Genomic DNA, 72,089 nt, shown 5'->3' with positions numbered 1-72,089 from the left:
AATGGTTCTGTTGTGACCATGCCCTGAATTTGACAGCAATAGAAAGTCTTCAATCCTGCCCTCAGAAGCCTCAGCTGAGGCAAAAAACAACAGCTCCTTAGCTTCCTGACAGTAGGAGCAAAAAGGATTATACCATGGAAGGGTCTTGCTGTGGCATTGTACACTAAAAAAAGCGTTAAGTAAAACAAGGAAATATATACTACAAAACTAGGCAAAAATTGCCAGAGAGTTCCTTCACAAAGGGAAACTGGAGAGAGTCAGCTCTCCCACACAGAAAGCTTCCTTTCAAATTCAGACTCTAGCACACACACACACCACACACACCTTCAACAATCTTTAAAAGTCAAACCAAAAGTAAAAACTCTCCAACTGCCTTTTCATGACATCCATTCTCTGCTGGCATCATTTTCTCTGACATCCAACTATACCAAACATCCCTAGGCTTTAAGAACAGAAAACTAGATGTTCTGTAGTCTAAAGGCTTGAACCAAAGCAAATGTTTTAGCACAAGAGGAAGCGGTGTATTTCTTAATGAATTTCTCTTGCATAAAACACTATGCATCCTGGCAGTTTTTAATTCACTGCTGCTAGTGCAGTAAATGTGCTGTTATTTTTTTACAGAATTAAAGCAAAGGATTTCTTTCAGTTTCTGGCTGGCAAACTGTAGCTCAATATCTATTGGTGCATTTCCAATTGTATTTCCTTTGAGTGTGTCATCTTTTGCATAAATATATCCTGTTTTGTTGTTTGTTTAAATTTGTAAGCCCTTTCTAACCTGCTCTACAAACCCAGGCATTCTGATCCATAAACCACTGAAATCTTTCTATTGCCTTCAATGGTCTCTGGATTGGAGACCAAGTCCAAATATTATTTAAAGTCCAAATACACCAGGCCTCTTGGAGTTTGATTTTATTAACAAAGATAAAAATAGAATAAAAAAAGATTAGCTAAAAATCTTCTCCATGGGCTTGAGTATTCCTAAGCTTCCTCCTTCAAGACTGCTTAGTCCACACCCTAATGGTATGTCTACACTACGAAATTAGGTTGATTTTATAGAAGTAGATTTTTAGAAACCGATTTTATACAGTCGATAGTTTATGTCCACACTAAGTGCATTAAGTCAGCAGAGTGCGTCCTCACTACCGTGGCTAGCATTGACTTACAGAGCGGTGCACTGTGGGTAGCTATCCCATAGTTCCTGCAGTCTCCACTGCCCATTGGAATTTGGGTTAAGCTCCTAATGCCTGATGGGGCAAAAAGATTGTCGCGGGTGGTTTTGGGTAGATGTTGTCAGACCTCCCTCCCTCTGTGAAAGCAACAGCAGACAATCGTTTCATGCCTTTTTTCCTGGGTTACCTGTGCAGATGCCATACCACGGCAAGCATGGCCCCCATTCAGCTCACAGTCACTGTACGTCCCCTGGGTGCTGCTGGCAGATGCGGTACTGCATTGCTACACAGCAGCAGCTCCTTGCCTTCACGGTAGATGGTACAGTAGGACTGATAGCCGTCATACATCTCCCGGGTGCTTCTGGCAGACCTCAGTGAGATTGATCAGGTGTGCCTGGACAGACATGGCTATCCTCCTCTTAGAGCACTGAATGGGAGCCAGAGACTCCAAGTCATTCTTTTCTTTAAGTTTCATCTCATGGAGATTCAGTCCTGCCTGGAATATCATGCGAGCTGGAGGCTTCTGCCTCAGGCTGCTCTCCCAGCCGGCAGCACCGCGCGGTCGCACCTACTCCAGTCTACCCTTTGCTCCCATGGCTCCTGAAGCCTGGACAGTAGTAAGGAGCAGTTCAACTATAGGCTAAGCAAGTGCAGAATGGTGGTAGAATGTGCCTTTGGATGTTTAAAAGCTCGCTGGTGCTGTTTGCTGACTAGGTCAGACCTCAGCGCAACCAATATTCCAATTGTTATTACTGCTTGCTGTGTGCTCCATAATATCTGAGAGAGTAAGGGGGAGACATTTGTGGTGGGGTGGGAGATTGAGGCAAATCGCCTGGCATCCGATTTTGGGCAGCAAGACACAAGGGCGATGAGAAGAGCACAGCAAGGTGTGCTGCGCATCAGAGAGGCTTTGAAAACCAGTTTCATGACTGGCCAGGCTTCGGTGTGACAGTTGTGTGTGTTTCTCCTTGATGCAAACCCGCCCCCTTTGTTGATTTTAATTTCCTGTAAGCCAACCACCCTCCCCCCTTCAAAATAAAGTAAATATTGTTTTGAAACCATGCATTCTTTCTTTATTAATTTAAAAAGAGATAACGGACAAGGTAACCCAGGTGGGGTGGGGGAGGAGGGAAGGACAAGGCCACATTGCTTATTGTAGCCATACTAAAAATCAAACTGTTTGAATGACAGCCTTCTGTTGCTTGGGCCATCCTCTGGAGTGGAGTGGCTGGGTGCCCGGAGCCTTTCCCGCCACAGCGTTCTTGGGCATCTGGGTGAGGACGCTATGGAACATGGGGAGGAGGGTAGGCGGTTATACAGTAGATGCGGCAGGGGTCTGTGCTCTTGTTGGCTTTCCTGCTGCTCCAACAGATGCTTCATCATGTCCATTTGCTCCCACATTAGCCTCAGCATCGCGTCCTGCCTCCGCTCTTCGTGCTCACTTAATTCTTTCCTGGCCTCTGCCACTGAATGCCTACATGCATTAAGCTGTGCCCTATCAGTGCGGGAGGACTGCATGAGCTCGGAAAACATGTCATCGCGAGTGCGTTTTTTTCCGCCTTCTAATCTGTCATAACCTCAGGGACGGAGACGATCGGGGGAGTGTAGAAACATTTTACACTCTATGATTCTGGGGGGACTGCATGGTCACCTGTGCTGCTGAGTTCGCCACACTGACCAAACAGGAAATGAAATTCAAAAGTTCCCGGGGCTTTTCCTGTGTATCTGGCTAGTGCATCGAGTTCAAAGCGCTGTCCAGAGCAGTCACAATGGAGCACTCTGGGATAGCTCCTGGAGGCCAATACCATCAATTTGTGTCCGCACTACCCCAAATTCGACCCAGCAAGGTCGATTTTAGCACTACTCCCCTCACTAGGGAGGAGTACAGAAGTCAATTTTAAGAGTCCTTTAAGTCAATGGAATGCGTTTGGTTGTGTGGATGCATTCATTTTAAAATTGACCTAATGTGGCTAAATTCAATCTAACTCCATAATGTAGACCAGGGCTAAATAGCCTGTGTCCAAAAGAACCACTCCCATTGTCCTTATATCCAGGTGAGGTGACAAATGACCTGCTTCAGGGAGTTAGCAGAGCCCATTTAATCATTAACCAGTAGGATTACCACCTACTAACACAGTAGGGTGTTTAAAGCTATCAGCTTGTTACAATCTAATTTTAATAGATATTAAAATTGTGAAGCTTTACAGCTTCATAATCAGTTGTTTACTTCATACTGTAAACATCTTTCATACTGTAAACAACTAATTGGATCATTTAGATACCAGTGTGATAGGTACCAAACCTAAGATAGATTTAGGGATATAGCTATTAAGAACCAGATCAAAGGCACGTGGACAGTACTCCTGTATCCTGACTCCAGCATTAGACAACAAATACTGCAAAGGAAGATGTACAACCCACATTATAATGCACCTAGAAAACTATGCAATTATTAGGAGTTGGGTGGGAACTGGATTTGGGTGGTAAATTCAATTATTAGAGTTGGATGGGAAATATCAAGATTCTGAATGTTTTCCCTATATCAAAATAGAGGGGGGAAAAACCCCAAAATAATTTGAAACTTCCCAGGAAACAAAATTAAAATAAAAAAAAAATCCTTGTGGGTTGATCAAAAGGTGTGGTTTCATTAAAATTTCAATATTTCATAATTTTTACAAATTAAAAACACATATATTTAACACCATATAAATGCTGGAGGCAAAGCAGGGCCTGGGGTGGAGGCTGACAGCACCCCATTTAATAACCTCACAACCCCCTGTAGGGTCCCAATCCCCAGTTTGAGATCACCTGATCTAGTCTGACTTCCTGCATAACGTAGGCCATTGCTGATATTTTAAAATGACCATAAACGATGTTGTACAGTGCCACAAAGCTAAGTAAGAAACCATCCATTTATACAGGAATAACTACGCATTTAAAATATTGGAATATTTACAAGTTTCTGCTTGAGTAGTACAACAGTATGTCCCCTCCAGCTGCTACTGATCAACAAGATTTCAAGATAGCAGTTAAACCCATTTCAATCTTATATTTGCGTGATCCTATAACCCTTAGCAATAAAAATCATTTGTGATGAATCTGAACAAAAATATGAGATCTGAATATCTCAAGGGTTGGGGAGGTTCTGGTCTGTATCTCAACCTTGGAGTTCTAACCCATTTCAATAGAGTCATTCCTTCTGTCGTTATAACAGGCCTTCATTAAAGGATGGAGGTAGAAATCATTGGTAAACAGCTTTTCCTGTTAAATGAGTCCAAGTGATAATATGCACACAAAATAAAGTTTTTGTTTGTTTGTTTAAGTCTGAGTATTTCCAATGACAGGAAGACGTAGGCAACTTAGTTTTGAAATGTAGATTAGATAAATATAGTTTTCTAGGACTAGGGAGCAAACAGATGATGTAGGAATAAAATCTGGAATTATACATTTTTCATGACTAAAATGTAGACAAAGTACGTCCTATACATATCAGATGGTGTGTCTGGAAGGATGCCAAGATAAACAGCCCTGGAGTACGGAGGGTTAAACCAGCATATACTATCCCTCTGAACAAAATGTTGATTCATATGATTTTTTTCCCTTCCTTGAAGCAATTGAGAAAAAAGAAACATAAGTGAAAGGTAGTAAAGCTGTTGTGAACAAGCCCATCACTGTTCTCTGGAAAGCAAGAATGTAAGGATTCATTTCTAAAGGAATTCTGAAGCAGCAGGGTAAACAAATCTAGGACCAAGCTGCACTCCTTTGCACACCCTGGCAACCCCCTCAATGAAGCCAATGGGTAAAGTCAGTAGGATTGAGGTGTAACTGAGGGCACGCTTTGCCCCACAACATATGGGGCTCTACACGTGTTTTCCATCCCAGAACCATATGTTTAAAAGTAACTTTGCTGTTGTGCCTTGAAAAATTAGCTCACTTCACTACTCTGAAAAAAAAGATCCCCAGTTGCAAACTTACAGTGTTAGCTTGTTAAAAAGATAGTTCAGAAATCATTCCACTGGAATTCAAAAAAGTCAAACCTTGTTAGAAAGGATTTTAAATGTTTTTTTTTTTTTTAATATAGCTAAATGTGGAATAAATGGAGCATAAGGAGAGCCGACTGATGGTAATCAAATTAATTCAATATATTAAGCACATTCCTCTATAACTCAGATTTTTCTTTATGTATGACAAAATATATTCTACCGCAGTTAGTCACGCTGATGAAGAACTAACCGAAATAGTCAGTCATGTTAATATGGAGCTAAGCAACATTATAAGCTCTGGCACGATGGGATGAAAAACATTTACCCGCTCCTACAATCCCTATGCAGCTAAAAAACTACCACTGACTTCAATGGGAGATTTTGCCTATACTGGAGGCCTGATTCATCATTGCCCTATATCTCAGGTAGTTATTTATACCAGTGTATAGTAGTTGTACCATTCTGATAAAAATAGCACCTTGGGACCCCAACCAAGATCAAGTCGCCCATTGTAAGTGAGAGACTGTCTCTGCCCCGAAGATCTGACCATCTAAATATGAATCACCGCCTAAATTGACAGATATTAATGCCATTGGTGCGTCTGACTGTTTCCAATGTGCCACATTTTACTGGGCCAGATTGTGCATTCTTTACGCTGTCTTTACACTTGAGTTTTGTATGAGCACGAACTTGGGCCTAAGTGCTTCCTTCGGTAACATAAATGAAACACAGGACCAAAGGAGCACATTGGGGGTAAGGTGAGCAGGAGTACATAAATGGTGGCGCATTTGCCCCATGTCATTATCCACCCTTCCCTGCCTGCCAATGCTGCAGAAGTTCTGCCCTGGCTCCACAGACCTTCAAGGGCATCTGATGGAGTAAGAGGGGGGAGGGAGAATGCCAGAGCAGCAGCAGAATTCCACAGCAGGCTTCCCTTTGAGCCTGGCAGATAATCAAGCCCCAGGCAGGACTAATTCCCATCTGCACCCACATAAGAGAGTGGACTTATGTGCAAGCGGAGAGGAACTAACAGGAGCCATGTTGAGAAGTTGGATAGCTGTCAATGAAGAGTCTCTGACTTTCCACAGTGCGGCAGCCTCCTTTCCCTGTGGACTCATGGAATTCACAGGCAATGAAGGATGACCCCACTGCCTCCTTCATAGCCCAACAAACATTTCATCCCAATTGGAGCATTCACAGAAAACATCAGGATGTGAATTTAATGGAGTTTTCTGACCTCTCTGCCCTGTTTCTGTGGGTTTTTATTGGGGGGGGGGGGGGGAAGCGGGAAAGGGGGGGAAATTTGCTCCAGCACTAAGTAAGGGCTATAGGATTTGACCCAGTGCAGTCACAGTGATTCCTATGGTTCAAATTCAGTTACTGCTAGGGATACTCATTCTCACTTATAGCTGTAATAGGCCACCATTCTGCCTGCAACTTACAAATAAAAAAAGTATCTTAAGAAAATAATTGATAATATGTTTTTATGGTTTATATCAATGCTTTCAAAATTTACCACAGCAAACTGGTTTGTTGTTTTTGGCATCATGCTTTGACCATTAAGAAAGTGGTTATTACTGTAATTTTTGGCAATGATCTATTGAGGGGTGGTTACTTCAAAAATTTTACTTTAAGTGGTTAAAGCGGCAAGGCAAGCACAGAAATGTGTTTCTCTCAACTGCAGGAATGTCATAGGACTAGAGAGCATTGGGTATAACTGTTACAGCAATTGTTAGCGCATAGAGGTTTGCTTTCAGCGCCTGTGATTTCTGGCAACTGTCCAGGAATATGCTTCTAAATGGAGGATGAAGAACAATGATCACAAATTTTAAATAAGCCAGGGTCACTAAAAATACTTTAGGTCTGATGTCTATGGAAAACTTTATATATAATGATGGATTATTATTATTATATGTATTGCAGAAGCATCCGAAGACTCTAGATAGGATACGGGTCTCATTGGGTTATACAGGTGTAATACAAACACATAGGAAGAGAATGAAATCTTCAAAAGCACCGAAGTGACTTAGGAACCTAAGCCCCGTTTTTAAACATGATTTATGCAGCCCAAATCCCATTGACTTTCAATGTGAATTACACTGTTCAAAACAGGCTTTAAGCACTTATGAAAATTTTACCCACAGTATATCTCCATGGACAAGCTTATAATCTGATCGAGACATATTTCATCTTGGCATCTGTTGAACTGCAAAATAAAGAAAAAAATTCATCTCTGGAAGGTCTTAAAATACATATAACTGGATATGGAATCAGGATTAAAAATATAAAATACAAAACTAAGAAAAAGACATAAAAAGCAAATGTGTGCATATACCCTTTTTGCATGTACATAGCATCTATAGCCACAGATCTCAACTCACTTTAAATCAATCTCAAAAAATCACCATGACATAGGCTGGCTGTATCATATATGTACACATTCCTGTGTATATTTTGCTGCTTTTAACCCTCCCTAAAGAAATTATGGCCCCAAATGACCAGCAATTAACAGGTTAAAAAATGAAAAAGCGCACAATGGGAGTTTCCAACTACTGCTGTGTTGATTACTAGCTGAAAGTGGATCCGTATTTTGCTCATTTGGAGAGTCCACACAATGGAGCTTCCAACCCGGCCCCCTGAGTAAGTACGAGGCTCTAACCTAATTTACTCTTTATATTTTTGTCAAAATACCTTAAATCCAAATGTCCACTTCTGACAACACACTGATACCATAAATCATTGTCTGTAGCTAAGCTTGGTGGGCAAGACATCCACAGAGAGGCAGAGGCCTTTTGCTTATCAGCCATTTAAGCAGCACAGCAAAGAGGGGAGGCAGGAGGTGGGAATGTTAAGCATAAAAAGAGCAACTTGCTCACTCACTGATTAGCTGGGAATCCACATGTGAGAGTGTTCAACTAGCACTCAACTTTCACCATAACATAAATTACATCCGAAAAACTACATTAAAGGAACATTATGAAGGTTGGAAAGTCAAGCATTCAAAGGTTAGGAAATGCCAAAATGAACATGGACCAGACAGCCTTAATTCAGCCCCACCTCCGGGTGAATATTAATTGTGATAAAATTTATAATTACACAATCACTTTCCCCCCCCCCCCCATTGCCTTGGGTTTATATATATTTTGGGCTCTATACTTTTTCAATGGGTTTTACTGGGGGAGAGATTTGGCCCAATGTAATCAGTGTGTGTACACACTAATAAAGTCAACTTTTATCAGTAGTTACTCACTTCTAATATTTGATGCACAGGAATTACATAGGGAAATACTACATTCTCTGCAGTTCCAGCGTTATACATTAATGTTGGTAAATGTTGTATTTGTGCATATAAGTCTGTACATACATGCAAGTATTACAGTGGTTGCACTTAAAAGTTTCTATCCATTTGAAAGTTTTTAGTGGTTCTACCAGTATTGAACAGGGAGCCATCTAAAGAGGAAGTAAATCCAGGAAGCAGAAGAAGATCTTGATATCAACACGGACACCCCAACTAAGGAAGAGATCATTCAAGCTATCAAATCCTTAAAAAAAATGGGAAAGCTCCTGGCAAGGGTAACTTGAATGCAGAATTGTTCAAGATAAATTCTAAATTAGCAGCATCTATCCTGGCCCCTCTATTTACATAAGTCTGGGAAAGGGAAAAACTGCCAGATGAGTGGACCAGTGGGGTTATAGTGAAGATACCAAAGAAAGGAACTCTCAGTGATTGTAATAACTGGCATGGTATCACACTTTTATCTGTGCCAGCAAAGTATTGTGTAAGATCATAGTCCAGCGTATATCAGAGGCAGTTGATAGCATTCTCAGAAAAGAGCAAGCTAGTTTTCAGAAAGGGTGTGGATGCACAGACCAGATCTTTACTCTACGAAACATAACAGAACAGTGCTTAGACTTTGAGAAGGCTTTTGATAGCATTCACAGGATCAGCCTACGGTACATTCTGCGGGCATATGGAATTCCTTTCCATATAATCAACGTCATCAAAAGCTTCTACACCTCTACCCCAATATAACACAAATTCAGATATAACCCGGTAAAGGAGTGCTCGGGGGGGAGGGGAGGGGGGAGCGGCGCACTCCGACAGATCAAAGCAAGTTCGATATAACGTGGTTTCATCTATAACGCTGTAAGATGTTTTTGGCTTCCGAGGACAGCGTTATATCTGGGTAGAGGTGTATTTCAACTTTACATGCAGGGTTGATCACTGAGCTGTTTTGAAGTCAAAACAGGAGTGTGTGTCATATCTGCAATCCTCTTCAGCACTGCCATTAACTGGGTAATGCGGCATACAACAGAAGACATGCCAAGAGGCATTAAATGGACACTCTTCTCATCCCTTGAAGACCTGGACTTTGCATATGATGTCGCTCTCCTATCACATGCCCAACACCATATACAAGAAAAAACAACTCAACTCAAGGCATTCAGCCAGCAAATTCGACTGAAAAATCAACCACAATAAGACAGATATCATGACCTTTAATATTGCCTCACCATCACCAGTACGGATAGAGGATTATGTTCTCACCAATGTAGAAACATTCACATACTTGGGCAGCACCATCAGTCAGGATGGTGGAACAAGCCAAGACATCCGGAACAAAATCAATAAAGCCAGGAACACCTACAGGAGCTTAAATACAGTCTGGAAATCATCAAAAACACAACACCAAAACCAAACAAGATTTATCAGAGCTGTGTACTTTCAACTCTACTTTATAATGCAGAATGCCGACAAATGAGCAAGTATGGCATGTCCAAACTGTCTTCATTCCATACAACCTGCTTCAGAATTTGGCCCAGAACAATCTCAAACTAAGATCTATTGACACAGTGCAGCCAAGAGGATCTGAGGCCCATCATTGCCAGGAGGTGTTGGAGACGGATCAGTCACGTGCTTTGGATGGAAACCGATTCCATCACCAGAGTAGCAATAAGATGGACACATGAAGGCAAGTGAAAACTAGGCCACCTGAAAACCAACATGGCGAAGAGCTGTGGAAGCCGTCCTGAAAAACCTGGGGCACAGCTGGAGAACTATTGAAAGACTTGCCGCAAACAGAAAGGCGTGGAGGAGCTTTGTCACTGCCCCAAACGCCAGAGGTGTAATAGGAACATGATGATGATGATCAGTACTCCATATTATGCAAATAGAAAGTTTATCTCAAACCAGTAAAAACTTTTAAAATAGTAGAAACATTTCTGTTGTGACCACTATAAGGCTGTGTATAGTACTGTCTGACAGGTTTCAGAGTGGTAGCTGTGTTAGTCTGTATCAGCAAAAAGAACGAGGAGTACTTGTATTTGTTAGAGACTAACAAATTTATTTGGGCATAAAACCCACTTCATCAGATGCATGCAGTGGAAAATACAGTAGGAAGATATACACACACACACACACACACACACACACACACACAGCGAAAACATGAAAAAATGGGCATTGCCATACCAACGCTAACAAGACTAATCAATTAAGGTGGGCTATTATCAGCAGGAGAAATAAAAACTTTTGTAGTGATAATCAGGATAGTCCATTTCAAACAGTTGACAAGAAAGTGTGAGTAACAGTAGGGGAAAAATTAGCATGGGGAAATAGTTTTTACTTTGTGTAATGACCCATCCACTCCCAGTCTTTATTCAAGCCTAATTGAATGGTGTCCAATTTGCAAATTAATTCCAGCTTATCTCCATAAGCCCCTCTCCAATATGATTTATTTATTTATATTGGCCAAGAACAAGAAAATGTTAAAGAACCACTGTTGGAAGATGCCCATTTGTAATTAAATAAGAGACCCTTCTTTTTTTTTTAAATATTGGTGAAGGATCTTTCATGCCAAAAATCTTGTTGCATTCAAGGCACAAATTTCAGTTGATTTGTAACAGCTGTGCTAACTGATTTATGTTTAGATCTTTTGATTTAAATATGTCTCTCCTTTCCCCATGGTACAGCTGCCCACAGTGAGTTTAGTACTGATTTTACATGTAATATTCTGTTTCATAGGCAACACTTGGAAAACAACTCAGAGGTCAAGAAAATTGCAACAATGTTGTGTTTGAAAAACAAAATAATGAAAATGTAGATATTGTTGCACAGAAATCCATATTAATTACATTATATTTTAGAAACCTAACGTTAGTCTTTTAGCTAAGCAGTGTTACACTGCTGTGGACACAGGTTTATGGTCTGATTTCCACAGAGCTTTTTTAAAGTTGAAGATAAAAGTGACCTGAGTGACCCCCATGTCAGAAATCAACTTATTTCATCTGACAAACTGATTTTGTCTGGCTCTGAATGTTCATCTGTTGGAGTTATCTTAATCCCCACATTTTAGCAACATGATAGTCCTCTCCCATAACCATGGTGTCTCAATCCATGAAGACCTGATTGTTGTGAATCCTCCTTAGTCTTTGCACTTGTGATAACGACTGTATAAAACCAAACAGCAAAATCTGGAATGTTACTGTTCATGTAGTTAGGCCTCCTCATGGACATCTGTATTGTTTTAGAGGGGCTAAAGCAGCTAACTTAGGATCAGGATCTCAACTTCCTCAGAGTTCATTGATGCTTCTATCTAGGGTTTTGGTTCAAGCCCAGCCCTAATTCTGTCTGGGCCTGTGTTTGGTCACAGCCTCACCTTGATCCCAATGCTTTCCTATTCAGCCTCTGATTCTCTTTTTCTATGCTTACTACCAGTGATGCTCAGCACCTGTCCAGGTAAACATGAAGCTTCTTAATGGTTTCTTCAAGCTGTGTGGCAGCCTCTGCAACCCACTCACTGTTAGCTGGAGGATGGGTGGCAAGCAGGCTCTCTTTCTTTTACTTGTACATGGAGAATTCCTATATTGACATCCCCTGACTATCATCCCAAAGATGTCCAAAAAGACCCATTTGGTGCTTCAATGGGGACAGACCAACTCTTTTTGGATAGCCTGGCCTGCTCCTAGCATTGAAGTCAATGGGAACGGAGTATACTCAGCACCAAGAAGTCACAAAATCTAGCCCTCCATCCTTTCCCCAGTTTTAATAATCTTCATAACTGTTGACATATTTTTTCTTTAAAATCATAAAAAATGTGATCCTCAACCACAGACAGTGAACAACAAAGGGAGCACAAAGGGGTGAACTGAGACATACAGAAGCAACTTTTACTGCTGAGTATAAAACAACATGGAACCCCAAGCTGCCTCTCGTTAGGTTGAAAGACTGAGCTGATCAGTGTTCGTCCTGTTTTACCGTTCATTAATGCAGTTTGAAATCCTGAGATTAGAAAGTCAAGGTACAGTATTATGATAGCACTACTACATGCTTACATAGCAACTCAATTCAGAGGAGCTCAAAGCATGTAAACTGAGTCAGTATTGTCCTTATTTAACATGCTTGAAAAACTGAGATGTAGCAAGGTTAAGTGACTGGCACAATTACACAGCAAGTTTAGAGAGGGATGTAATGGGACTAAAATCTACTGATTCGTGTCTCCTGCTCCAATGCTGGAAAGATATGGGGCTAGATTGTGCTCTCGTTTACAAGAGTGTAACTTCATAAGTGGCTGGATAGAAACCAAGTAAGTACTAACAAACACCTGGGAAATAAAGACCAAGATTTGTGTGGCATAACTCCATAATTCACCCTATTTTTAGGTAACCCACTGGCTAGTGTGTGTTACATATTCTCATTTATGCCTGATCCACAGAGGATATATGTTTGCTGCAGCCTTCAGCTGCATAGCTTGACTCTTTCATTCAAACTGTAGCAACTCATGCTGCATCTTGATCTGGATGTCCCCAATTCAAATCCTGGCCTCTGCACCTAGATGGCAGTCATCACACTTACAATGGTGCATCTGAGAGTAGAATCTGGACTTCTGTGGTCCTAATCTAACCCTGTGGGACCTAATTCAAGCCAGTGGGACAGGATAGGCATCAGAGTTGTTAAGGCTACAATCAATAATGAGATTTTGAAAATTTTGGATTAATTAAGAAAGGAGAAGCATGACATCATTTCAAGGGCTGTACAGCAAAATTTTCAAAAGCACCTAAGTCACATTTGAACATGGGATTCAGGCACTTCTGAAAATGTTACCTATAGTGGTTTAATTAAAACCATGCCAGTGCCATACTTAAATATTCAGAATATTCAGAGCTTACATGACTGGTATTGGAAGTTCTGAGCATCCTGCATTGATGTTGAACTCAATGAACCTAGTTCTCTCTCTCTCTCTCTCTCATATATCGTAAGGTCATTGGCATTCCTCCTGATTCACACCAGTGTAGGTAAGAGGAGAATCAGGCTCAGTAGGAATGGAGGGCAGTCAGCACCTTCCTGTAATGTGCTGGTATCTTCTGGATCAGGGCTCAATTGAAGAATCTTTTTTTTCCCTCATTTGACTTTTTAAAGACACTGACAGCAGTATCGTAGAAACACAAATTAACCAGTTCTGTCTCCCGGATTCCAGAAGAAGAGAGGAACCATGCAAATTTTAACTTCCCAGTGCTTTATGTAAGAACATTCTAGGTTTCAATCCAGTTGGATTCAACATTAATTTTCACCCAGAAGTTAAGGTTAATTTTTTTTAATACCCACAATATCTCAAAGCAAAATACATTTTAATCTGCACAGTTTCATCTTGATTTATGTGGCTACCAAGAATATTGCATGATTTTGATTAAAAACTATGTAGCAGTGTCACGGGATGGTCCTCTGCAAGATTTTTCTCCCCTAAAGTACAAATCACATTCCCTCCAGACCATCTTCACCACCCTGTGCTTTATTATACTGTTCCAGCAGGCTATTGCCTGTCATGCTATTTATATAATTGTAAGTCCCAGCCAGGTCCCCATCTTACTTCTGGGGGGGACAGGGAGCAGTACTAGCAGCAGCGGTGGCCAGGTCTGCCTTCATTGAGATGTTCCACCCCCACCAAGGCTTCCTTTCTCTCCATTTATCTGCTCCCAGCTGCTGCAGTTGCTTTCCTAATTAGCCCTTCAGCTGTGGCTCCACTTGTTAATTGAACCTCTATTTAGGTCCCAATTAACCTATATTGGTAGGGATCAGCTCCTGACTCAGAACCCCTGTCACAAGCAGCCTGTGCTTGCTCAAAACATATTTTCTTGTCATATTCTGAGATGACACAATACGTTTCTAATACTGATATACACTGTCTGGGTGGGAAATCTAAAACACAGATATTTATGGGAGGCAGATGCCTGGGAAAGAGGACAGCCAAAAGAGACGAGAGTGATATTGGACAGTAAATTAGAAATGAACATACAGTGCAATCATGTCAAATTAAAAAGCAATAGCTTTGTTTGGACTTCATGCTCAGAAGCATCATGTTACAAACTTCGGAGGTGATGGTCCCTTTTTCTATGGCAGTAGTGAGAATGTTTTAGGCTAAACTTAAAGGAAAACATCTTAATACTATGGAAGAGTTTGCTGAGAGGAAGTAGCGGAAACCCCAATACACAAGGCCAAGATTTTCAAAAAGGGGACCCTTAAGTTAGGCTCCACGTTTAGGAGCTTGAATAAGTCACCGGATTTTCAGAAGTGCTGAATGTCACAATCTGGCCCACTGCTACTCTCTGGACAGATGCCAGTCTGGTGTGAGTGGACCTAACTGGTAGATCCACATATTTCTAATCTAAACCTATTGGCGCTATATGACTGGTCACTTTCCCTAGCTCTAGGTCTCTCAGGCATACGCCCAGGTGCAGAACCCATGTTTGACACCCTTCTTGGATGTGGGATCTTTAGAACATAGGACCAGAGACACAGCTCTCCTGAGCACCTTCCCCCCAGAGTCTACCTGGCTGTGGGATCTCTGGTTTCCAGATAAACCCTTCAGGGATAATATGACAAATACGCAAGGAACTTCTCAACCACAAACACTTTACTTTTGAAAGCACTACAGCATTATAGTGTGAAGAACTACAAAATCCTGAACACAAGCCCCTAAAGCTGATCTCACCCTTCCAGTGAAACCTGCATTTGGTCAGCACCTTAAACCAGGCACCCCTTCTTGCCTCCTTAGCCTGGTCTCCTTTTGCAGTGGTCTGGTTTCTTGCTAAGAGAAGCATCCCTCTTGTAAAACAACCCCTGACCCCCTTTTGCCCACATTCTTCAGCTGGGAGAGTTCTGAGCTCCAGCACCTCTCCTGCCCCCTGTTGGCTTTTGTCATTCAAAGTCAATGGCTCTACCAGTACAAAAAACATTGTTCAGGTAGAGGAGATGGCTCTTGATTGCTCTTCCTTAGCCTCTCAGATGGCACCTAGTGGAAAACCTAAGACCCTGCTAGAAAATGGATGCTCTAATCCACAAAGAGGGCTGCAATATTACATGAGGGTCATGTATGGGGTAGAGCCCCTGAATCAAAATGGGGTTCACCAGACAACATGATGTTCCCAATTTGTCACAGACATTTCCCCAATCGGTCACACTGAGCACCTCCCGCTGCCATCACATTAGCCTACTGAGAGTTGTAAGGTGTTCAGAACTTTTTAAAATTGGCCATTTTATTTAGGTGCCTAAACACAAATATTTGAAGCTAATTTGAGACTCTCCGTTTTAAAACTCTTGACTTGTGACATTAGAAATTAGACTGTTGAGAAGAATCCTGCACTGGCCTTCATGAACAGACTAGACATGACGTAAAAAGGTCTTTTCCTTCTCTAATTTCAATGATTCTGTTAAACACTGGGGAGGCAGGAAGTTGAATTAGCCTCAGCACCACATTTTCACAGTTGGAAGATAGGATAAAGCAATACGGTAGCATTATCAGTAGACTAGTGCATGCCAGCCAAACTTTGTTCATGCAGGCAAGCGGAGGATGTGAGGAGCAAACTGTTCTTTGGGCAAGATACTGAAATGAATTACTTTTTCTGGTTTTAACTTAAAAAAAAAAAGTCAACAAGACAGAGAACAAGCTTTTAAAAAGGTGGTGAGTAGTGCCAGGGAAAGATAAGGAGATGTTTAGATTTTAGAATTTTTAGATTTTTCCCCCCTGTAAATATTACAGTTTTTAGTGGGACTGGTTTATCTCCATTATATTTTGCAAGATTTCTTTCTAGCATCTAGCAATAATTACTGGAACTTATCACATAATAAACCTCCCATATTGTAAGAGTTGATGCCAGAACACCAAACAAACAATCGTCATATGTTGGAAACACTACTGCACACATGCTACTAACTTTTCCTCAGACCCAGTCATGGATCCAGGTCAGAGCATTAGACTGGGGGCTGATCATTGCTGTTGAAGGCATCAAGTTCCTGGAGAGTGCACTCCTCCACTGTCTGTGAGACTAAGCCCTTTCCTACTTCCTTCAACAGCCAGAACAGCTATGCATTTGGGTAGCTATTTTTAAGTGTCCATGTAAGAGATGGAGCAGCATCTATCAAGTACAAATTTCCCTGTGCTCAGGAAGTAAACCACCAACATTAATTCATAAGACGAGATCAATCACTTTATCAGTAAATAAACTTCAGTTCCCTTCCTTTTTTAATGTATTTATTTATTTTAAGGAAGCAGTGATTGCGAGTTCAGATGATGGCTGCCCAAGTGATAATGTGTGGGTCTGTGGTTTGGGAATAGATCAGCAATCCTCATAATGAATCTTAATGGGTTGCTGAACCTGCAAGAATGGGGATATGTTTTTGTATGATTGACTGGCTGCAGATATGTTGGGGTCTGATCGTGAGAGGAGAGAGCATCCTAAAATCCACATTGACTTCAAGATCACTCAGCAGCAGCCTAAGACACACAGCTGAATATTTTTACTAACCACACCACCTCATTTCTAGTAGCGAAAATATGTAATAATTGCTGTAAAGTGTGACAGTGGTATATCATATAAAATTCCAGTATTTACAGGGCTCTTATGCAGCATGGGGCTGTATAAACTATTCCTTGTTTTACCAAGGATATTATTACACTGTGTACATAGCACAGGAGGGCTGACGCTGGTTCAAACTACTGTGCATATTTTTCTCTCCCCCTCCCCAGCTTCCTAATTTAAAAATCTGTAGGACTTGTACTTCTTGTTTTTGCAAAATGCCCCAAAATGATCATCTATCATTCTTTGGGAGGGTAATTAATTGGCTGTTTTTTTCTTCCTTCAGAAGGAGATTTGTTGTGTAGTTTCCTTTGCTTGTTCTGGAAGTTGTTCTCTAGAAATGATCTAAGCAAGGCATAATATCTGTAAAGGTTATTTGTGGAGTAACACAGTCCAAGCTGCTAACCAAAATAAAAGCACAAGGGCTGTCTAGTGTGCAGCCTGGAATGGGCAGAGGAAACTATTTTCTTTTTGTTTTGTCAAGAACGACCATTCTGTGGGGAGGAAAAAAATTAAAAACTTGTTTTTAGATTAACAAAACTCAATTGAAAAATGCATCAAAGTACCAGGATTATTTTCTTTAGCACCTAATATTTGAAATTCATGACCTAATGCTCAGGTGGCCAATTTGCACTGTACTCAGGCAGTGCAAAGCAGCTGGAAAGCTGCTCTGAAGAGCAACTGGGGATTCCCCTAATGCTAGGGTTACCATATTTCAGCAAGAAAAAAAGAGGACGGGAGGAGCCCCGCCCTAGCCCCGCCCCTGCCCCTCCCACTTCCCACCCCCCCAGAACCCCCAACCCTCCCCCCGTTCCTTGTCCCCTGACTGCCCCCTCCTGGGACCCCTGCCCCTAACTGCCCCCCAGGACTCCACTCCCTATCTAAGCCTCCCTGCCTCTTGTCCCCTGACTGCCCCAACCCTTATCCACACCCCCACCCCCAGACAGACCCCTGGGACTCCCACGCCCCATCCAACCACTCCCCACCCCCTGACAGCCCCCCCCAGAACTCCCAACCCATCTAAACCCCTCTGCTCCCTATCCCCTGACTGCTCCGATCCCTCTCCGCACTCCTGCCCCCTGACAGCCCCCCCAGAACTCCCAACCCATCTAAACCCCTCTGCTCCCTGTCCCCTGACTGCTCCGATCCCTCTCCCCACTCCTGCCCCCTGACAGCCCCCCCAGAACTCGCAACCCATCTAAACCCCTCTGCTCCCTGTCCCCTGACTGCTCCGATCCATCTCCCCACCCCTGCCACCTGACAGCCCCCCCCCCAGAACTCCCAAACACTCCCCCCCCTGCTCCTTGTCCCCTGACTGCCCCCTCCTGGGACCCCTGCTCCTAACTGCCCTCCAGAACCCCACCCCCTACCTAAGCCTCCCTGTGCCTTGTCCCCTAACTGCCCCCTCCTGAGACCCCCCCCAACTGCCCCCCAGGACCCTACCCCCTACCTGTACCCTGACTGCCCAAAACTTTCTCCACTCCCCCCAAAAAGCCCCCACCCGTTTCTTGACTGCCACCTCCAGAACCTTCCTGCCCCCTGACCTCCTTACCCTGCTGCTCAGAACAGAGTGTTGGGCTCTGTGCAGCTGAGCCGGACACGTGGCTGAGCTCCCCAGCACAACAAAACCCGGTCCCTGGCCCTGCACAGTGCTGCCGGACTGGGCTGCAAGGGAGCTGCCGGCTCAGAATGCAGGGCGGATCCGGCTCCTCTACAGCTGCTCCTGAGTCCAGCCCGGGACTTCCCTGCAGCCCTCCCAGCCGCTCGCTCTGCTCTGCCGGGGGAGGGGGGAAATCCCGAACATTGTGAGTGTTTTACAAATTCCCCCCGGACGCTATTTTTAGCACAAAAAGGAGGACATGTCCGGGTAAATCCGGACGAATGGTAACCCTACTAATGCAGAGGAGTTCCTTGGTAGCAGAGATATATGTGTAGCTCTTCCAGAGTGTGAACCTAAGGGTGCCATAAGACTTTGTCTTCACTGACAAAAAAAGGTGTGTTTTTACCATGAGATAGTTAATGCATATTAGTTATCTCGCTGTAAAAACATAACAGAGACAAGGTACTGTAGTTTTACTGTGAGGTAAACTAGGCAAAGTCAACCGGGCAGGATTATAGTGCTGACCTTGCCTAGCTACCTCACAGTAAACACTAGAAGTGCCTTGTTTCCACTTAGGATTTTACAGCAAGATAACTATCACGCTTTAGCTGTTATCCAGCTGTAACACAAAACAATATCTGGGTGTCAGTGAAGACAAAGCTAAGTTACACCCAAGGCTGTTGTGGCTCCCATGTTGGGGTTCCCCTGTGACCTCTTCCACTCAGTTCCCCAAGAATTCAGTCTGACTCCAGCCTCGTCACTCAGGCTCCTTTATTTGACATACAGCAAAGCTATGCTGAGTTGATCACACTCAACCACAGGAGGTGGCTATAGGGCATAACGCACATCCAAAGTTACACAGCAAACCTCTGCCTTTATATACATTTATACATTACATTGCATCACATGTTTTGGGATTCGCTTGGTCACTTTGCAGGAACCAATCCCTGTATAGCATGCTCTCTCCATACATGTCCAAGCACAACTTATTCTTTACCTCATTTTATATTCCAGGCTTATCTTATTTATTCATATCCTGTCCATTGTAAATTGTTCCCTGGGTGTTCCCCCTTATTTTAGCTAGTACAGACATTCTGTTTCCAGCCTGCTGATTCATTTACCTCCATAATCCTGTCTCCCAAGAAATGAGGCCTCCTCACCCATTTCCAATTACTCATGTCAAGCCAGATCCCATATACCCTAGGATTATGAGAATGGAAAGGTAGCTTACAGCCACCTTCCCCAACTCGCAAACAAGAGTCCAGTGTGGACTGTACCCAGGGATCTGGCCTTTCTTTTTCCCATTTAATAATGGTATAGTAGTGCTCACAGGGTGCCCACACATACAAGAAGAGCTAGTCCCTGCCCTGACGAGCTCACCATCTGAAAAGAAAGGCAACAGACAAAGGTTGAAGTGAGGGAGAGGAATACATACAAAATGTCTAGAAAAGAAATATTCCCACCTGTCTGTCCCCGTCCACTTTACCAGCTGACTAATTTCTTGTAGAAGCTGGCCTTGAGAACAGATTTGAAGGTCTCTTAAACCAGTGGTTCTCAACCTTTGTTCATCTGCAGACTCCTAAACATTTTTGAAGAGAGATGCAGACCCCTTTGGAAATTTCAAATGGAGGTGAAGACGCCTTTGGAAATCTATTGTTTGTATATATAGTTGAATTCTGTTCAGTCAGTTTTCAGTCTAAGTCTTTTGCGGACCCCCTTAGACATGGTCCGCAGACCACAGGTTGAGAACCACTGTCCTAAACCATTCTCTTTAGAATACTCTCCTTCAGCTACTGTGGAATAACTACACAAAGCAACACTAGAATTAACAAATGCATTGGTTTTTATTGTTTAAACAAAACATTTGTTTTGTAAAATATTAAATAAACAAAATATACTGTTGGAAAAGAATAATGAAAGTAATAGGGACCACTATTATTTCTATTCATATAACTGTAGCATGTAGAGGCTTCCCTCTGAATCAGAGCCCCATTTGTGCTGTACAGAAACACAGCAGGAAAAAGAAGGCCCTGCACAGAGTTCACAATCTAAACAGATAAGGCAGACAAAGCATGGGAGAAAGTAAGTATTCTTCCCATTTTGGAGGTGAGGAGATAATATGAGCACAGAGAGATAAAATGTCTTGTCCCAGGCCACACAGGAACGCTGTGGCAAACCCAGGACTTGAATGCCGATCTCCTGAGTCTCAGCACATTGCCTTAACCACAAGGCCAAACTACAATACAGCCACATAGGACCCTGGACTCATTGTGGTGGCACGGTGTAATAGAGAATTCAAATTTTACTCTTTTTACGTTTCCAGTAATGGAATCAAATTTCAGGGTTATTGAGTTCAAGAACAATGAAAAACAGCTGTCAAGTATATGAAGCTGAAAACAGTCTTGAAAAGAATATTCTTTGAGGATTTCTGATGTAACCCAGTGGCCAGAGATGGGCCCAAGCCAGGGTGTTCAGGTCTGATTCCCAAAATTTTAGGAATACCTGGATCCAGGACTTGGTTTCTAGCCCATTTCTCCTTTAATGTTCCTTGTATGTTTGGTAAATACCATAAGAAAAGGAAATAAGTCATTAACAAATATCAACCATTCTCCTGTTCGGACATGACCGTCACTCTACCTCCCTCTACTCACCTTTCTGTTCCTTTCTCCCATAGGCATCTTTGTCCTTCCTGCATGCTGCCCTGCACTCCTCAAATGTTCTTTCTGATCCCATATGCCATCTAACATCCTTCCTCTTTCTCCTCTGCCTCTTAACTCATCTTTTTCTACAACCCCTCAAACAACCTAATCCCTTAGTTCCTTATGAACAACTGGGGGAAAGAAATAGGATGAGAGTAGGGCAGGTTAAAAAATTACCCATTGAAACTTTTTCTCCCCCCAACAGAAAACAGAAAATGGGATTTTCAACTAGATGAACATTTTCACAGAAAGTATCAGCTTCCCTTGAAACATTTTTCCTCTCAAACAGCAAAAAAAATTAAAGCTAATTAATTAGAGGTCTTCGACAAAGAGTCAAAATTTCTCTCTCTCTCTCTCTCTCTCTCTCTCTCACACACACACACACAGACCCCTACCCACCCACTCTAGCAATGATTTTTTGTTCCTTATTCCTTTTGTTCCCCTTCCTTGGTTTGTATGTTGTCTTTTTAGGTTGTAAGTATAGGTGTAGTTTGACTTCTATATTGGGGGGAGGGGAGGAGAACATGATATCTCCAGTCAGGCTAATGGGATTACAAATTCTGTACCTGCCCATAGGGGTGCCATTTTTACGGGGGGTGGGGAGGGGATGATTTTAACCATGATTCCAGGGGCTACTTAGGCAACAGGGGAAAAACAACTGAAGCCAGTTGGCTGTTTTTCAAACAGACATTATTAAGGGCACAAGAGCAAACTATCCCACTGCATAGGAAAGATAGGAAATATGGCAAGAGACCATCTTGATTTTACCAGAAAATCTTCAATGATCCAAAAATTAAAAAAAAAAAAATCCTACAAAAAAGTGGAAACTAGGTCAAATTACAAAGGAGATACGAATATAAACAAAGAACACAACTACGTAGGGACAAAATTAGAAAGGCCAAGGCACAAAACAAGATCAAACTAGCTAGAGACAAAGGGTAACAAGAAAAAAATTCTACAAATACATTAGAAGCAAGAAGACGACCAAGGACAGGGTAGGCCTGTTACTCAATGAGAGTATTCAATGGGAAAAACAATAGCAGAAAATGTGGAAATGGCAGAGGTGCTTAATGACATCTTTGTTTTGATTTTCACCAAGAAGGTTGGTGGTGATTGGACGTCTAACATAGTGAATACCAGTGAAAATGAGGTAGGATCAGAAGAGGCTAAAATAGGGAAAGAACAAGTTAAAGATTACTTGGACAAATTAGAAGTCTTCAAGTCACCAGGGCCTGATGAAATGCATCCTAGAGTACAAGGAGCTGACTGAGGAGATATCTGAGCCATTAGCGATTATCTTTGAAAAGTCATGGAAGACGGGAGGGATTCCAGAAGACTGGAAAAGGGCAAATATAGTGCCATCTATAAACAGAGAAATAAGGACAACCCAGGAAATTACAGACCAGTCAGCTTAACTTCTGTACACGGAAAGATAATGGCCCAAATAATTAAGCAATCAATTTGCAAACATTTAGAAGATAATAAGGTGATAAGTAACAGTCGGCATGAATTTGTCACGAACAAATCATGTCAAACCAACCTCATAGCTTTCCTTGACAGGATAACATGCCTTGTGGATGGGGGGAAGCGGTAGATGTGGTATATCTTGACTTTAATAAGGCTTTTGATACTCTCTCACATAACCTTCTCAAACAAACTAGGGAAATGCAACCTAGATGGAGCTACTATAAGGTGGGTGCAAAACTGGTTGGAAAACCATTCCCAGAGAGTAGTTATCAGTGGTTCACAGTCACGCTAGGGGGCATAACGAGTGGGGTCCTGCAGGGATCAGTTTTGGGTCTGGTTTTGTTCAATATCTTCATCAATGATTTAGATAATGGCATAGACAGTACACTTATAAAGTTTGCTGAAGATACCAAGCTGGGAGGGATTGCAAGTGCTTTGGAGGATAGGATTAAAATGATCTGGACAAATGGGAAAAATGGTCTGAAGTAAATAGGATGAAATTCAGTAAGGACAAATGCAAAGTACTCCCTTTAGGAAGAAGCAATCAGTTGCACACATACAAAATGGAAAATGACTGCCTAGGAAGGAGTATTGTAGAAAGGGATCTGGAGGTCATAGTGGACCACAATCTAAATATGAGTCAACAGTGTAACACTGTTGCAAAAAAGCAAACATAATTCTGGGATGTATTAGCAGGAGTGTTGTAAGCAAGACACAAGAAGTAATTCTTCCACTCTATTCTGCGCTGATTAGGCCTCAACTAGGGTATTGTGTCCAGTTCTGGATACCACATTTCAGGAAGGATTGGACAAATTGGAGAGAGTCCAGAGAAGAGCAACAAAAATGGTTAAAGGTCTAGAAAACATGACCTATGAGGGAAGATTGAAAAAATTGGGTATGTTTAATCTGGAAAAGAGAAGACTTGGGGTGGGGGGGGGGTTTGAAGGAGAGACACGACATTATAGCAGTCTTCAAGTACATAAAAGGTTGTTACAAGGAGGAGGGAGAAAAAAAAATTTGTTCTTAACCTCTGAGGACAGGACAAGAAGCAATGGGCTTAAATTCAGCAAGGGAGGTTTATGTTGGACATTGGGAAAAAAAATCCTGTCAGGGTGGTTAAGCACTGGAATAAATTGCCTAGGGAGATTGTAAAATCTCCATTATTGGAGATTTTTAAGAGCAGGTTAGACAAACACCTGTCAGGAATGGTCTAGATAATACTTAGTCCTGCCATGAGTGCAGGGGACTGGACTAGATGGCCTCTCAAGGTCCCTTCCAGTCCCGTGATTCTATTATATTATACCCACTGAGCAATAATACTAACATGTTCGGACATCTTGTGGCAAGTCATTTAAGGGAAACTGCTTAGGTGTAAAATTGTATATATATTCTCACTCATATATGCTTACTGAAGTCAGAAGGAACCATCATGATCATCTAGTCTGACCTCCTGCACCTTGCAGGCCACAGAACCTCACCCACCCACTCCTATAATAGACCCCTAAGCTCTGGCTGAGTTGCTGAAGTCCTCAGATCATGATTTAAAGACAAAGTTAAGCGAATTCATCATTTACACTAGTTTAAACCTGCAAGTGACCCAGACCCCATCCTGCAGAGGAAGGCACCCCCCCACCACACACAGGGCCTCTGCCAATCTGACTTGGGGGAAAATTCCTTCCTGACCCCAAATATGGTGATTAGTTAGACCCTGAGCAAGTGGGCAAATCCAACAGGAAGATACCTGGGAAAGAATTCTCTGTACTAACTCAGAGCCCTCCCCATCCAGTGTCCTGTCTCCAGCTGTTGGGGATTTTTGCTACAGTCAATCAATGATGGGCCACATACCATTGTAGGCAGTCCTGTCATACCATCCCCTCTATAAACTTATGAAGCTCAGCTTTGAAGCCAATTAGGTTTTTTGCACCCACTGCTCCTCTTGGAAGGCTGTTCCAGAACTTCATTGGTCTAGTGGTTAGAAACCTTTGCCTAATTTCAAGCCTAAACTTGATGGCCAGTTTATATCCATTTGTCCTGGGGTCCACATCGGTGCTTAACTTAAATACTCCTCTCCCTCCGATGTATTTATAGAGAGCAATCAGATCTCCCCTCAGCTTTCTTTTGGTTAGGCTAAACAAGCCAACCTCTTTGAGTTTCATCTCATAAGGTAGGTTTTCCATTCCTTAGATAATCCTAGTAGCTGTTCTCTGCACCTGCTCCAGTTTGAATTAATCTTTCTTAAACATGGGAGACCAGGACTACACACAGTACTCCAGGCAGGGGCAGCTCTAGGCACCAGCAAAACAAGCAGGTGCTTGGGGCGGCAAATTACCAGGGACAGCATAATGCTGGGGCCCCAGCTCCGACCTGGGGCAGTGTCCTGGGCTGGATCCTATTGTTCTCTGACCGGGTTCCACCGGGGCTGTGTGGCAGGGCAGGGGGAGCCGGCTCATTGGGGAGCTTGTCCCTGCCGCTCTCCCACAGGCAGCAGCCAGCCCCCCCCAGGCAGGAGCCGGTAGCACAGCCCTGCCCCGGTCATGGAGCGCAGGGTGTGGCGGCGGAACATGGCGGCCAGGCAGGCCGCTCCTCCAGCGCTGGCTGCGGTCTCTTTCTCGGCTTGTCCCCATCCTGCCAGGGGAGGGGAGCGGCAGCCCGGGCTGAGCCGAACTTGTGCCGCTGCGCAGGCTGAGCCCGCGGCTGGCTCGCGGGGGTCCCTGGGAGCGGGAGGCCCGGGCATGCTGCCCTGTGATCACCAGCCAGCGGCTGCTCTGCCCTGGACCCCGGCAGCCAAACCCCACAGCCGCCCCAGCTCGCTCCGCGTGAGAGCTACAGGCGGTGCCCCCTGCCCGGCTGGCTCTGTTCCCGGCCACGCCATGGGGTGACCGCCCGGGACTCTGGGGTGTTGCTGAGTCTGTCCCAAGCCAGGCTCCCCAGGGTCTGCTGCCCCTCCAGCCACGGGGGCCCTAGGCCAGTGTGGAAGGCGGGCCGCAGCCCTGCTCTCAGAGCCTCCTCCCTTTCCCTCCCGTCCCTGCATAGCAAGACATGGGACCGTGGGCAGGGCTGCTACAGCCATTTCAGACTGGGATTGGCACCGGGGGAGTGGAAGTGATTGTGCCCTGGCTGGAGGGACCGGGCAGCCCCCCCCATACCCGCTGCTTGCTCCTGCCAGCACAGGGCTGCGACGCCCAGCTCCAGAGGGCAGCATCAAGCCCCCGGCGTGCTCGCAGGGAAGGAGAGACAGGAGGCAGAGCTGTTCGGTGTCTCCCACGCAGCTCCAGGCCCCTCTGGCTACTCGGCAGCGAGAGACAGCCTGGGAGCCCACCAGCAGCGTGACTTGGTCTGACCCGCACGGACCACATGAGGCCTGGGGTTAGCGCTGATGTCCTGCCTATGCCAAGGCCTCCGACACAGGGGCAGCCCTAGCTCTGTCCAGGCAGACACAGCCCAGCTTGCTCCTTGGCCGGCCCAGTGAGTAATGAGTACACGAGTAGGAAATTATTTTATGTCACTAACTACAAATTCTCTGTGTTCATTTTTTAAAAATTTTAAACAATCAAAAACAAAACAAAACATTGCAAAGTGTAAATGTGTAAAAGCCAAAAAAAAAAAAACAAGGGCGGCGGGGGGGGGTTGGGAAGCGGCCAAATTTTTTTTGCTTGGAGCGGCAAAAAACCTAGAGCCAGCCCTGACTCTAGGTGAGGTCTCACCAGTGCCTTGTATAATGGTCCTAACACTTCCCTGTCTCTCCTGGAAATACCTCACTTGATGCACCCCAGGACTGTGTTAACCTCTTTCATGGCTGCATCACATTGATTGCTCACAGTCATCCTGTGATCCACCAATACACCCAAGGTCTCTCTCCTCTTCTAACAAATTTATTAGAGCATAAGCTTTCGTGGACTACAGCCCACTTCTTCGGATGCATAAGTGGGCTGTAGTCCACGAAAGCTTATGCTCTAATAAATTTGTTAGTCTCTAAGGTGCCACAAGTACTCCTGTTCTTTTTGCGGATACAGACTAACACGGCTGCTACTCTGAAATCTCTCCTCTTCTGTCGCTTCCAACTAATAAGTCCCCAGCTTATAGCAAAAATTCTTGTTATTAGTCCCTAAATGCATGACCTTGCACTATTACATTTCATCCCATTTCTATTACTCCAGTTTACAAGGTCATCCAGATCTTCTTGTATGATATTCCGGGCCTCCTCCATATTCACAATACTTACCAACTTTGTGTCATCTGCAAATTTTATTAGCACACACCCACTTTTTATGCCAAGGTCAGTAATAAAAATGTTAAATTAAATTTGTCCCAAGACTGATCCCTAAGGAACTCCACTAGTAACCTCCCTCCAGCCTGACAGCTCATCTTTCAGTGTGACCTGTTGCAGTCTCCCCTTTAATCAGTTTCTTATCCGCCTTTCAGTTCTCATATTAATCCCCATCTTCTCCAGTTTTGCTATGTCTTACTGAGATCCAGGTAGATTAGATCTATGCATTTCTTTTGTCTAAAAAAAAAAATCAGTTACCTTCTCAAAGAAATATTAGTAACTTTGTTACTGCCTCTTGAATACAAGAATTGAAACAATTGTAGAAAAATCGTCAATTACTTTCTATCATTTAGGCTACTTACTTTTTGCAATTCACCAAGCTTGGAACAGATCATTTAACTTTAGGAAACATCCTACCTGCCCTTTCTTAACTTAATCACCTGTTAATCACTTGGTTTATAAACAAAATTCTGACTCCCTGTCTCAGAGGCGCAAGATGGGAGCAGTCTCCTGTCTCCTCTGCAGAAGGTTACATTGCCCACTAAGGCTGCCTGCCAAAGGTTTGCAGTTTGGGGGGACAACAGCCCCTTATGCCCCACCCCAATTCCACCCATGGTTGTAAGTGTCGCAGTTCTGGGCAACTGCACCTATATCCCCACTATACAGTCCAGCCACTCTCAGGCTTCCAGCTCCTCAGCAAGTCATCTTTCTTAGGTGAAGAGTCGCGTTTCTCTCCCTCCCCCTCCCGACTGGTGAATTGCCAAGCTGCACAATTCTCGGCCTCTTCTGTGAATTCCCCTGCAGAGTCAGACTGCCTCAAGCAGGCCTGCTTTACTTTTCTCCTCAGACTGTCAACGGGATAAGCGCCACAGTTAAGTTGCCACACAGCTCTTTCTAAGCAAATACATTTATTCTTAAGGTAAATGCATTACAGAGAAAACATTAAAAGAACCTACATGAATACTAATAAGTTTACCAGCAATCACCCCACCTTGAACAAGGACTGTGGCAGGTGAACAGTCCTTCAGACCACACCTAGAAGTTTTTTCTGTGGTTATAGGTTCATAATCACTGTTTCACAACAAGCGTGAATTTGACTGTCATTGCTATAACCCACCTGGGTCTTTGAAGAGACGGTGAATAGATAATCAGCCAGACTATGTTTTTTTCTTCAAGGGACAGCTTCAAAAGGATAGATCTAGAGATGGGTAATTTGCATTCCCCTCTTCCTAAGTATTTTCTAGGAATACCACTTAACTTTGTCTAGCACATTTTCAAAAGAGTACACTTCCCAGGGTTTATGTTAGCCATGTTTTCCCCTTAAAGTTACATACAATTCCCCAATAATACATAAATGTTTGCATTCTTAATACAATGAACTTTTAGGATGCTTAACCTTAATCCAATAAGGTTTACCCTGGATATTGCAGGAAATTGCCATACCTGTCATAGTAAGCTCTTTGGGGCAGAGACCTTTTTAATATTTTTGTAAACTGTACATCTCATTTTTGATATATAAATAGTAATATTTTTTAACAAGCGGCCTTACATGATGAAATGTATGATATGGGTATATTCCTATTTTAGATGCGAGTCATATAGCTCTGCCATGCAAACAGTGATAATTACTGTGGCATTTCAGATTCTCACTAGGTAACAGCACATGCATGGAGGCTCAGGAAAGTAGTGAAGCAACCACAAGATTTCAGAGAAGAAACCCATAGCTTCTGGATCCCTGAAAATCAACTGAGAAAGAGAAAAGCAGGATAAAGTTTGGATCAACCTTTAGGAGGTACTCTGGCTGGCTGGCTGCAAGGCAGCTGACCTTTTAAAAGGTTATAAAAGCTGCTTTGCTTAGGGACAGTGTTAAAGGGGAAGAAGGTGTTCTTAGGAACAGGAAATCTTTATTGCTGTAGCTACACTTCATCTGGGGGAACCGGATGGAAGAGGGGAACTACCTACTGCCCAAATGAATCCTGGATGAATTACACTAAGATAAATAGGTCCAAGATTTGTCCAGGTGTGCATACCTAGGCCCATGGTACAAATAAAATGCCATGACTCCTGGGATCTTCGAAGCATGCTCATGAGTCCATCACAACATACAAGACAGAGCCTTTCTTTTACAACAAAAACAAGTCGGGAATGAACCACTTCCAGAGGATGGGTTGAGATGCTATAGAAATTGAGGATTTTTTCAATAGACTATTTTTGGGGAGGTTGAAAATACAAATAACATTTTTATTTATATTTTTTAAACTGGCAAATTTTATTTTTGGTTGCAGTTTAAGTAGGGCACGGTAGCGGAAAATTCCATTTGACAAACATAATTCAGCTCTTTTCTTTGTAATGAAACAGAATGCAATTCACAGCTTTTGTTTAAGTATGTCCTTGAATAGTATGTATTGTCTGCTAACTGTCTGCCTCCGTTCATCACTTTTGAAAACAACTGTGGTAATTTTAGATCCCTTTAGGTGGCTCGGTATTTTCAGATGAGACAGTCCATCTATCTATGCCAGTGCATTAGTGGCTTGACAAAGAGTTTTTCCATCACTAACACAGGATCATAGCTTGTATGTTGACCCTCATGGATTCAATTCAGAGCATTTGATCTCAGAACTAGGCTGGGATGAACAAGTAAAAAAATCTAATCAGGTGATGGCATGAAGGAAGAGATAATATAATAAACAGAATGACTGTCTCAAACGTACTTATCTCAGTTTACCATCAAGTAGTTTTTTTTAATATATGTGAGGAAATGGAACTGCCTACAATTGTCAGACTGAAGTTCAGGTAGATAGATAGTGAGTCCATTCACGCTTTTGTCCTCCCTAATATTGAGCATGAAAATCCCCACTAGAGATCCAGAGTACAACATGTAGAGTGGCCTAGTACTTCTGAGCAAGTAGAGAACCAGTGCACCTAAAATAGCAGATTCCTCTTCGAGTCAAGTGCTCCTCTGGATTATGGCAAAATCACTATGATCTTTTGGGACTCAATGGGGGCCTGCTGTTTGTTTTCCAAGTACTTACCAAAGTACCACAGTGACAGACTGAGATGGAGTCCCTTATTTAAGCACAGGACGGGTAGGGAAGAAGCAGCCATGGGGAAAGCTTCCCCACGCTGCAGTGCCAATGCATGCCTCAGCCCTGATTTAGAGGATTCTCCTCTGACGGTGAAAGCATAATTGAATCCCTTTGGACTATTCAGTTCTTGGCCTTTCTGCGGAGATTGAGAATCAGAGTCAACTGCAATGGTAATCTGTGAAATGTACGCCTGTCAGTTAGAAACTGGACTGACAGCCCAACCTTATTTCACAGAGGCCACCAAGCAGCAATTGAATGACTACTTTCAGTCCCTACCAACCCATGTTGGATTTGAACTGGAGACCTAGAGGAGAAAACTCCTGTATCCCATTATGAATCCCTTATGGCAGTTAGGTCTTCTTGACCAATTAATCTATCCTGACTTTCCCCGTTTTCTTGATTTTTTCCTGCAGGTTACGGTAGCTTGGAATGCAAGTGAATAGTCCTACTGCTCCAGGGCCAATGCCAACAAAACAAAACAAATGTAAGTGGCCCTTCCTCAGCTCTGGCAATTTCCCTGCGACCCCCACCATAGACTTAACGTATCACTTCTGAGTTGTCTTTGTCTCCATGAGCCTGTGAAGCAAGAGTTGTGATTGACGTCTGAACCTCAAAATTAAGCATCCCCCTATTTTACAAGTGACATTTTGCTCCTTTTTGGCACTGGAGTCATTTACTAATTTTTTCCAAGATGTCGAGTTACAATGCTCCACATAATCTGAAACCCCGGCACCTGTTGATTCATGCCTTTATTTATAGAAGAGAAGATCCCCACTGAACATCCACAACTACAGGTTGTGACAACCTCTCAAATGCCTTTTAAAATCCACAAACCTCTGCCCAGTTAGACTATTCTAAGAAAGAGCATATAGCCATTTTTTCCCTAAGTGAATTTAATCTTAGAACTTGCTGCCACACTTTGAGAGCTTGGTGATGGAAATTGCTGTTAACTTGCTTCACAGAAGAGAAGAGTATCCCAGGTTGTAATCGAACACAGACGCTAAAAGGAACATGGAATTACATATATCAAAGTGGAATTACATACCTCAAAACCTTTTAAACTCAAAGGAGCACTAAACTCCAAGGCTAAATGTTCCTCAACATTATCTGGATACCAACTGAGGGTACGCTGTGGTGTGTTGAATAGAAAGGGGACTGTCACCTGTAAATGGGCATGCATGCCCTGTAGTGCCCCCTGATGACCAAGTGTGGCTGTGCTGAGCCAGCCTCAATTTCTCATTAGCTCAGGCTCCCTTAAAAAAAATCCATACAGGTCACATGTTCAAAACATTCCACCTTCTGGTGTCCTATTTATTACATCTAGCATAACATCTTTCAAAAGAAAGCTCAAACCTACAAGGTTTTCATTCCAGTTTCAGCTGGGCCTGGCCCCTCCTCCATTGCGGTCTGTCCTCTATTTAACAATTCTTTTGCCCCAGTCTCAAGCTGGGCCCAGCCCCTCTTCCCTGAGGGTCTGTCTTCCCTTCAGAGTTCCAACCCTCTTCTTCTTCAGTCCAAGCTGGGACACAGCCCCTCCTCCCTGGGGGTCTGTCATCATGTTCTCACTGCACCTCTTGCTTGGAGTTGAGCCTCTTTCATAGGCCTTCCCTTCTGATGTCTTCTCTCTGCTGACTCAGGGCCCTGCAATATCCATCTTACTCCCTACGATATCTGCAGACATCACTCCCAATCACCTGCAGCTGTTTTCCCTTTTATAAGGCCCAGGTGCCAACCCCACTGAGTAGCAGGTCATCAAGTCCAGGTGCAGTGGACCCTGCTCTCTTTCTCATGGGGGGGCCAAGTCACACTGTGACATTAACCCTGTAGAAGGCCTCAACTCCCACAACCTACAGACTCAATGGGTGCCGAAGTGGTTGGCTTGGAGCCAGCTAGGCTTCACTTGTTTCTCCCTCACAGAACCTCTAGGACAAGTTAATGACGACTAACATTAACTTGCATAGGTTTCCCTTTTGTGCTGTCTTCCCACCATACATGGTTTCTGATCTTCCCTACAGTGTAGTCTGGTCTCCTCAACAGAGACCCTGTTTCTGCCGTAATGTTCTTATGATATTTAAATAAAGTTCCCTCGGTTGCTATCTAATGTTTTAAAAGGGTTTTGCACCCAGACGCACACCAAAGAGAAAATGACTGCCCAGCAACTAAAAAAACAAAAACAAAAAAACAGACAGACTGACTTCAGAAATGAGCTCAGGCAGTGGAGTCCAGAGCCAGATTTGTCTGTAAATTGCAATTCTTCTCTTCAGTGTTTTGGGTTGTTTGGGTTTGGTATTTCAATTCAGCCCATTAGAGAGCAAAGCCCAAACTGTAAGGTTCAGATCCTATTCTTTGCCAAAGTTGCTACTGATGCTATAGTTTCAGTTTAGGGGTCTCTGTCTCTCGTTATACTATATTATACACACAAAAATAACATTAAAAGACTATTAAGGTTGCAAAGCCAAGCACTCTAAAGTTAGGAAATGCTAGAATTAAGGTTAACTATGCAACCTTAATTTAGCCTCTGTGTGTGTAAGCACTATGATACAGACTTTAATTACATGGATCACATACTATTTTTTCCATAGATTCCCCCCGCTTCTTTCAGTGCATAGGATGGACCCGCTTTGAAGATGAATCAGCGCTGTGTAGTGAAGGAGAAGGTCAGTAAAGTGGGGATAATAATGCCCCCTCATGCCACAGAGGTGTTGTGAAAATAAATTCATTAATGTTTGTGAAGCACTCTGATGCTGTAGTAACGAGCCCCACAGAAAAGCCCATGAGGAAACTAATCATAGAATCATAGAACCATAGAATATCAGAGTTGGAAGGGACCTCAAGAGGTCATCTAGTCCAACCCCCTGCTCAAAGCAGGACCAATTCCCAGCTAAATCATCCCAGCCAGGGCTTTGTCAAGCCGGGCCTTAAAAACCTCCAAGGAAGGAGACTCCACCACCTCCCTAGGTAACGCATTCCAGTGTTTCACCACCCTCCTAGTGAAATAGTTTTTCCTGATATCCAACCTGGACCTCCCCCACTGCAACTTGAGACCATTGCTCCTTGTTCTGTCATCTGCCACCACTGACAACAGCCGAGCTCCATCCTCTTTGGAACCCCCCTTCAAGTAGTTGAAGGCTGCTATCAAATCCCCCCTCATTCTTCTCTTCTGGAGACTAAACAATCCCAGTTCTCTCAGCCTCTCCTCATAAGTCATGTGCTCCAGACCCCTAATCATTTTTGTTGTCCTCCGCTGGACTCTTTCCAATTTTTCCACATCCTTCTTGTAGTGTGGGGACCAAAACTGGACACAGTATTCCAGATGAGGCCTCACCAATGTCGAATAAAGGGGAACGATCACGTTCCTCGATCTGCTGGCAATGCCCCTACTTATACAGCCCAAAATGCCGTTAGCCTTCTTGGCAACAATAATAATTGAATTCAGAATAGTGTGCAGTAAATAAGGCCTAGGCCCACACATTGACAATGGGGGGGTGGGGAGGAATATTGAATAGCTGCTTGTAAAGTGAGCACAGCTCATCCTGTGCATGGGGGGGGGGGGGGGAGAGAAACAGTATGGGATCATGTAATTAAAGAATGTAGCATAATGGACAGCGGGATGGATTAAGGTTGCATAGGCAACCTTAATTCTGGCACTTCCTGACTTATGAGTGCTTGACTTTACAACCCGAATAATCTTTTTAACCTACTTAAAAAAAAAAAAAAAAATAGGTACATTCACATACAGCTCTTCCCTGCAGCATGTTAAAAGCTATATGCATAAAGATAAATGTAAAGCACCTTTTTATATCCATCTTTTACTGAATTGCATCTGTGTATTTTTTAAATACATTTTAATTTGGAACCACAATATAGTTGACCACCATTGCATTAAAAGGCCTGATATAAAGCCCCTTAAAGTCTATAGGAGTTTTTCTATTGACTTCAAAGGACTTTGGATTGTACCTTTAGTTTCTCTATGCCGAACAATTAAGAAATGAATTAATTAATCCTAATCACAAATAAAAATTGTATCTAGACAATATGTAAATTGACATTAGTATAGCTAGTTGTACATTCCACACATTAACTTAGAATCATAGAATATCAGGGTTGGAAAGGACCTCAGGAGGTCATCTAGTCCAACCCCCTGCTCAAAGCAGGACCAATCCCCAACTAAATCATCCCAGCCAGGGCTTTGTCTAGCCTGATCTTAAAAACCTCTAAGGAAGGAGATTCCACCACCTCCCTAGGTAACCCATTCCAGTGCTTCACCAACCCCCTAGTGAAAAAGTTTTTCCTAATATCCAATATAAACCTCCCCTACTGAAACTTGAGACCATTACTCCTTGTTCTGTCCCTGTCATCTGGTACCACTGAGAACAGTCTAGATCCATCCTCTTTGGAACCCCCTTTCAGGTAGTTGAAAGCAGCTATCAAATCCCCCCTCATTCTTTTCTTCTGCAGACTAAACAATCCCAGGTCCCTCAGTCTCTCTTCATAAGTCATGTGCTCCAGCCCCCTACTCATTTTTATTGCCCTCCGCTGGACTCTCTCCAATTTTTCCACATCCTTCTTGTGGTGTGGGGCCCAAAACTGGACACAGTACTCCAGATGAGGCCTCACCAATGTTGAATAGAGGGGAATGATCACATCCCTCCATCTGCTGGCAATGCCCCTACTTACACAGCCCAAAATGCCGTTAGCCTTCTTGGCAACAAGGGCACACTGTTGACTAATATCCAGCTTCTCATCCACTGTAACCCCTAGGTCCTTTTCTGCAGAACTGCTGCCTAGCCATTCGGTCCCTATTCTGTAACATAAGAACATACATAAGAGCAGAAGAACGGCCGTACTGGGTCAGACCAAAGGTCCATCTAGCCCAGTATCCTGTCTACCGACAGTGGCCAATGTCAGGTGCCCCAGAGGGAGTGGACCAACAGGCAATGATCAAATGATCTCTCTCCTGCCATCCATCTCCATCCTCTGACAAACAGAGGCTAGGGACACCATTCCTTACCCATCCTGGCTAATAGCCATTAATGGACTTAACCACCATGAATTTATCCAGTTCTCTTTTAAACTCTCTTATAGTCCTAGCCTTCACAACCTCCTCAGGCAAGGAGTTCCACAAGTTGACTGTGCGCTGCGTGAAGAAGAACTTCCTTGTATTTGTTTTAAACCTGCTGCCTATTAATTTCATTTGGTGACCCCTAGTTCTTGTATTATGGGAATAAGTAAATAACTTTTCCTTATCCACTCTCTCCACATCACTCATGATTTTATATACCTCTATCATATCCCCCCTTAGCCTCCTCTTTTCCAAGCTGAAGAGTCCTAGCCTCTAATCTCTCCTCATATGGAACCCGTTCCAAACCCCTAATCATTTTAGTTGCCCTTTTCTGAACCTTTTCTAGTTCCAGTATATCTTTTTTGAGATGAGACCACCACATCTGTACGCAGTATTCGAGATGTGGCCATACCATCGATTTATATAAGGGCAATAATATATTCTCAGTCTTATTCTCTATCCCCTTTTTACTGATCCCTAACATCCTGTCTGCTTTTTTGACCGCCTCTGCACATTGCATGGACGTCTTCAGAGAACTATCCACGATGACTCCAAGATCTTTTTCCTGACTCGTTGTAGCTAAATTAGCCCCCATCATATTGTATGTATAGTTGGGGTTATTTTTTCCAATGTGCATTACTTTACATTTATCCACATTACATTTCATTTGCCATTTTGCTGCCCAATCACTTAGTTTTGTGAAATCTTTTTGAAGTTCTTCACAGTCTGCTTTGGTCTTAACTATCTTGAGCAGTTTAGTATCATCTGCAAACTTTGCGACCTCACTGTTTACCCCTTTCTCCAGATCATTTATGAATAAGTTGAATAGGATTGGTCCGAGGACTGATCCCGGGGGAACACCAATAGTTACCCCTCTCCATTCTGAGAATTTACCATTAATTCCTACCCTTTGTTCCCGGTCTTTTAACCAGTTCTTAATCCATGAAAGGACCTTCTCTTTTATCCCTTGACAACTTAATTTACATAAGAGCCTTTGGTGAGGGACCTTGTCAAAGGCTTTCTGGAAATCTAAGTACACTATATCCACTGGATCCCCCTTGTCCACGTTTGTTGACCCCTTCAAAGAACTCTAATAGATTAGTAAGACACGATTTCCCTTTACAGAAACCATGTTGACTATTGCTCAACAGTTTATGTTTTTCTATGTGTCTGACAATTTTCTTAACTATTGTTTCGACTAATTTGCCCAGTACAGACGTTAGACTTACCGGTCTGTAATTGCTGGGATCACCTCTAGAGCCCTTTTTAAATATTGGCATTACATTAGCTAACTTCCAGTCACTGGGTACAGAAGCCGATTTAAAGGACAGGTTAATAGTTCCGCAACTTCACATTTGAGTTCTTTCAGAACTCTTGGGTGAATGCTATCTGATCCCGGTGACTTGTTAATGTTAAGTTTATCAATTAATTCCAAAACCTCCTCTAGTGACACTACAATCTGTGACAGTTCCTCAGATTTGTCATCTACAAAGCCGGCTCAGGTTTGGAAATATCCCTAACATCCTCAGCCGTGAAGACTGAAGCAAAGAATCCATTTAGTTTCTCCGCAATGACTTTATCGTCTTAAAGCGCTCCTTTTGTATCTCTATCATCAAGGGGCCCCACTGGTTGTTTAGCAGGCTTCCTGCTTCTGATATACTTAAAAAACATTTTGTTATTACCTTTGGAGTTTGTGGCTAGCCGTTCTTCAAACTCCTCTTATTACATTCTTGCACTTAATTTGGCAGCATTTATGCTCCTTTCTATTTGCCTCACTAGGTTTTGACTTCCACTTTTTAAAGGAAGTCTTTTTATCTCTCACTGCTTTTTTTACATGGTTGTTAAGCCACGGTGGCTCTTTTTTAGTTCTTTTACTGTGTTTCTTAATTTGGGGTATACATTGAAGTTGGCCCTCTATTATGGTGTCTTTAAAAAGCGCCCACGCAGCTTGCAGGGGTTTCACTTTAGTCACTGTACTTTTTAACTTCTGTTTAACTAACCCCCTCATTTTTGCATAGTTCCCCCTTTTGAAATTAAATGCCACAGTGTTGGGCTGTTGAGATGTTCTTCCCACCACAGGGATGTGCATGGGATTCTTCCATCTTAAGTGCAGGACTCTGCACTTGTCCTTGTTGAACCTCATCAGATTTCTTTTGGCCCAATCCTCTAATTTGTCTAGGTCCCTCTGTATCCTATCCCTACCCTCTAGAGTATCTACCACGCCTCACAGTTTAGTGTCATCTCAAAATTTGCTGAGAGTGCAGTCCACGCCATCCTCCAGAATTTATAAATGTGCTATTTGTCAACTGCATGGCAATTAGTTAGCACATGTGAAAATGCCAGATGATAGCTTTATAATCTGAGACTGTAAGCATGAGAAAAGAAATTGGTGGCTAACCAAAAAACTTTCATCATGTTTTTTTTCATACAGTGTGATGAGGATTTGTTTCGTTCTCTCCACAGAAATGGTCTTGCAGAGTTTTTCAAAACAGTTTAAATCCAGAAATCAAACAAAACACTAATGAAAAGTTGGACTGGAAAGACTTCATTTTGGCCTAAAATGGGACTGAGCTAATGCCACACTGTGGTATATCACACAAAGAAGGTACATGAGAAGAAAGGGTTTGCTTAGCCCTATAGAACTTCTGTGTGTCTGTCTCTCTAGGGTTGGTTATACTCATCATTCTGGTATGCAAGACTTGAGCTGGAACAATTGAACAAAAAGCATATCCTGCTCTGAGAATCATAAAAGTCTTGATGGACTACACAACATGAGTAATTCCAGGTTCTTACTGGGAAAAAAATTAAGAATACAAGGAGACATATTGCAGCAATTCCTTAAAAATCTCTCTCACTCCTAATGAGAAGACAAATTCCCACACGGCACCCATTAAAAACTCCACAAGTAGGGAGGGGGGAAAAGGGATATTTCTTGCTGTCAGTGCCATTAAATAACACCTTGGGATAACACTTATGTGACAGCAGGATACATTAGTGAGCACACAAGTATTCTAGGGATAGCAGAAGATAAACGTTGAGACACTCGTTATCTATACCTGTGAAGCTCTGCAAGTGAAGTAAGCGGAGTCCTCCAAGCAACTGTCATGCAGTCAAGGCCCCCCCGCTATCCATGTTAGCATTTTACACCCTCTTGTAAATAACCTTACTGATGCAATTGTGGGACTACTACTGAAAAAGCAGCAAAAGCAAGGAGAAGACAGTAAAGCACTATATATGCTTTCTTCAAGCAGTTTAAGAAGCCAGAGGACTTAGAGGAGTAGCTGAGAAGTGGACAACAGCCAGAAGTGAGACTGAAGATAAGAAGTGGTATTTCAGCTAATGTTACTAACCAGCCAAAACAGAACAATTACGTAGAAAGCTGAAATGAAAGAGTTGTTTTAAGAAAAGCTGCCAGTATGTATTAAGGCGAAAAAAGAACAGAATAAAATGGCCTCCCAGTGGCACTGCTCCCAGTACATGACCTATGCAGTACTAGATTGCTATGTAGATGTGCACATTTTATTTTTGAATGGTTTCCTTATAGTTAAATAAATTACATCATATACAATTGTCTTTTTATTTGGCAATATTTCCTATTTCAGTGGGATAAAATAAAATAATTTCAAGTCTGAGATTCTAAAGTAAGTGTGGGAGTTGACAGCATATAATTTATAGGAGCAAAATCATTTCTGTGGTTTATAATTTTCACTTGAAAGACAATCCAGATACCTGGGGGGCATATCCACAGCTGGTGTAAATTGTCATAGTACCATTTGCTTCAATGGACCCAGCTCTGACAATTTACAGCAGGTTACATGCAAAAAAATGCACACAGAAAAATATTGTACTCTCAAAAAGTTCTGATCAGTAACAGCACTTAAAGTGAGTGAAAATACATACTTAGAAAAGGGTACTAGCTCATATTTTAGATGATTGCTACCTGACACCATGAATGAATTCCTCCTACCCATTTTTTGTACAATGGGTTAGGTGCATATGATAATAAAAACTTAAAAGACAAGCCGTGAAAGTAATAATATATATGATGAGTTACCAATAATTCAGCAGGGAAAAGAGAGTACCAGTCAGTAATGCCATGGAACATAGCACGTCAGCTATCACTAAAGAACAGTAATCAAACATAAGGAAAATGTAGCACAAAATTGAATGAGTCACCACAAGAAGTTAATCAGAATCTTCTCTATGGGAAAGATTAGAGCTAGCAATTTTTTTTTAATTTTTTTTTTTTTAAACCAGTTGGAAGATTTAGGTCAGGTTATTCCATTAAAATTATCAACCTACAGTAGGCACTATGAAGGGCTGTATTGCCCCAGTAAAAGATAGACTTAAAGCCGTGTAGAATCTCTACCCAATAGAACGTGCAAAATTTGGGACTAAAACAAGTGACATTCTTAGAAAACAGCGATGTCCACCCTCCCTACCAGTTTTTATTTACTCTGACTGAAATAGTAATAGTGCAGCCCTTATTTTCTAAAAGATTTTGGGTATATGTGAAATTGCTGGGAAAATTAACATTGTGGATAAGTGGGAGTGAAATGCACATTTATACATTACTCTTAGGGCACATGACTTCATTTAACTGAGATTTTCAGTAAATCAGAGATCAGACAATTGGGGATGCGTGCAGTAAACTTGAAATTATTTCTTGGATTGATTATTTTTTTTTTTTTATGAAGGGAGGAAAGGTTTTTTTTTTCTAAATATGTTTTTGTGATCAAAAGGTTAAAAAAAGCCGGTTCCCTGTAAAAATAATAAAATATGCAAGTTTACTGCTTGTGAAAGATACTAGGTTGACAGTGCTCCTAACAGTTCAGGAGTGAGAATTGCATATGCACGAGGAAGCAAAAACCTTGCACTAAAACTTCCTGCTCTCTGACTGACCTGATATACTGCATCTTGGTGTGCGTGTGTGTGTCACATGTGCAAGAGAAGAAAATGCTGAAGATAATGAAATAAAAAATGGACAGTATTTTAAAGGGTGCTCTCACAATGCTCCCTGAATGCAAAGGCCTTGAACATGCCTCCCTGAGTGACTGCATCTCTCCCCATCCCATACTGTCACAGCTCCTACCAGCAGAGCACTCCCCCGTCATTTTAAGAGTGGAGCTATTGGCTGGATGCCCTTTTTGGAGGCCTCAGGACCCTGGAACGTGCTCCTCCCACCTCAGTCCATGATAGCCTAAACTTAACCTTCCAAGCATGCTGCAATATCCATGTATTTGATGGGGTAAATGGGGAAGGTTGAGGGTATGATCCAGAGGGAATTCCAGGGACTCTTATCGTATTGGCTGGCTGAAATAATTCATGATTTGTACATATCATTTAGGGCTGTAAGTCTAAATAAGAGTTAGGACACCTAGAGCTTTTTTGTAGGCACAATTTTTATTCTGATTTAAAGCTAAACAAACAAACATAGGGTTTTTCAAAAATTGGTTTAAATGAATATAACGCTCATGAAAAGTGCCAAGCTGACATTCTCTATCCAAAGAAGCTGTAAGTGAACAGCAGCAGCTGTGCAAACTTTCCCATCTTATCCGAAGAATGGTCCTGTATCTGGATCCCAAGGTTCCAGATTTCAATTCTTCTCCAATCTACCCCAAATGAACAAGAATGTAATTCAGTCTTCATGCCTATTTCATCTTGGAATGGGCCAAATTAGTGATTTTCTGTTGCGTCTACACCTGTGCACTAGGAACTGGACATATCCTTTACCTAATAATTTAGGACCCAATCCTGCTCCCTAATGAAGTTAATGGCAAAATCTCTGTACTACAGTGGACGTTCACATGCTCGTGAGAGGATTCTAATTTAATGGAGACAATTGTGGAATAAAGGGGTGTAATGCATTTTAAGTGCATCTTTATTTTGTTTTAAGAAGCTTGAGGTTGTAGAATCTCGCCTCCTCTCTTCCGAACCTTAATAACTAGCTATTTGCTTGGAGCAAGCTAGTTTGTGTGTTTGGAGGTGAGCAAGCGAGAACAGAATAAATGACAAATGTCAAATAGAATGAAATTAACTGATTTTTTCTGTCAGTCTGCACACCGTATTACTTCTGCACATGGCACATTTTGCTGTCTAATTCAAATGAACTTAGGATATTTAATTCTAGAACACATCAGTAGATAACTGAGTCCAATAACCTCTCTCTAGCATTGGCCCTGGTGCAAAAACCTCATAAAACTACTCAAAATTTAGTGCATGTGAACTCGTGGGCTACAGTTAAAAAGCCTGGACCTGAGTGGCCACAAATCTTGGGATAATTCACATCTGGATCTGAACATTATTGTCACTGCTGGGTTGTGGGCGGCCAGACCCAGTAGTGAGAACAGGAATCTGCAGTCACAAGACAGGAGTCAGGAGTCAGCTGAGTCAGGATACTGGGAAGTCAGAAGCAGGAAACAAACTGAAGATCAGAACCATGAGTCAGAAACCAGGGTGTCAGAACCACGAATCAGAGGCCAGGAGTCATGCCAGGTCAGGATGCTAGGAAATCAAGCGAGGGGAGCAGAAAGCACAAGGCATATAGCTCAGAATAGGGTGAAGCCCAGTTGTTCAGATGTTGTCCAGTTCCTGCTGCTGGCTTAAATAGGGCCAGCAGACCAATCAGCTGCTCCAGGACTCTGCCACTACGACTACAGGGTGGAGCCTCAAACTGGGGCTGGGCTTCATAGTTGCAGGGTAAGCAAGCTTCAGCAGGCTGCCAGATGGAGGGTTGGAGCATGGCTGCTCCTATAAACCCTGCAGACCCATGTTTGAGACCCATAGGTCATGACAGTTATGGGGCAGATCCTCAGTTGGTCTGAATGATCATAGCTCCATTGTGGAGTTTTCCTCTCTCTCATTATATACACATCACTGAAGTTTCCCATTCCCAACCAAGTACCATAGTCCAGGGTATATGTACAGTTGGTTTTGTTTTTTTTCCCCTTCTGACTACTACTTTTTTTTGGTCACTCCTTCCATTTCTGTGTTTTCTCTTTCATCCCATGAGACTGAGACTGTACTTGGTTAAACTTCAGTCAAGTCAGATTGCATTTCATGAAAAAGTTGTGGTTTCTGATGTATTGTGTCAGTTTCGCTTCACTATGAAGTAAGACTATGGGCAAAAGAGAATGGCTTATCCATCTCCACAAAGTGCCAAATGTTAACCTTATACAGTTTATTTGCAACCTGAGATTTTATACTTCTAGAAGAAAAGAATATCTCTTTTTCAAGTTTACAATCTGGAAAGTTGAATGGTTGAAACAGAGTTTTATTGGAGATGAACTACACTTGAGGAATGTAATAAATTTCATTTTCTGAATCTCTGATCCAGGAAAAAGTTCTTATAGCGGAGACAAGAGACTTATGATTCAGCAGAACCAGCAGTAAGACTTAAGAACAAAAACTAAAGCAAACAAAAGGACATTTTTCTTTTGTCCTAATTTTGGACCTGATCCTGCTTCTAGTGGAAGTTTTGCTCCTGACTTCAATGGAATCAGGACTGGATCTTCTACGCTTGAGTGTTTCAACCTGCACAAGTGTGCTAATTTGATAGTTTTTAGACACACATATATTCATACATTTCTCTTTTCACTTAGCCAAATTCTGTTCTTATTTGCATCACTGTAAATCCGAAGTAGCTCCTTTGGCTTCAGTGAAGCTACTCTGGATTGACACTAGTATAGGAGCAAAATTCAGCCCACTGTCTTCATCTTGTTACCATGGTTATTTCTGAAATAAGCTATTGCTTTTCAGGAAACTTCAAAACCCACTTGATCACCACAAGTGAGAGATTTCCCAAAGACACTTCCCAACTTCAAGCACCCTTTATCACATCATCTGCTTCGGAATAGCTCCCTGAAGAAAATTTGAGCATCTCAATCTCTAGTAAGTACACCAAATGCAGCAATAGATGAAGAGAGGAAGTAGCCTGAAAACAGCATTAGCAACAAAAGTGCAGTGCAATCATGATGGAATCAGTCAATGGTGTCTAGGAGTCATCAGTTTCAGTAAACCAATAACGTTGACTAGTGCTGAAAGCCCATTGATGAAGGGAGAGTGGCCTGAAAGTAATGTTGAAGACTGAATAAGAGCAAGAGAGAGGTTGTGGGAAAATTAGACTGGTACCTGGAAGCAGTAGAGTTTGGCAGATGGCAGAGAGAACACTATTTGGTTCTTCACAAAGACATGGCTCTCCTACATCTCAGTTGCAGAAGAGAAAGTAACATGAGACAGACTGCATAAAACCAAAGCATCCTTGGGACTGCATAAAACCAAAGCATCCTTGGGACTGCATAAAACCAAAGCATACTCGTCATCAGCCATGTTGCTCCAGATTTCCAGACAAAAGCAACTGGAGTACATTCAGAGAAGCATCTTCTCCAATATGTATCCAAACCAAGCCATACATCCAACTTTTTGAGGCCTGCACCTCACTACATAACACACACAACAATAGCAGCAACCTTGCTCAAGGAAACCTCCAGCCATCACCCCATCCATCCTAATTACGCCATTTAATAGGAGCTCAGTGACTTCGGAAGTAGCCTGAGCAGCATATTTTTAAGTAAAAGGTTAATCTTGAAACTGATCAGCGAGAGTAAAGCTTCCCATATCATCTTTCACCTCGAAAGAGAGCGCTAAATAATTCTTCCTCCTTACTGCTCCCCTCCCCCACATAAGAACCCCGTGTATTGAAGAAATCACAAAGTGGATGGGAAAAGGTGCAACATTATCAGTGATTTTCATCTCCTCTAATTGGGCCACTGATGTATATTCAGTCCGTTATGCGCACTTCATTAGTTGTACAGATCAGTCTGCAAACTGCCATTTATAGTACAGGGTGGGAACAGTCTGTGATCGTTTGCTAGGACATGTAAACAAGTTCCCACAAATCTACTAAATAGGTACAGACAAATTCTTGGCTCTGCGAACAAAGGATACCATTTTCAAAAGTACCTAGCTGACTTAGGAGCAACAGTTATTTAAGTCCTCAAAAGTTATTTAAGCCCTCAGGAGTCGAAGTCTCATTGAAAGTCAATGGGGCTTGGGCTCCTAATCACTTAGGTGTTTTATAAAGTTTTACCTTGCATTCAACTACATCAGTGTAAATCTGGAGTAATTCTATAAATGTGGGTGGAGTTTCTCCAAATTTATCCTGGTCTGATTATGATTTACATTTGGTTCAGTCACTATAGCCCAGGTGTGATAAATAAAGTGGGGGGATAGCTTAGGGTTACCATTCGTCCGGATTTACCCGGACATGTCCTCCTTTTTGTGCTAAAAATAGCGTCCGGGGGGAATTTGTAAAACACTCACAATGTCCGGGATTTCCCCCCTCCCCCGGCAGAGCGAGCGGCTGGGAGGGCTGCAGGGAAGTCCCGGGCTGGACTCAGGAGCAGCTGTAGAGGAGCCGGAGCCGCCCTGCATTCTGAGCCGGCAGCTCCCTTGCAGCCCAGTCCGGCAGCACTGTGCAGGGCCAGGGACCGGGTTTTGTTGTGCTGGGGAGCTCAGCCACGTGTCCGGCTCGGCTGCACAGAGCCCAACACCCTGTTCTGAGCAGCAGGGTAAGGAGGTCAGGGGGCAGGAAGGTTCTGGAGGTGGCAGTCAAGAAACGGGGGGGGGGCTTTTTGGGGGGAGTGGAGAAAGTTTTGGGCAGTCAGGGTACAGGTAGGGGGTAGGGTCCTGGGGGGCAGTTGGGGGGGGGTCTCAGGAGGGGGCAGTTAGGGGACAAGGCACAGGGAGGCTTAGGTAGGGGGTGGGGTTCTGGAGGGCAGTTAGGAGCAGGGGTCCCAGGAGGGGGCAGTCAGGGGACAAGGAGCAGGGGGGAGTGTTTGGGAGTTCTGGGGGGGGGCTGTCAGGTGGCAGGGGTGGGGAGATGGATCGGAGCAGTCAGGGGACAGGGAGCAGAGGGGTTTAGATGGGTTGGGAGTTCTGGGGGGGGCTGTCAGGGGGTGGGGAGTGGTTGGATGGGGCGTGGGAGTCCCAGGGGTCTGTCTGGGGGTGGGGGTGTGGATAAGGGTTGGGGCAGTCAGGGGACAAGAGGCAGGGAGGCTTAGATAGGGAGTGGAGTCCTGGGGGGCAGTTAGGGGCAGGGGTCCCAGGAGGGGGCAGTCAGGGGACAAGGAACAGGGGGAGGGTTGGGGGTTCTGGGGGGGCAGGAAGTGGGAGGGGCAGGGGCGGGGCTAGGGCGGGGCTCCTCCCGTCCTCTTTTTTTCTTGCTGAAATATGGTAACCCTAGGATAGCTCCCCAGTCAGCCAGTTAGCTGTAAAATCCCTCTTGGTAGCTGTTCTTTACTTGCTTTACCTGTAAAGGGTTAAAAAGTACACCAGGCAAGCTAGCATTTCTGCTGGTTTATTCACTGTGTTCATGCCGGTACCTCCCATTGCCTGCAGTAATAACAGGGAAAAATTATTCAGTTCTGTTATTGTTCCTCCTTTGTGATGACAATTATTCTGACTATAATGAGGTTCTATTGCTCACCCCTGCCGATGGCTTGTGTATGTAGAGTTTGTGCCTCTAGCTGAAATATATTTGTGGGTCAGTCCCTTGTGCATTCTAAAGGGAGGACTGGGTTAGAGCTCTGCATTCCCTTGAAAGTGAGCCAAGTAGGAAGTTAAACGACGTGAATTTTTGCAGAAGTTCAAAAGAGTACACACTGTTGCAGACTATTTGGCTGGGCAGTGTGGAGCCTTCAGCTGTCCTGTGCTCGCATTGCACATTCACAGGAACATTTTTTTTTTTTTTTGGGGGGGGGGGGGGGGGGAGAGGGAGAGAAAAGAGTGGCAAGGTCTCGGCCTCTCATTCCAAATCTCTGGCTTCTAGCTTGCGGTCATATGGTCCCTGGCCCTTATGTGGGAAAGGGATCCAACGGGCCTTTGTACCTCTTGCTAGGCAAGTACAAGGACCAGGCACAATTGTGGGCCCTGTGTTTTGATTGATCTCGCTGAACTTCCCTGAGGCTTCATGGAAGGATCGGGGAAAAGGGAAGGGCAGGTCATAGTGCACATAGTGATAGGTAGGGGAAATCTCTGGTGTCCCCACCCCTCTATCAAGGGCTTTTTAATAACTTCATGGGCAGATGAGATCTCACATAAAGGCTTCCTGCTATGCATGTGTGATTATAATAAACACAAGTGCTAAGGAGAGAGAGAGATAGCAATATCATTCACAAATTAGTACCATGTGCCTTCTGACCATAATGTGAATATTGGATGTAATTATGTGCAAATAACCTAGTAATTTTTAAAGCTCATACCTGTTCTCAGTTGCCTTGCTTATATTTATTCATATAATCATGCCCTCATTTCCTTCTCACTCTGGTGAAACTGACTAAATGAAAAGTGAGGGTCAAAGAGGGACAAAATATTTTACAATATATCCACTGCTCTCTGTAAAAATAAATCAATCACTCTGTCTCTCTCTAGGTTCATTTCCCCTTAGCCCTGCAAAAAAAAAAAAAAAAAAAAAAAAAAAAAAAGTTAGTGTCACATGAGACAAGGATAATAGACATGGGCCTAGACTTCAATCAATGGTTTGGTTTCAAGCCACCTATAAAGAGGAGACAGCAAGTTCTACTTGGCAAATAGTTTTGGACAAAAATTTTACTTATGAAATGACCCTTTAAAGGGGTCATATCCTTAGCTGGTGTAAGCCATAGAGTTCCATGGCAATCAATTTATCTTCTAGAGTCTGCTGTTTTTCCCTGTTCTGTTGGTATATGGCTGTGGGTGGAAGCATGAGCCTGGAATTTCGTTTACATTACAGAGTGACTATGTGATGGGAGGGGCCAGAGTGACTATCCTTCATTTCCCCCCTGAATGTCCAGTAGGTCTTACTGTATTGTGCACTGTATTTTTCCTTGTTTAAATCTTGCCTCCTATTTGGAGTCCTGAAAGCCCTACAAAGGGGGCAGCAGTGAAATTCAGATTCAAATTTCTCCATCGGGGCTAGGATCTGGTGGGTTGGCTCAAGTCCTATCATACTGTATGCATTTTACTACTTAGAACAAACTGGCATTTTTAAAAATCTCATTTTTCACTTTGTATGGATCTTTCCTTCCTCATGTTGGTTTCCACAAGGTACCTCATTCTGAATTTCAGATTCAGAATAGGCTTCCATCATGTCTTTACCCGCAGAAATCTTGTTCAGCTAAAAATGTTAGTAGCTTGCTTTGGAAAATGAGATTCTGATGAAACACCAGGGTCCCACAGCCTATCCTAGAGAGGCTTTTTGATGTTGAAATCACTGTTTTATTTATATATGCCCCTTCAAAATCAGGTCAGGAAGCTGCATCTACTGTAAATTAGATGCTCTGTTTAATTTTTAATCAAAAAACTCTTAATGTATCATAGTACATGGCAGGCGCTTATGAATCATGAATCTTGCTGAAGGAGTTATGATCTGTATCTCATATAATTCATTACCTCACCACCCCACACATCCTCCTTTCTACTGTATGGTATCTCTTTAACAATCTCTCTTTGCTAAATATATACCTCAATAGGCTGATGTTATTTATAACCACCCAGCAGAGAGTCTGCATTTTAAGGTTATCATATAAAAAGACTCAGTAACACCAGTTACTTCCTCATTACACACACAGCATTCCATGGTCTTAAGCAGCAATAAACATTTTGTAGGATTAGGGTGCAATGTGTACCATGCGTCTCAGTTCTGATGAAAAATAAATCCAAATAAAGTCCCTAAAAGGCCAATAATTTTCTATTTATAAGTACTGTATTATTTTACTGCAGTTTGCATAATATCCTCAATATATTAGCTCTTAAAATGAGGTTTTATTCTGAAAATGGACTACAGCGGGTTTTAACTCAACAAAACCATTCTCCAGCGTGTCATAGCTGCTTACTATATAGGTAGAAATAAGTTTTTAACACTGTATTGGATGTAAACATCTCCTTTTGCTAGCTAAGTGCCTTCCACCTAAAGTCCAAGAGGTCCCTGAGAGCTACATTTTGTGAGGAGAGTCCTTGTCCTTCCATACAGGGACTACACTCTGTGCCTATGTTGGAACTGCCTCTGTAATTATGCAAGATGTTCTGTGGAAGTTGCAAGGGCAGGAATATCATCAATCCCTGCAGGGTAGAACCAACCAACTATACCTATATGATGGTGGTGTCAACACTGTACATGAAAATATGATGATTAATAACAGGTGTACTTGTAATGGCTGTAACATATCAGAGATCCCCCTCCGGAGATCACCTGATAGTAAGATGGCAAGTGACAGCAGAACAGCGTTTACAGTTGTATGCTAATCAATACAACCAAGAAAGGATCTTGAAAGTAAATGGCTCATTCTGGAATATGTACTGTATTTGTAGGAAACAACTTTAATTGTTTCAATAGTAGAACCTGGCCTCCCAGTCCAGAAAAGAGAGGAATGACCAGTCTTGAAAACAGTCTCTCTTTGCTGATGGTCTAACCCCTCAATTTTACTCTCCATTAAAGGAAAGGTAATTCACGCTGGAAAGAACTGCATTTTCTAGGTTTACGCCAGTACAAACACAGCACTTCAATAAAAGTAATTTAGACTAGGGTGTGGGGATAGGCAGTGACGGGAAGGAAGAATTATATACATACATATATACACACATACACATACACATATACATACACACACACACACACATCTGTATGAAGGATAAGATGATGACACTGCAATTTTATGGGGAAGTGACAGACATCACAGCAGCTAGCTAGTCATGGGTGAACCTCTAAAGATCTGATACAAAGAAAACGAAGTCAATAGCAGTCTTTCCACTGGGTCCTTATATGCTCAAAAGTAGTTAGGGTCCTTACTTCCATTGTTTAGGGCTTAGTAAAGATAATTCTGTACTTTACATTTGTATGGCATTGTCCATGTAATGATTTGAAAGTACTTCACAAGTCTGCTGTGAATCCTAATTCATTCATATTTTTGAAGTATATTATACATATTGAAGAGAAGAGGAATCAGGTTAAGTGAAGTGTCTATGGTCACACAGTAAGTCAGTGGCAGAGTCAGGAATAGATTCTCTTGATGACTAGCCATCTGTTCTAACCAACAGACATTGCCTTTCTCTCATACCTGAAAGCATGGCTACTTAGCCTATCATTATGAGATTTCCAGAGCCAGAAGGTTTGACTATCTCAAAAGATTTCTGTTACTTCCTGCTTCCAGACTGGCTATGAACAAAAACAGAAACAGCCTCTCTGTTTTGAATTTCTACTTACTGTCCCAGACAGAAGCCTTAAGCACAGAGGCAGGCAAACTTTCAAAACAATGAATTAAAGTTAACATTTTTTATAAACTCCAGAATGGTTTCTTTCAATTTGACATGAGTTCAGGAGCGTTTTTTATTTTATACAAACTGCTTTGCCAATCCCCAAAGCTAACCAACACCCCTAATCTCATCAACACAAACTGCGGTCGTATTTCACAATAACCTGGAGGTCAAAATCCTAGGACTATGAATTTGTAATGCAGCATAACGTTGAAAAATAAATGACAAGCTAAGACTAGCTTTTTATCTGCAATTGTTAACAAGGGAAACTTTAATTTCTTAGGAAAAAAAGTGTATGTTTAGGTATATTAGGCCCTACTCCAGCAACACTTAAGCATATGCCTAACTTGATGTAACAAAGCATTTATGCACATGCTTAACTTAAAGCACTAGTAGTTCCATTAAATTTAAGAGGACTGCTCATGTGCTTTAAGTTAAGCATATGTTTAAGCTTTAAGGGATATGTTGCATCAGGACCTTAGTCATCCTTTATGCACAAAACACATATTACAATTTATATTGAAGTTGTGTAGATTCTTATTATTCTCCTGGATGTATTTTCACTGGAGACACTTATGTAACCAAAAAAGTAATAAATTCACCACAGTATTTGTATTGAGGTGCCATTTGTTTACAGAATATTAATAAAAAAAGATCCCAGACCTTGAGTTTTAATGGAATAATACTGCAAGGAGAGGGAAGGGGCAGCGGGGAGAAAGCAGTAGAACTCAGCACCAATGGTCATTTTTCTCTAGAAGGGACAAATCCTCTCTCTAATCTATTTCCCCGCCCCCACAGAACAGTCCTACAGAATTGAATAGACATTTGTCCACAATTGTTGGGGTGTTTGGCTGGTATTTTTGTTTGTTTGTTACCATCCTATAGAATGCAATACAGAAATATATCCCTAACTATGATGTTCTATAGGTGGACTAGAACACCCCAAACATTTAAAACTATAGACCCCCATTATATTTCTATAGAACCCTATAGGTTCACTCCTTATTAAATTCTAAAGGATTTTTCTTTAAGGGAGCCTCTCACTGCTAGTAGTGGCAAGCCTTTCTGTAATGGATTTAACAACACACACCTTCCCTGCTCCCTCCACCCCCACAAAAAAATCTACTCTAAGCAGAGTCCCCTATAACCAGAAAAGGGAAAAGACAAGACGACTCTCTGAGGTTGACTAGGGATCTCACTTTGCCAATCTAACTAAAATAGGGAGCAATAAGGATCTTGTATATATAAACACTTAGGCCTGGTCTATAGTTAAAAATTAGGTTGACATAGCTACGGCACTCAGGAGTGTGAATTTTTCACACCCCGAGTGCCATAGTGAAACTAACCTAATCCCTGGTGTAGACATGGCTAGGTCAACAGAAGACTTCTTCCACTGACCTTCCTACTGCCACTCAGGAGGGAGATTATCCACATTGATGGAAAAACCTCTTCTGTTGCTGCAGGAAGCATCTGCATTATGGTGTTACAGCTGTACCGCCCATAGTGTAGACACAGCCTTAGTTCACAGCAAACTAAGGTATAAATCTACCCTGCAAACTAAGGTATAAATCCACCCCACCAGCACTAAGGGCTTAATCCTCACTAGTGCACCAGCATATTGCACACTAACCAACCCACGTGGTCCCTGTGGGAGCACATTAAAAGTTCCCTACTGCCTGTTAATATAGTACTGCTGGAAACAGGATTACATTAACTCACATCAGGGAACTCCATGCACCAACAGGGTCCACGTACAAGCCAGTTCGTGCACAACACTCTGGTGCGCATTAGAATTTACACCCCAGCTAGTATGCACTCAAAATTCTGTAGTGTGCGTTGATCAACCCCTCTTTGAAATGGAAGTAGATTCAATCGCATTATGGACCTTTTAGTGCATGGTAGCAGGGTCCACTTAGTGTGTTAATGAGGGATAGATTTACACCCCAGCTTGCCACAAAGTAAATGCTTATATAGGCAAGCCCTCAAATACTGCAGCAATGGGCGCTAGTAGAAAACTGATAGAGAAATAAAGGCAGGAAATAGTAGAAGAGCAAGTCAAGGCCTAAGAACCAACAGTGGGCGCCTGACATTTTCCTTTCACCCTCCCTCAAATCTCCCATCCTTAGTAGCAGCAGGGGGGAGAGGGAGACTATGAGCCTTTACGATTATTTGCCTTTCTGTGTTTAATTGACTGTATTAAAACAGGATGGGCAGAACAGCACTCGCACAAAGTAGAGTGGCACCATAGCCGAGCTTCCTACCTCAGGGACTCATTTTTTTAAGATTCCAGTTAGCAACGTGAAAACTAGGGGAAAATACCAATATTTGGGGGAAGAGTGTCTCTAGCCTTGGCTTATAAACGTAGCCATGGGCAGGAGGCAAAGATGCAAAAACATCCCACTATGGGCCAAAGCAAGAAGAGGAATTAACAGGAATGAGTGATTCAAGTGATGCTTGTCACAGGATGACCAGGTCTTTTAAGAGGGTTGGGGCTCAGCCAGCTGGAAGATGTAAAGGTCAACTCAAGTTCTGTGGGGAGAGTGCAGGGAGAGATTCAAAGGAGCACTGTGTGAGCTACCCTACACAGGGAGGCTCTCCTTAGCTCCCAGGCAGAGGGCCCGGAAGTGCAGACCTGCAGGGAGCACATAGGCTCCTGCAGGAGGCCCTAGCCTGAGTCAAGGGAAAGGGCCCGCTTATCTGTAGGATTTATGTTGAACTGTTTTGATTTGGAGAAATAAAATTCAACCCTAAAGAAAAAAGCTTGACCCCCTGCTATTGGGAAAGTTATTGGATGCATCACCCAATGTATTGGCCCAGCAGCTTACAGTCTTTAACAAGCCCTAGTAGTAAAAAGAAATTCAGAAGCAGTATTTGAAAGTCTTGATCTTAAAATCACTTTGGCTGCAGACTTGATCCTAAGGCCTCCATTGTCACTTCATCAACAGACAAAATACAAGGAAAACTCAACTGAATGTGTGCAGCAACCAGAGTGGACAGAAAGAAGGTTCACTGCCCTAGAGGATGACACTGCAGGTTCAATGAAAATTACCTCATACCTGGGAGGTGGCAATGTTGGGGAGGCATATGAAAGATACAGAAATAGAAGGAATAATTTGTCTGTTTTGTGGAACTCCAGAAAAGAGCTAAATGCCCCCTCTGAGACCATTCCTTGAAAGGTGGCTCTCTGAGGTCTTCAATCAGGAATGCAAGCATAATCACCTAAAAATCTACCTTAATCATTGCGCATTAATTCCGACCCAACCCCAACAACAAAAGGCCAAGAACTGTAAGAGTGCAGCTCTATAGCTCCCCAGATACAGCAAGCTGTCTTAACAGCATTACAGCAAAGGAAGAAGTGGGACTATAAAAAGAAAAACATTTTATTTAAAGACTTTTCTGTCCACTACAGAAGGAAAGGATGCCATAGAGAAGTCAGAGAGAGATGCTTAAAGTATTCTCTCCTAAACCCCTATGTCCTAAAAGCACATGTTGGGGTGTGCAACATTCATTTTGCGAACCCAGTGCAATGGCACCTTTTTGCCCACCAGAAGATAGCTGAGGCCTTGCAGATGTGCAGAAGCCTGCTATTTGAAAGCTGAGAATGACACTTGAGTAATAGATCATATTAGTAGCAATTCTCAGTTGTGGGGTTCCCCATTTACTGTTCTCCTCACGCCTTGGCTACACTGGCAATTCACAGCGCTGTACTTGCTGCGCTCAGGGGTGTGAAAAAACACCCCCCCTGAGCGCAGCGAGTGCAGCGCTGTAAAGCGCGAGTGTAATCAGAGCCTGCAGCGCTGCACGCTCGCTCGCAGCGCTGCAAGCTACTCCCCTCGGAGAGGTGGAGTACTTGCAGCGCTGTGAGAGAGCTCTTGCAGCGCTGGCTGCGCGACTACACTCGCGCTTCACAGCGCTGCGAATCCGCGAGTGTAGCCAAGGCCTCAGTCTTATGAAGTCATTTACACCAGTGCAAAGTGAGTCTCTGACCTCTCTTTCAGATCTACCTCTATCTGACCTCTTTTACAGAAGAGACAAAATAATTACTGAGTCATGTTGAATGGGAGCTCTCATACCACACCCCAAATCATCTGTTCTGTTCTTTTGAAATTCTTATTCTCGGAAGGGGGAGGGTGGGTTAATTAATGGGTGGAAGCTGATTCCTGATCGGGTGGTGAAATGTTTGATGGGTGTCTAGATGGACATGGGAACTTCTTTTTCTTGGGAGGAGGAGGAAATGTTGGTGGATAAGAGTTTAAACAAAAAACAAAAAAAGGATTAGGCTCCAGATGTAGTTTCACTATTCTAAGGAAGTTCTGGATCCTCTCATTTGCGGTTGATATGCTGTATTATTGTATGTGTTAAAGACTGTTTGAACCCTTTTTTTTAAACCATGTCTGTTACCTTATAAAATATAGGGATTTTTTTTTTTGGTTTTTATTAGTTTCTGAAGGGAGCAGAAAAAACTCCACACACTAAAAAATTCCCCATCAATTAAGCAAAAAGTTGTTGATAGCCGAGGTACCATTAGATTCAAAATAAACTATTATAAAAACTAAAAAGGGCCTTTAATTTTGTATAATCAAAATCTCATATTTTTATTTTCTCTTTTGTGCTATGGCAGTGGCCCTAAACAGTGATAACTGCCCAATACCACACAACAGGTTTGGGGGGCATTTTCACTGGGTCCTGAGCATCCACCCTACACTTTGGGGATTTCTAAAAGGGATAGGAGTATATACTAACTTGCCAGGATTGTGCGTGATAATTCCCAAGCTCTGTGATTTAATCACACACCAATTTCTACAGAGACTGTTTCCTGGGTATAATTTTGTGACTATGAGTCCGATTCTGCCCTCACTTACATCTGTGTGAATGTGAATAAGAAACAGCTCCATTGAAGACAATGGAGTCAAAAACAGCTTGGGAACAATATCAGGCCCATTGTATCCCACAGTTTCCATTTTATTTAATTTCCAACAAACACTTTAACTAGACATGTGTAATTTTTACATTTGAAAGCCAAGGTAGGAAATTGCCACTAAAGTTTGTTTATCTTATACATGCTTATTACTGTCTGCCAATGGGTATAGTGGTTTTATTGTATTAGGCAAGCCTACTACCGAGTTAAAGAATGCATTTGGTCAAGAGGCTGCTTCCTTAAACAGAGTTGTGTGGAATTGCATTGGCAAGCTGCAGTATTTATCTGAAAACAGTTGCTATAATGTCTTATTATTTATAACTATTTAAATTTCAACAGATTGCACAGGATTTAGACACACAACTCCCATTGACTTCAACTGAGCTATTGAAGCCTAGAGTTCTCGGCATCTGGATAAAACCTTAAAAACAGTAGGATATTCCTACTCTGATTTACACCAATGTACATCAAAGTAACTTCAGTAAAGCTAATGTACTTACACTGGCGACCAGTCATTCAGACAGAAGAACAGAGGTTCTGTCTGCCGAGTCCATTATACCGATCTTAAAAGCACAGTATCTCTAAATGTTTTGGGCCAAAATTTCCCTTCCCTATGTTGTTCTGCAACATTCCATGGCTGCACAAAGGCTCCAGTGCTGCAGCTGACAGACTCAGTGGTGCTCCACTGAGGCCTACGGAGTCAAGCCTGAATTGTAAATTGCACGATCAAGGCCTGAGATCCCATGGTATGTGCTTTGGAAAATATCAGTAAGAGACCAGGCTAATGACAGTGAGACAAGAATCAATGACAGATGTTTCTGAGGTGGTTGAAATTAGGGTGACCAGATGTCCCGATATGATTGGGACTGGCCTGATATTAAGAGGTTTGACTTGTATACGCAACTATACCCATCATCTGCGGCGGGGGGGGGGGGGGGGGGGGGGGGGGGGAAGAGGGGAGAATAAAAAAGAGTGGCCCAATTTTCACACTTGCTATCTGGTCACCCTAATAGCAATTCAGTTTAGTTGTGAAGTGCTTTGGAATGACAGGAACTCTATACCCGTGTGGTGCTTCCCAGGGGTACCCAGGCTTGGGAGGCACCTAAGCCTTGTCTATACCTGCTATGGATCAGCTCCCTGAAACCATCAGCGTCTGGCAACCCAAGCACTGCCTTCCAGGTCTCCACCAGCCTCTCTCTCTCAGTACAGGTTAGCCATGAGTGGCAGGTGAACGTGCCCTTGGAGGATGCTAGCCCTCAGCCCCTCCCCCTCTGCCTGAGGCCCCTCCCCTTCTGCCCTCCTTCCCCACTGGAACCCAGAGCACACACACATACCCCGTGGCCACTGGCACGCCCCACGCGCCCCGAGCTCCAGCGCTGGACAGGCAGTGCGACTGGAAAGCCTCCAGCCCTGGAGCACTGGGCAGAAAGTGCAGTTCCAGAGCCAGGAAGACAGGTGGCGCGGCCCCAGCCCGGGGGTCTTGTGCGCACCATGGCCCCCAGCCTGCCTGTCCCAGCCTCTTGGCCACAGAAGGGAACAGCAGGCAGGATGGGGCTGGAGGTGGAGCATGGGCAGGGCCACGCCAGACTGTTTGGGGAGGCAGAGCCTTCCCCTGCCTATGATACCCACTGCCCATGAGGTTAGCAATAGGCACACACCAACTCCCGAGTCCTCCAAGCATCCCTCTGGAGTGCTCAGCCCATTCCACTGAATACGCACAGAGCTCTTAGATCTGCTATCCCCAAAGGAATAGCACACAGCAACTCGACAGAGTCCATTCAGGATCACCCCATTGCTTAACACACAGCATTTTGTGTGTGCGCATATGTGAAATGAGAATACGTTTATTATCAAAGACAGTACTGTATTTACCATGGTTCAAAGAGGCCCCAGCCTGCTCTTCTCTGCCCCCCGCCCTCTCCTGCGGGCGCAGTGGGCAGAAGCTGGGTTCTGCCGGCTCCTGCTGCAGGGCAGGCTTTGCTGGCAGCCAAGCTCCCTCTGCCCCCGCCTCTTCCCCTAAGCATACTGTGTTCCTGCCCCTTCCCCTCCCAGTGCTTCCCTGGCTGCCGAACAACTGTTCGCTGGCATGAGGGAGGGGGAGAAGTAGGCCGCAGCGTGCTCACTGCTCAGGGGAGGAGACAGAGATTTATAAACGTATTTTAAACATACCCCCCCCCACATATACACCTATTCTTTTAATATGCCTTCCAAAAGGTATTCAGAACACCATCCCAATACATTCAAAAACACCCTCACAAAAACACAAGGATGAAAAATATTGGTCTTTTATTTTACTTCAATTGTATACACAAGGCTTCAGAAATTTGGCTCTGACAATATTTTCCTTTTTCTATATACATAACATTAATCTCTGCACCGTCTCTGCTTCTCAAACTAATCCTAACATTTAAAGGTAGAACAAAATAAACCATCCCTATATCCCTTTAAATGTCTAGCTAACCTTTACTTTTATTAAAAATCAAGCTTTCAAAAGGCCTCTGTTAAGTCTTCATAAAATAAACTGTGACCAAGTAGACTAGGTAAGTGAAGCATTTATGCCCTGGTCCTTTAATAAGATGCTCGCTGGCAGAACCCTATGCTCACTTGGAGCCCCACTGAATTCAGTGGGACTCTATGCACTCATTGCAAGATCAGGGCATTAGCAGCGCTTAGTATGCATTAACATATACTCACATCTTGCCCGAGAACTACTCTAGTGAACAAGAGAAATGGGGTTGAAGATGCAAATTTTGCATCTGTATTTTCAACTCCTCCTCCCCCCCAGGATTTAGGGGGCTTTTTGATCCCAGGTTTCACATTATCCCTTTATAAAGGTAGAAATTATTTGCAAAATTTGGGTTTGTGGATCTAAGATCTTGCTGTAGGCTTCTCTCTAGATACCACAAATATTTGGCTTGATTAACATAGAAGTAAGGCTGAGAGATGAAGCATTCAAAGTCATAAGGCTCCCACAGCAATATTATCTTCAGTACACTGCACACAAATAGCATTACATGTTCCTGTTCTCCCTGTTACATGCACACTTGAAAGTACTGCACTATTTATGTAAATTAGCCTATAGCCTTTAACATGCAGGATGGACAGTGGGATCTAATTAATGTTCTGATAGGAACCTAACTATTGAAATGTCCTATTTTTTATATGCTTGACATAATAGTTGCACTCACCGTATATATTTAAAGCCATTAATGGAAATAAAAGCAGCTCTGGACAAAACTTTAATTGCCATGTTTCTTTTTCCACCAACATCTATTCCAATTAAGAACATTCTACTGTACAGCAAAATCCTTGCTCAAAAAATACAAGCTAGCTTAGCTAACATGATCTCTTCTATTAGACAAACAATTTGAAACAGGGACATGCAAGCCAAAAAAAGGGCGCCTCTGAATAAGTGAAATATAGATTGTTTGGCTCAAAGATTTCTGGTATTATGAACTGTATGCTGGACTCTATTAAATGAATCCTTGGGTTATAATTGACTGCAGTAGAGTTACTTGATCTGGCCTCATACGTGCTTGCCCCATAGCTCGTCTTCCACTAAACCTAATAATCTCCATTACCTAGCAAGCGAAGCATGAGAAAATGAACAACTGCTGATCAATTAAATATTTTAATGGTTCACAATCTAAATAGATCAGATGAGTCAACCTATAGTCACTCAAACTTTCTTAGTGCAACTCTTTAGCAGGTTTTCTGGTAGACAGTTTGGCTACATGTTTAGTCTCTACACCATTACTATGTAGGCCTGAATTAAAGAATGGACAGTCTCTTAGCCAAACAACAAAAGATTTAAATGATACATTTAAGTCAAAACAACTCTATATGCTGGTGTGTTTGGGGGGCTAACCACTAATTTGTTACCTGGGTAACATGAAAGCATTTTACTGTATTGTTCTCTTTGCCTGGAGCGGAGTAAATTCCTACAATTAAATTTACATTCAGCTAGCCTTCATCAAAACCATTTTTTATCCTAAAGATTCCCAAACACTCTAGAGTTTTTAAAACACACTATAAATAAAGATCACTCACCAAACACTGAAATGCTGCTCCTGTTGGATTAGAACAAAAGCACCCACTCTAAATCAGCAACGCTGAAGAAAAGTTTACTACAGAGGAATTATGGGAATGCCAAAACAGCTGCAGTGTCTGGCTGAGGAGAGATGGGGTTATATGCTAACTCTGGAAAACTGTAGTCACTCAGAGTAGGAAACTCTCTGAAGAAACTGTTAAACCCACTGCAGCAGCTTCTGTGTTACGAGTGGATTTTAATTGGTAGTTTTCCTGGGGCAACACAGCAACAGGCAATGGCCAGGTTCTCTATGCTGCTGTGCAGACACCTGGGGCTCTGGTAAGAAGTTTGCAGGATGCTCTACTCTAAGTTTGCTATGATGTGTCTATTGCTATGGAACCCTAGCCAAAGGGACTGCAAAAGCTGCAGTGGATGTAGGAGAACTATGACAACAAGGTCTGCAGGTGCAAACTCATCACCATGAAGGTGGGAGCTCCCACACCCTGTAACAGTCTGGGAACTAAAGTGTTGAGGAAGGTGAAGAACCAGCTGTAGTGCATGTGTGCATGTGAGGGGGGAATCCAAGTATTTGGAAAAGCATTACTACAATTTGCAAAAGGAATTATAAACATGGGGGTAGCATTGGTGAGATCAAAAGCATAGCCACACAAAGCAAAACCCTAACAGTATCTCTGGCCACATTCCCAGTTTGTGGGTTAAATCCTTCCACACACCCCTGAACCACCTATAAACTAAAACAGCAGGAACCTAGCAATTCTCCTATCTCTAGAGCTCTAGGCCTTGGCCTTCTAGACAGTAACACTTTTCTCTCTTTAAGGTTCTAAATCTATCTAGGCTCAACTACACTTGATTATTCCCAGCTGGAGAAGCCAACCCACGCTAAGGAAAAAATGGCACCTCTTTACTCAAGAGCTCTGTAACCTGTGTATATTCAGCCATCTGCTGGCATCTGTGAACAAGTCATACTTATTCCTGTTAGTACTGCAGAGCTAGTGCAGCTGAGTGAGTGAAGTCTATCCCTTCTGTATCTTTATAAAATTTTAATAAGGTTTGATCAGTTATATCTGGATACCCCTGTTTAAAAACAGGGACTCTGCACAGATGTCACTGAGGGCAGAATTTGGCCTGCAGGATCTTCATGACTGGTCATGATATACATGAAATGATAAACCCAGCTTCATTCTCACTTCCCAGGCTGAGCTTGTAGGACTAGCAAACCAAGAAACAAGAAAATTTTTGTGCTTGTAAAACACTGAATAGCCTAGCCTATCAAGGTTGGAAGGGACCTCAGGAGGTAATCTAGTCCAACCCCCTGCTCAAAGGGGAACCAATCCCCAGACAGATTTTTACCCCAGTTCCCTAAATGGCCCCCCTCAAGGATTGAACTCACCACCCTGGGTTTAACAGGGCAATGCTCAAACCACTGAGCTATCCCTCCCCCCTTAAAATTACTGGAGATATCCCATTTCCTAGAAGTGGAAGGGACCTTGAAAGGTCATCGAGTCCAGCCTCCTGCCTTCACTAGCAGGACCAAGTACTGATTTTGCCCCAGATCCCCAAGTGGCCCCCTCAAGGACTGAACTCACAACCCTGGGTTTAGCAGGCCAAAATACTTTATGATATGAAAACAATTGAGACACAACAAACATCAATCTCCACAATGCCGTTTGGAGAGTGTCACTATCTGCTAACTTCCTCCAAATCAATCCTTAAAACTGCTGACATGCCTCCAAAATACTGAGTAGCAGCCAGACATTTGTTGTGTTGTGACTGCTGCTCATTAAACTTAGAATAGTCTCATTATTACCTTGTGGTCCATCCATCTGTTTATTGAACCCATCTGTTGTCTCTTACTTACATTGTAAACTCTCTGAGGTCAAGAACCAATAATTTGTTGTGTGCATACACCACTTAGGGTCCCCATTGCTAATTGGGCCTTTAGATACAAGCACAATACAAATAATAGTGAAGAACTACCTGTTAAGCACACAAAGCTTGAGGACTATTGATAAAAAAAAAATCTAGACTGATAAGTTATTGCTATACAGAAGGGTTTAGGGCTTCATGTTCAGGAAGGGAAACACAGAACTCAAGAGATCAAGTGTATAAAAGCCTGATGTTTAACAAGAATTCTTTGCTCTTAATACTGTTATTGATCATTTCACTGTTAGAGAAGTACAGAAACAGGAATCTTATATTGCGTAGCAAGTGTGTAAAAGGGAGCACATTAAAACATGAAATTTTTAATATTAATCTGTTGAGACTTGACTAGATAGTCCTTACTCAGGCAAAACTTACATTAATAGAGTTTTGTCTGATTGAAAACTGTAAGAGTGGGCCCTTGATCTATGACTGAATAAACTAATTTTGAAAGAAAAGGTGTTGTAAGAAGCATAGTGATGCCTGCTTATCTAGCAAGAAAGACAATATGGAAAAATTAGTCCAGCATTAGTGATATTTTACCACTTCTGCAGCAAAGATTGCAGGCTTAAAATAAGTTCGTCATCTGGTCTTCAACATCCCATATGTTAACATCTGAGGAACCTTCCATTTTTTCTACTGTTTGGCACAAGATCTGTTTGCCTGGAGCTGGGCTGTGAATGTTGTGGGCCCAGATCTAGCTGGCATTAATGAGGAAAGGTTCTATTTATAACTACTGTGGGCAACACTTAATCAGTGAACATTTTGCTGCCCTGATCAGTCTTAAAATGACCTTTTCAGGAATATGCCTTTTCCCCTGTAATGAATTATGAGGCCTTGAGGTTTGTTAGACTGTTTCACTTCTCCTCCCCCCGACTACTTCCCCAATTTGTTGGAATTAAACAGGGCAAAAGAGTGAAAAACATTAGTGACAACAGCTGCTAAATGAAAATCTGACTGATTTGAAGCAATAAGGAGGATTCATTCAGGTATTTATGAACTCATTCCACTGACTGCTAAATTTAAATTAAACCCAGCAGATTCTTGAGTGCCCTCAGCCTTCAGTTTAGTCTAATAGTTTCTCCTCAATCTCTAACCGCTGTGCCCATGTCTGTTATGGGAGATATTTTTCCTACAAAGAATTAAATCAAAAGTTAGTGACTAAAGGCAGTCTTAAGATGCTTAAGGGGAAGCTTGCAGGACCCTGTGGCCATGAGGAGAAAGTAGTAGGTTAGAATCTCTGGTTGGAGTCAATTCTGAAGTGTTTTTAATCCGTGTGTCTAACCCTTTTGCTTAATGCCCTATTCTCCTGTTCACTGTTCCTTGTGTGGAAGCAGCATGGAGCAAGGCAGCTACAGCTGGAGATACTCCCGATTTGGAGCCAAGAAGTAGCTGCATACTGAAAAGGAAAGGTGAATGTGGAGCAGAAGACTTGACACAGGCTGGAAGGGATTGTCTATTTGTTGGTGCTTTGTGTGGGGGAGAAGGGGTGGATTTGAGGGAACTAGAAAAATTAATTGGATAACAATCAAGATGTGTGTGGGGGAAACCAAGAGACTGGTAGGGTAGTTGGAAGAGGGAAGATAGATTCAAAGAGAGGGAGGAGAGCTAAGAAGGGAATCTTAGAATTCCAGAGATAAATGTTTGTTCTTATAATTCTAAGAACAATTCAGCAAATGCCCATCCCCTAGATGTCCTTAGGGGTTGAATTCCGAACTGTTAGGTTGATTTCTTTGTTGTATCAGTTGAAGTCCTTGTGCCTAGGAGTATTTGCACCCTTTATTTTTGCAAGTCCTAGTATAGTCATTCTCTATTACTCAAAATGTGTGTTTATTGGAATCCTCTGAGGGCTAGAGCCTATAGAGACTAGTGCTTTCCTCTTATCTTATGTTACAGTCTAAATAGAGCAGGCTATAAGATAGTAAGGCTAGTCTACACTAGAGTGGGAGGTGCAATTTCCAGCTCAGGTAACATAGTCTCACTAGCTCTGATTGAGCTAGGAGGCTAAAACTAGAAGTCTAGTCACAGTGTGCAAGCAGCAGGAGGGATTAACTGCCCTAAATACAATCCCATCTGAAAGGTATGTACTCAGGGCAGACTTCCCCACCTGCTACTCACACCCCACAACTACATTTCTATTTTTAGCATGCTAGTGCTGATGGAGCTAATGTGGGTATGTCTCCTCAAGCTGGAAATTACACATCCAGCTCAAGTGTAGATAGACCTTTAGAGATGACTGGTGTACCAGAGCACTCCCGGTGATATCCTGCAATGCTGTCAGTTATAGGACTGACTCATTGTGTTTGTGCCCATTTTCTGTTTGTTTTAATCAAGCATATTAGTGAATGGATTTAGAGCAAATGTGAATTTTGAGTTAATCAGTGTGCATATTCATACCAGAAACCTCATTCTAAGAGTTATACATACCTTGTCAGGGAACAGAAACAACATCATTGGACAAATAAGTCCTAGCATAACTGATCAATAATTTTCATTTGAATATTAAAAAAAATCCCTTCTTGAGACAGGTTTATCCTTTAAAAGCAAACAATGAACTGTAATATAGTTTTCCATCTGGACAAAGCAATGTTTGGTTGGTGTTCTACCATTTTGTTTAAAGAACAACATTTTGCATTAAATACTTATCACCTAGTATAACTGCAGTCGCACAGTTGTGCATTGACCTTCATTTCTTCAAATTTCACCCTTAAAGTAGTAGGTGCAGCAAAGGTATATAACATAGTTACACTGATATAATGAGCGCTATAGGACCTAATGAAATATCATTATGGCCCTTTGTGATATTAATCAACCACGGGGTTTCCAATTTGGTCCTTATGTAACCCACACACATCCTGGGTGTGGTGTGCTGTCCCCTCTAGTGGCACTGAGGCTACTTAGAGATATTAATGAGTCCCCAGTCTTAGCTAAGAGCCATATGGCTTTTAGCTCATGCAGTAGAGTTGCTTGCATTTAGCTCCAGAGGTCCCAGCTTCAATCCCACCTGCTGACCACTAGAGTCTGTCACTGTTACGCTCATATGTTTTGAAATCCCTTCCTATCAGAAATCACATGACCTATTTTTTGTAGCATGGTCAAACAGTGGCTGAATAATATGAGCCAGATGCTCTGCTTATACACGTCTGTAAATCAGCATAGCCCCATGAAGTTAATGGCTCTTCCTCAGTTTGCACCAGACGAGGACCTGAGCCATGTGTGTTGCAATGCATAGGCACAATGGAGGTTAAAGATGTAGTTTCATCTTTAAATATGCAGTTCGTTTGGAGAGTTTAAGAGGAAACTTTGAATGAGTTAATTCTGTTGTTGGTAGAATAAATGACTAACTCTTGCCAAGACATCCTTGTAAAAACAGCTGTTGAAAACAAGTGGATCTTTCCTGCATATTTTTTAAATAACTAAAATAAACAATATTTAATCAACAAAGTAGCTTAATTTGAGAATATTGTGACTAAGCTGAAACAAGCTAAAGACTGAAGTCAATTTTTTTTTTTAAAAGATTGGTTCCAGAAGGATTAGAAGAAATACCATATGGTAAAGTGGGCAACTCAGCTCTCACTCTCTGTTTACCAAGTTAAATACTGTTTACAATGACAATATTCTGATCATAAATCCATGTTAAATATTGGCCAATAACTATACTTTGTACTTATCCAGGGCCTTTCATCTGATCATCTCAAAGCTCTTTACAAACACTAATTTATTTTCATAATACCATGGGAGGTAGCTAAGCGTTATTGCAGATAGCAGATCTTTGGGGCAGGATCAACTTCCTGGTATATATTTGTATGGTACTTAGCACAATGGTGCTGGAGCCTCTGGCACTACTAAAATATAAACAGTAAATATATCTAGTTCACAGATTAATGAATTGCTGTATGGAAACGAGATTTAGAAAAGATCAATAATCAGTGTCAGAACTAAGAAGAGAACCCAGGAGTCCTGATTCCTAGTCCCTGTGTTTTATTTACTGCTTCCATTGGAACAAAAAAAAAAAAAATGAAGTTCCTATTTCACTCAAATATAACTTGGGTCTTTCAGGGTTTAAAAAAAAGTTTGACCTGGTCTTTCTTTGGTCATAAAGTGGAATTAAAATCTAAGATACTTTCAATGGACCTTTACTCAGTTTTCTGCTCCATTCTTTTGCAGGCAACAGCAAACTCAGTGGTAGCAGTGTAAGTGAGGGCAGTATGTGACTTTATAGAGTTGTGCTATCTTGTGTATTTTTGAAGGTAAGCACCTTGAAGCAAAAGGTATGTTTTGTGCAGGGCTGAGAACTGTCAGTGTCAACAAATAAATATTTGTTCCTCATAAGCAGGTGCCAGATCCTTCAACCTTTATTCTCTTGAGCCAGGAATTCAGGATCAAACCATCCCTGTCCTCTTCCATCAGAGAAATAGTCAAAGCCAAAAGGTATGAAGGTCAGTGACTTATCTTATTCTGGAAAAACTGTTTGGCAATTAATTCATAAAGGCCTTTATTGTTTCATATGATTTATTCCAGTATACGCCACATTACTTGGATTTAAAAACTAACAATGTTGTCACTACAGCTTAGGCATTTGGCATGTAAACACTTTATGTAACTGGTTTTTCCAAAGTTATTTTGGTTAAAATTGAACATAAGGAGAATGCAGCAGCTGTGGCAAAGACAGTGCCTATGTACACTGGAATAAACAAAAGAGCCCAGAGGTGTTTATTGAGCGTAAAACCTAAATTGCACATCAACCATTATGTGAATAGTAACATGAAAGTAGTAGTTCTCCAATTTATCAGTAGGACTAGCAGATGGCCCAGGCTCAAGTTCATTAAAAGGCCTCATGTGAGATTCCAGATAAGGATTTCCCTTTGACTGAGTCTCTGCAGCACTGGTAAAATGAGGGCATAAAATAAGTGTGTGTGTGTGTGTGTGTGTGTGTGTGTGTAAGCATAGCCCCTCCCACAAGGTGTGGCTCAAGCCTCTTCCTTGGTGACTGCTGTTTGGAGTGGCTCTCCCCTATCTTTGCATAGGTTGCATCCTGGGCTCTTTTTTTGTGACAGCTGATGCTTCTACCCAAGGTGACTCCTCACTGGTGCCAGAGACCTAATGAGTGTGTTTTGGGGAAATGAATAATGCTACTATGGCTGGAAAGGAAAAGAAAACCTAGTACACATGAAACAGTGAAGAGCATCAATACAAACCTCAGGAAAGAAATGACGCACCCCAAACCAACCTTATAACAAAGGGGAACTTTACTGGGAGCAGGAAAATAGGATCTGGAAAAGGAAAGGGTTAGGATAAATGAATAAGTAATAAAACTTACGAATCAACAAATTCCCTATCTCTTCATAACCACCAGCTCCTTCCCTGGAACCTCCCCAGGCAGATGGTATGCTAAGGTTGAGTCTGGATACATGAGTACGTAGCACTGTGAACATTGGCCAGTTTAAACAAAAGAAAAAGGAGTTCCCTTACTGTGTCTTCCTCTCCAGGCTTCCTGGGTCGAATCCTGTAGGGGTCTATGCTGAGAAATGGTGCCTCCAGGCTATGGTAGCCATTACTGTTGTTGTCATCCATAGGGAAGGACCCTATAGGGTTTGTCTACGTGGCAACTGGGAGCAAGCCTCCCAACCCAGGTAGACTGACTTGCACTAGCAGGGGGTCAAGCTAGCATGCTAAAAACAGTAGTGTGGCTATTGAGCTGGATTATAGCTCAGGGTCTTGAGCCCACCTAGGTGCGAGAGCCTAAGCTGCAGCCTGAGGTGCAGCCTCACACTGTTATATTTAGCATGGTAGCTTGAGTGCTCCTTGTAGGAGTCTGTCCGCTTGGGCTGCCAGGCTCGCTCCCAGCTGGAGTGTAGACATGCCCCAAGAAGCTCCGTCCAGAGTTCCAGAAGCCGGAAAATGCCAAGAAAGGGTTATGTAAGCAAAATCTGCACAATGCTGAGGTACTCCTAATTGTTCATGTCACATGGGCCAGGAAGTTTTATCTGACAGGCATAGAAACCAATGTGTTTACACTTTAATAGTGAGTCCCATTCAGTTGCATCACATGAAGGCAGACTTTTTGAAACTCAGATTGTCAAAAAGGTTGCAAGTTCCCCAGAATTACTTAGAAGCACACCGCTGACTTGCCTGTCTTTTTCCATAGCAAAACAGACAGGCTAAGATCCTCTGTTGAACTGCAGGTAGCAAAGGTGCCTTTCAGCTACTTTTGTGCTCCCCTAATCCTGGGCTGGCTACATGCTGGTCAGTCCCTCAGAGTCAATTAAAGCAGTTTAAGGCCAACCGCCCCAAGGAGTTCATCCAGCAGCCAGGAACCATGCAGGCATGGGGGGAGAAGCATAGGAATGCCACACCCACCTGCAGGGAAAAAGATGTGGGATGCTGGAAACTTCCAAAAGTCTGTCATCCAACTGGAGTAGACCCCCAGTAAAGAAACTAACCTTTACTGGCAAAACTATTAATAAGCCAGTAGAATTGCTGCAGAGCAGTTTAACCAGGGACTGTTGGATGCCAACTATGGCTACATCTACACTGATCTGCAGCACAGACTCCAGGGGTGAGACCAGCAGTGCACATCACAGTGCTGTGCTGTAACTCTCCTAGCATGGGCATAAACAAAAAGGTTCCTAGTTCTCACTAGTGTAGTCCTGCTCCAAGAGGACTATGCTAACACGAACTAGCAACCTTTTAGCTTGTATCCACAGCATTCACACGGGGGAGTTACAGCACAATGCTGTGGTGTGCACTGCTATTCACACCCCCGGAGTCTGAACTGCAGGGCAGTATAGACAAGCCCTTAGTGCATCAGGAAGCTTTCTAGTTTTCAGGCTGTGCCCATTGGTTGTTTACTCCACCTCCTCCTTCAGTGTCTCTTCACTTCAGCCTCACACCTTCCTTCCCTCCCTCTTCTCCCCTTTCCCCATCACCCTCATGCCATTCCCTTCAGTGACCCTTCTCCCTTCCCTTTTAGCTAATCCCCTCCTCACTAAATCTCACCCAAAGGATTTAAAACAAACAAATTTTGGAACTAACATGGCATTCACTCTGCTTGTGTGTTATACATACCCCTTTTCCCCAACTCTCTTTATTTAGAGACTAAGGGCTTTGGGGCAGGGACTGCCTCTTATTTGGTTTGCATGCCACCTAGCACAGCGAGACCCTGTTCTTAGCTGACCTCTAGGCATTACAATTGATAAAAATAATAAACTAATAAGTCATGTTGAACCTGTCTGTGACATGCCTAGGCAGATATATTAGATGACAAAAAAGGTAAAAACACAAAATTAAAAACCATATGAACAGTCAGAGCACAGCAATTGATTGAAAATGTATTTTAAACAAAAATTCTAAAAACTATCACAAAAAGTTCTTTTCTCAGAAACTTCCCATCCAAAACATTATAAATTACGCCTGCTATTGAGCTGAAGTTCCAAGAACTTCAAATCAGTTTCACATCTTCCAGCAGCTAATGAAGATTGGCTGGGCGTAGACAAAACATTCTGCCGTTATCTCAGTGGACAGAAAAAACAAACAGAATTTTTTATTGCCTAATAATATCCCTACAAAACAATGTTTTTCTTTTTGGGGAAAAAAAAAAAAAGACCGTGAGACTGTGGTACAGGAAATAGATCAAGTCATTTTGTCATTCCTATTTGAGATATGTGGGTAAAAAATATCCCTAACACTGTATCCAAACAATTAAACTTGCTTTTCATGGATTATACAGCCAGCTGGGTATGTGCATACCCAATAGCAACTAAACTTGATCTGCACCATTGTTGAAACGGCAGTATAAATAATAGAAGACTATGAACTTGGTTTCTCATCAGCATCTAAAGTAATTGTTAAAATACAGTAAATGGCTTATGCAAAAACCACTGGAATGAAATCATCGGGGCTGGGGGGGGGGGAATGAGGGGGGAGCGGTGCACGGGTTGGCCAGGTGGAGACAGGGCCATGCACCAATTCCCATCAACCATGGATGCTAACCTGAGGGTAGGGTTGGGAGTCCACTGCCCCAGACCCCCTAAAGCATTTTGCTTTGCTTTGCCTCCAGTGATGCAATGTCCTTCTATAATCCACTCCCATAATTAGTCTTTAAAGGCTCAATTTAAATCCTGTTTCAATGTGCCAATTCATTTATTTTCAAAGGGAGGTGTTCATGAACCTGTAACAGATAAAATGGGGGTGTGGAAATCATCAAAAGCACTTAAGAGCTCAAATCCTATTGACTTTCAGCGAGACTTCATCTTCAGTGCCTGACTTATTTTTGAAAATGGAATGTAGGCTCTTAAGTGACTTAGGCATTTTTGAAAATGTTACCCGTAGAACACAGTTTTCAGACGGCCTGAGCCATCTAGCTCCTCACTGAAGACATTAGGCCCAGTTAGGCATCTAAATACCCTGAGGATTTGGGCCTTTGTGCTTAGTTTTCTCTATACATCAAGGAATGATATAACAATAGTGCTATTCTTTTCATGTGGATCACACAGTTACAAAGAACACATTTAATTAAAGAATGTCATGACATCATTCAGAATTATAACATGACCTCTGACAGACTATAGGCTCATAAACCCACAGTAAGACATTAAAACATGAGCTGAGTAAACACAAGTGGATCAGAGAGACAAAATATTATTGTAACAAGGTGCCCTCGCCTCTCACAAGCACCCTCTGGCCAAGTGTGTGTGCCTGCATTCTCTCTCTCACATACTTTGTGGTAGGTCTTTGGTGACTCAACCCTCCGGCCAAGTCAGACACCGTCTATGTGTGAAATAAAATCAAAGCTAACCCCATTCTGGGGTATAAGTTCAACAGGTGACCTATCGCGGCACACTTTATAAGGGCCCTCAATCGGCAGCCCTATCTCTTAGCTTGCTCCTCAATCAGTCCAGCATGGCCTATCATAGTACCCTGGCTTGAATTGTCTCAGCCCCTTCTAGGCTCTCTCAAATTGTCCCTGCTTTTTGAGCAGTCCCGGCCCTGCTACAGAGCACATCCCCGCAGGGCTCCCTCCATGGAGATTCTTTACCTCTCTGGCCCATATTATTCAGCTTGGCCACTAAAAAAATAGTTTTCTTCTGGGGTGTATCAAAGTCCAGACCACTTTCACAGCGGCTGGTGGGGGGACGCAGGCCCAGGGACCCCATAGATAGCAGCCATCTACCATGTCCATTTAAATAAACTGTGTGCTGCTACAATTCCCTAGGTCACTTCCCCATAGCTCCAGTACCTTCTTCATCCTTACCTCAGGGCCTGTGTCCTGGTGGAGTCCCAGCCCAGGGAACCCACTCTCCTCCAGCTCTAGCAAGAAACTTCACATGTTCTGGCCTTGCAACTTTTCTTATACAAGCCTGCTGGGCTAGGGTTACCATACATCCATTTTTTTCCCAGACATGTCCGGCTTTTTGGTAATCAAACCCCTGTCCAGGGGGAATTGCCAAAAAGCCAAACATGTCTGGGAAAAATACTGCTGGCCAGGCACTTCCCCTCCCGTGGCTGCTGTGCTCCCTACCTTGACTCTTCTGCTCTGTTTAAAGCCGAGCTGCCCGAGCACTACCGGCTTCGGGCAGCCCCCATGCTTCCGGACCCTGAGCCGCCGGCCGGGCACTTCCCCTCCTGGGCTCCGGGGGCACAGGGTCCAGAGGCATGGGGGCTGCCTGAAGCCAGTAGCGCTCGGGCAGCTTGGTGCTTACAGAGCCCAGGAGTTCAGAGAGCACAGCAGCCGCCGGAGCCCAGGAGGGGAAGTGCCTGGCTGGGGGCGCAGGGTCTGGAGGCATGGGGGCTGCCCGAAGCCCGAGTGCTACCGGCTTCACGGTTTGCCGGGCGGCCTCCAGACTCTGCGCCCCCGGCTGGGCGCTTCCCCTCCCGGGCTCCAGCTATGCTGGGGAAGCGCTGGCCAGGGGCACAGTGTCTGGGGGCTGCCCGGCAAACCGTGAAGCCGGTAGCGCTCGGGCAGCCCTTTTTGCGTGGCTGGGAGGGAGAAGGGGGAATGCGGGGTGCTCAGGGGAGGGGGCGGAGTTAGGGCGGGGACTTTGGGGAAGGGGCAGAGTTGGAACAGGGCCGGGGGTGGGAAAGGGGCAGGGCCCCGTGGAGTGTCCTCTTTTTTTATTTTTTAAATATGGTAACCCTACGCTGGGCCCTGATTGGCTGCTTCCCACACCGCTGCTATAGGCAGCTTGGAGGACCTCTTTTCTGCCCTTTTCTGAGGCAGGGTGTGGGAGGGCCACAGGGCCTCCAGCAGGGGGCCTCGGGACTTAGTCCACCCCATCACAATTATATTTGTTAATTCTATCTTTAAATATCAGATAATAAAAGTGTGGACCTTTCTAAATTTTCTTAAGAGTTAATGGCTCTCCAAACCATTTAGACATGCACAAGACAACAATATTTCTGCTTCTTCCAACAATGCCCTTTCTCCCAGGCAGCTGTTGAGACAAATCTATCTTACATACCTATTCAGCCCCCATTACTGTAGTATCAGAAAGTCTCAATCTTCAGTGTATTTGTATCACTTCTGTGAAGTAGGGCATTACTATTTTCCCCATTTGACGGATGGGAAACTGAGTCAGAGAAGGATGTACCCATGGTCACACAGAAACAGGAAATTGTGGTGAAGCAGGGAACTGAGCCTAGGTCTCTCAAGATGCAGGCCAATGCTCTAATCCCTGCACCATCCTTCCTTTCTTCTACTGAGCCTACTACACCACAAATGTAGGGCTGGGAGATATAGGCAGCATTAAAGCCTCTTTGAGTGGGATGGTTATTAACAGAAATGAACAACAGAGAAAGCATAGCGTAGCCCCACTCAGAAAAAATATGTATCATGTTTCCTTAGACCATTTTACTTACTGCTTCTTGGTTATTGCGTCGATTACCATAGCTAGATGCTGTATGTTTATGTTTGTACTTGTAGTTGACACTGCTGCTGGTCCAAGCACAGCAAACTGCATTTTTCTTTTTTAAACTTCCTGTGTGTGTGAGCTTGTTCTTGTCACAATGGTCTCCTCTTTCTTCTCACTCCACTATCCCACATTGTGTCCCTGGGGATGGGGCCACTACTTGGTAGCTATTCACCCCCTCCTTCCAAGTCCTTTCCCAAGAATTCCATAGGACATGCTTGCTCACTCGCTCTGTTGGTGGTTTCCCATCTTCTTTGTGCAGCTCCAGTTCTGCAGTGTGTCTGGAGGGCTTTTAGTAGGGCTGCAGAGGTTCCCTGTGTGTGTAACTCAGTGGGAACCTGAGAGATGTGTTAGCGTGTGTCTGCTAAATTAATCATGCCTGTGGCTCTTATTTGTATGTGTGTGTGTGCTGGGGACAGGAGCGGCACCAGGGTTTTTGGCGCCCTAGGCGGGGGTCCTTCTGCACTCCCGGTCGTCGTCGGCAATTCTGCAGCAGGGGGGTCCTTCCGTGCTCCCGGTCTTTGGGGCACTTCGGCGTCGGGTCCCGGTGCGAGTGAAGGACCCGCCACAGAATTGCCACTGAAGACCCGGAGCACAGAAGGACCCCCCACCACCGAATTGCCGCCAAAGGTGGCAAAATGCCCCCCCCCCCAAATCCTGGTGCCCTAGGCGACTGCCTAGGTCACCTAAATGGAAGCGCCGGCCCTGGTTGGGGGAGGTGAAAGACTGGTTTGCTATGGGGTAAGTCCTTCTGGAAGTGCAAAGATTCAGTCTTTGATTTCCAGGCACTCTTCTTGCTGGGGCAGAAACAAAGAAGC

General features: G+C 43.1%; 1 long non-coding RNA gene across 1 annotated transcript; it reads left to right on the top strand.

Moving 5' to 3' along the window:
• Positions 1 to 30,537: 30,537 nt before the first annotated feature.
• On the top strand, positions 30,538 to 38,583 carry LOC128830674 (uncharacterized). The gene is made up of 3 exons (XR_008443643.1): positions 30,538 to 30,608; positions 32,707 to 32,781; positions 37,650 to 38,583. It is a non-coding gene; the product is annotated as an uncharacterized LOC128830674 (long non-coding RNA).
• The last annotated feature ends 33,506 nt before the right edge of the window (positions 38,584 to 72,089 follow it).

This window comes from Malaclemys terrapin, chromosome 1 (assembly GCF_027887155.1).
Source record: "Malaclemys terrapin pileata isolate rMalTer1 chromosome 1, rMalTer1.hap1, whole genome shotgun sequence".
In the NCBI taxonomy this organism is placed as follows: Eukaryota; Metazoa; Chordata; order Testudines; family Emydidae; genus Malaclemys; species Malaclemys terrapin.
This window is presented reverse-complemented; position numbering and strand designations above follow the sequence as displayed.